This window comes from Pelodiscus sinensis, chromosome 3 (assembly GCF_049634645.1).
Source record: "Pelodiscus sinensis isolate JC-2024 chromosome 3, ASM4963464v1, whole genome shotgun sequence".
Lineage (NCBI taxonomy): Eukaryota > Metazoa > Chordata > Testudines > Trionychidae > Pelodiscus > Pelodiscus sinensis.
This window is the reverse complement of record NC_134713.1, coordinates 173459261-173531349: the sequence shown is the minus strand read 5'-3', so window position 1 is coordinate 173531349 and position 72089 is coordinate 173459261. Positions and strand designations below refer to the sequence as shown.

At 39.4% G+C, this 72089-nt stretch overlaps 1 long non-coding RNA gene across 1 annotated transcript; it reads right to left on the bottom strand.

Annotated features, from left to right (window-relative positions):
• Positions 1-36438: 36438 nt before the first annotated feature.
• On the bottom strand, positions 36439-57349 carry LOC142827685 (uncharacterized). Its single transcript, XR_012902396.1, has 3 exons — positions 57186-57349; positions 38717-39045; positions 36439-37984 (listed from the first exon to the last, which is right to left on the bottom strand). It is a non-coding gene; the product is annotated as an uncharacterized LOC142827685 (long non-coding RNA).
• Positions 57350-72089: the final 14740 nt, after the last annotated feature.

Sequence of the window (72089 nt, the reverse complement as noted above, 5' to 3'; positions counted from 1 at the left end):
CCCCAGCCAGGGCCATCTGTCCGCTGCCAGCCCCATTAAGCCACTGCTGGCCCTGTTCCTCCAGGGGATTCTTGGAGTTTCCCAACCCCAAGGCTGCCCAGCCACCTCCTGCCCCACTGCTGCAGCCCAGCTCTACTGCCCCCAGGGATTTCCCAGCCAAAGCCTCCCAGTCACCATTAAACCCATGGCCACTAGGGGGTTTCTGATTTCCCAGCTGGGGCCGCCAGACCATCACTGCTACCACTAGGGATTCCCCTGCTGGGGCCAGGACCCCCAGCTGCCACCTGGCTCTGCTGTTGGGGTTTCCTGACCTGAGGCACTGAGGCCACAGTGTGGCCACACTGCCACCAAGGAGTTCTCAGGGTTCCCCATCCGGGACCACTCCAGCTACTTCACCCCACTGACACCAGAGGTTTCTTGGCTGGGGTGGACACCGTCTGGCCCACTGACATCAGGGTTCCCCTGCCTAACCACTACTGGCCCAGCTGGGACTCCGCAGACCCTGATCTCCCAGGGCTCTTTGATCCAGCAACATCCTTGACCTTGCAAGACCATGGTTATTGCCGGACCAGAGGATCCTGGATTTGGGAGGTTCATCCTGACCTATGATGAAATGAAACTATAGTCAGATTTTATAGTATGTTCCACTGGGTGTTATGTGTGTGCTTAATCCAGGTGCCTCTACTTCTATTATATATCTTTTCATAATAAGAATACAGTTTAACCTTTCCCATATCAAAGAATATGCCTACGACTGTCTGGAATAGCAGCATGACTTATACTGGCTGGAATATAGGTGAGCAGATTCATTCTTGAAGTTCTATTCACTGAGGGCCATTCTTTCATAGAATCTTGGGTATACAAAGACCTTATAGGATCTTCCCTCTGCACTGTAATGCCTATACATTCAAAGATTTATCTATATATATAGGCACGTTGACAACCGAGCTAGAGGAAAAGCACATCCAGGGCATAGGCACACACAGGCATGTATCCACCTCTCTGGGGCTTTCAAATGGGACTTGTGTGTACCAGGAAGCTCTATTGCCTGTTCCTTTCCACCTTTACTAAGCATCTCAGTGACATTTCTCTTTTTTGCAGGTATTTGGAAGCAAAAGATACACAGGCTGTACGTAGTGAAAAAAATCAGGAAATATTGTCAGTTTTATCCATGTATGCTGCCTGTTGGCAAGCAGCAATAGGTGAGCAACCCAGGATGGTTGCACTATATAACTGATAGAAAAGTTGCTAACAGAATACTTTTTTGTTAGAAAAATGCTGATTCTACAAATCAAAACTTTTTGCGGGAACTTGCTGATTTCATCACATTTTTCAGCAACAACATTGGCAAAATGCTTTCTTATGATAAGGTTGAAATAGTTCATTTTGATAAGGTCAAAATGTTTTGTTTTAGATTTATCATTTTGACTTTTATACAAGTCCAAATGAAAAAGTTGAAATGAAGTGGTTTGGCTTTCTATATAAGAAAATGTCAGCTGTTTAAATTTTTAATTTTTTTTCTATTGGGAAAGTAGAAATGAAACACTTAGGGCCATGTCTCTGCATTCACCGAGCCATGCTGGACTCTCATGGGAGTTCTACTCTGGTTGATGCTTATCCACATTTTCCCCTAATAGTAGGGAGTCCTTGATGAGCTACATTTTCCATGATGCACTGAAGCCCTAGGATATCAAGAATGACCCAGCATGGGAGATATACCTCAAGGAGGAAAGGCATCCCACTGGGAATAATAAGGGTATAAAGCACCATGAGTACACAGCTCCTTTAAGGCCTATAGTGGCTAAGGCAGACACAGATCAATGTCAACCTGAATCAAAATTACAAATTTCATTTCAGGTCAACAAATCTAAATAAAATGTTTCTGTTCTTGAGTACTGAAACACGCCATTTAATCGAAAATGTTGAAACAAAATATTTCAACATTTTTGAAATAGGAGTTCTTGGATCTTTATGTTTTGTAAAAGGCATTCATATGTGACTTTTTGTCCTGACTCAGGGTGAAAACAAAAGTAAGAAAACTCAGAGTTTCCTTCCAGATAGAAATTCCATTTTTCTATTAGCTCTAATATTTAAACATAGTCCTAAGTGTCACTGACTAATATTTAATAGCCCATTTGTCCATCTTTTATTTTTTATTTTATTTTTACTTTTAAAATTCTCACACACCATTTTGATATGAATTGGTAACCAGTTAACTGGTTTACCAGGTAAGCATCACCTAGTAAGGGTGATGCTTATTGGTAACCAGTGAAATGGCAGACCCCCGATTTTACATCCCTATTTCACACACAGGGTTTCCTACAGAAGGCACTATTACCTATTTATTGCGATTTGAAATCACAACACTGTATTATCTATAAATTTCAAAATGTGATAGTTTAACTCCTTATGTGAGTGAATTCCTAGATCCACTGACTTCAATGGGGACAGAATTTCAGTGGGGACCCTCATGTGTTTAGATACTAGAGGACTACTTCAATTTACAGTGTAGTTAATGGAAAGATTTTTATTGACTTCAATGAGAGCTGGATTGGGCTCATAGAGTCTCATAAGATGCCTCTAACATTGCAGGGCTTAATTTGAAATAAGCTATACAAATTCAGCTGTCAGTTGTGTAGCTTACTTCAAAAAAGCTTATTTCAAAATTTGAATCATCTACACAGCACTTATTTCAAAATAGAAAACTCTTCCTCCGACTTCCCTTATTTCTTGTACAATGAGAATTAGAGGAGTCGGAGTAAGAAGTCCTCCAGCTTGACAGTATTTTGACATTATTTAGAAATAACTGCCTGCTGTGTAGATGCCGACTAAGTTATTTCAAAATAATGCTAGTTATTTCAAAATAATGTTGCTGTGTAGACGTACCCATAGATATCAGTGGGACTATTCCCATATTAATGTATATAGCATTATGTGTTTGCAGGTCTATGTTGTCTTTTTATACAGGAAAAATAGAAAATGTATCACATAAATATAGGATGACACTACACATTTCCCTTTTTATATGCAAAAGCAATCAATTTTGTTATAACAATTGTTGCAACTCTTTTATAACCATATTGACAGATTTTACAGCAGTTAGTCTGTGCCTGCCTTCTGCTAATGATCATAAAAATAAATTTTCTGCCTTTCTATAAATTATTGGCAATACAGAATATAATACATGCTTCAGTAGTTAGAATCTTTCCACGGTGTCGACTTTTCATCCCAGTGCATTTTATAAGTAGATTTACCTATAATAAATCCATGAAACAAATGCATGTGGAAACACATTTCTGAATTTATTACTTCATTAAGTTAAATTTCAGCAGGGTTACTGAAGTAAAGCTAATATCAGGGCAAGGCATATTAGAAATAAATCTTAGAAATATTCCTTGCAATGTTGTGAGAACTTGTGGGTAATTACCAGTGTGGTCATTTTCCCAAACTCTTTGATATTTTAGGATTGCTTCTGTATTTCATTTTTTCAGTACTAATGGGTAACAGCAATAATATAAAAAAGCTTGATTCCAAAGAAAAGACTAACAGCCCATAAATCTAATTGACATTGTCTTTATTGTTTTTGAGAATAAGTCATATTGACTTGCAATATAAATATTGTATTTTTCATTTTCACTCTGAAACTTTATATCTATAACTTAAGATCTGACTGTGCAAGCTCTCACAAGAATAGCCCTATGGAAATTCAGGGTCTCCAGGTGATTGCATTCATCCACTTGTATGGAACAGATTCTGAAAGCTGTTCCATGCAAGTGGATGAATGCAATCACCTGGAGGCCCTGAATTTCCATAGGACTGTTCTTGTGAGATAGCTTGCACGATCAGAGTTTAAGTTGCCTCTATTAAAAAAAAAAAAGGACACTGACAAAAAAACAAAATATTAATGTCCATTATTCTGGGTAGTGCCATGGCTAGAAAAACCTTCATGATTTGAGAGCTTTTGATGTTTTATTTTTTACAAAAAGGAATCTTACATTAATAATAAATTATAATTTTCAAATTCATAAGTGGTTTAGGAGCTGACAGGTTAAAATTTCAAAAGTACCTAAGTAGTTTAGGAACTTGCTTTTAATTTTTAAAAGTTATTTATGCACTTGGTATAGATTTTATTGAGAATCAGTGGGATTTAGGCTCATTCACAACTAAGTAACTGGTGATATTGGAATTTAGATTCCAGAGTCACTTACATGCTTCTGTAAGTTTTACACATGTTCTATTTTGAGCCTTGAGAGCTGAAACATACCTACTATTTTTATATAAATCACTGATGCAGCCACTATAAATTTTCCCCTGCTGAAAAATCACAAAACTTAATATAAAACAAGTTCAAATCTGAGTGATTAATTAACATCCACACTTAGAACTATGGATTCTCACACTACTACAAACTGGATTCCATCTGTGTTTTAAACATTAGAACTGAAAAAATGTTTGACAAATGCTCTTGCTTTGAAGGTTTTATCTCAATGTTAAAGAGGTTGTATGCATAACTAAAGTTTTTCTGTTTGTACATTTCCAAAACAATCCTTTGCATGCATGGTTGTATTTTGCAGATTAAGAAGATTAAAACTATATAAGGCTACCCTATTTATCTTGCTGTCTTTAGGGACAAAGTTATCAGAAGTTATGGATGTTTTTGAGTAATCAAAAAAGCCCTCTGTGATGAAAGCTACTGAAAACTCAGTGTAATGGACATGGAAAAGTATTTGAAATATATGAAAAAAGTAGAATTAGATACTATAATGAAAGATGCTGTCAAATTATATGACAATATTTTAAGTCATATAATGCAATTATGTTGTCACTGGTACACGTCACTGTCCTAGATTCAATAGAAATAGAAAATGTTCGAAGAAAAGAGTTGTGGAACTTTGAAAATACACATTTCTTTTAGTATAAAGAAATTCAGAAAACAACTCAACTTCTAACTAATCTGAAAAAATATTTGGTATTTCTCTGGATTCTCTTTTGAATGAGGTGTTTGGATATCCTATGAAAAATAAGAAAGTGATTTTTTAACAAGAGGCATTTTAATGAAAATAAGAATATACTACAGACATCTAACAGGAATTATATAAACCGTGCTTGGTCCTGCCGTGAGGATATGGGACTGGACTTGATAATCTCCCGAGGTCCCTTCCAGTTCTGGTCTTCTATGATTTTATGATTCTGCATTAGTATACTGCATTGCATTAGACTGCAACATATTGCTATAGTAAATAGCAATAAATCTGGTGTGAACACTTTAGTTCAGGGGTTCCCAACCTGGGGTACACTTACCTCCAGGGGGTATAGGAAGCTTGTCAAGGGAGTATGGGGAATATTTGGTAAATAACTAGATTATCCTAACTGGAATATTCCAAAAGTAGTAGTATTAGTGAAAAAAGTTGTGGATTCTAGAGTCTAGAATTTATTTCCTTTCATATTGAATTGGGGGTATGGGAAGGTTTATTAAAAGCCAAGGGTGTACGGGAACCAAAAAAGGTTGGGAACCCCTGCTTTAGTGTATATACCACTTAGTCAAAGGTCTGTTTTTAAAGATACATTTGGTCAGTCATATACAATTCACTAAAAGCGAACCTAGTCACTGTTAAAATATATTCAATGTTGAATTTCCAAGTGCATAACATTACTATGATTATAATGCTTCCAGGATTTGTTATAGAGACAACTGAAAAATACCACAAACACCACACTAACATAGTATTTACAAGGTCAAATTCTTGTCTCCACTGACAATAAGCCTTTTTTCTACTTCCCCAGGTTTGAGATGACCACCCAAACAGCCAAAACTCTAATTATGGTTTACAATTAGAGTACTGTCCTAAATTCTACTGAGTGCAGCAGACCTATAGAGCTTGTAGAGAACCAGCACAGCATTCCAATTTCCAATACTAGCTCTACATAGTATGTTGGCTATATCACCCTAAGATTCCCTTCCATCAGTCTGAATCCTAAATCAATGATTAGGTAGCTTTCCAAATGCTTTACCCAGTGGAGGCAGTACAAAGAATCAGGTGCAAAGGTGAAGTTCTCATTCCTAATATATTAATAATTGTATTTTGTAAAGATGTTCATAGTGATCAGAGTGCATGAAATTAATAAGTAATCCAGCTTTTAAAATCAACTGTGGAAACCCATAAAACATTCATGGTACTGAGACTGATGAAATAATAAGCATATTTTATTGCTAACTAGGGTCAGATTCTATAAAGGACACTTAGCATTTGACAGCATCATATTTAAGAAATTTAACAAATAATCATTCCAGAGATTGAGTCAATAAATTGTGGTTATGGTCACAAGTCTATTGTTTGAACTGAATCTAATTAGAGTTGCTAATATAGGACAATATACTAAACTGTAAACAGATGATCTGGTGTTGTAAATTACTGATCGGTATCATCTGACTAAAAGGTTTTCTTTGTCTCCTGCAGCAATAGTCTTCAGAGATGCTGAATGTAATTTACTAAGACAAAGATAAAGCACCTTTTAAATTTTGCCTCATGATGAGGAAGAAATATGGAGGCTCCACAACTCTTGAGAACCGATAAAACATTGGGTCTGCTTTAGCATTTATCAATTTTTAACCACTGCTACAAGGCTTCAAGCAATCAATTATTTCTCAGCTCAGTAAGACTCAAAGCTACACCAGATAAACCAGAAATCAATTTTGCTGTCTTGTGGCTGGTTTCAAAATATGTTTCTCCTCACCGCATTTAGAATGAATAAGCCCAGATCTTAGATTACAGACATACTGTGCTCTCCTCATAGTTCACATGATATTTAAAATTTTAAAAGGAAAAAATTCTTTGTTTATTAAAGTTTTTTATTCACCGTCCTTCCAGTTTATGGTTCTTGACAGCAGCAATGAAATCAGTAAAGAAAAAACAAGTATTTTAGGACTGACAATCTATTAAAAATTAATTGCAATTAATCACTAGATTAAAAATAGTAATTAATCACTGTTTTAAGGGCACTGCTAAACAATAATAGAATACCATTTACATTTATTATAAATATTTCTGGATATTTTTCTGAATTTTTAAACATTGATTTCAAATACAAAATAGAATACAAAGTATACAGTGCCTGCTTTATATTATTATTTTATTACAAATATTTGCTATAAAATATTTTAAAATATAGTACAATCTACAATTCAATCTACAGGGGAACATGTAGATTATCTGGCATGTAAATATGGCATGCTGTCTATAACAAAGCCATGCAAATGCCTCTTCTCACTTTCAAGGGACATTTAAAGAAGAAGCAGGAATTGTTAATTCTTGTAAATGTAAACAAACTTGCTTGAACAAGACTGAGCAGACTTGTAGGTTCTTAAGTTCTACCTTGTTTTGTTTTTTAGTACAATTCTGTAAAAAAATATGTTTGTAAGTTGCATTTTCAGGTTAAGGATGTTGCATTGCAGTATATGTGTGAGGTGAATTGAACAATACTATTTCTTTTATTTATTTTTTTTCACTGTACAAGTATTTGTAATCAAATATTTGAATCTAGAAGTGAATTGATTTGAAAGTTATCTATTATATACTTTGAAGAGTTTGTTTGTGGAAAATGAAGTCATATTTCGCAATTACCTACAAATACCAAAGTTTGCATAAGCAATCTTGCCACTTAAATTAGCTGAATGCATTACTTTTTACACCATAATATGTTGTGTGAAAGGTTTTGTTTTTCATTGGAAAAAACTCATGACTATTATGATTAGGGTTCATAAAAAATATTTGCTAACAAAATTAAAAGTGAGTTGCCTATTCAACTGTCATGTGAATGCAAAGAAAATTTGTACTGTTACAAATCACAAAATAATTTAAATTAGTTACGGAAAGAGTAATGGAAGCTTTACAGGTTTCTGATTCAAATTTACTATGTATTGTAATTATTCAATAAAATGAATAATGTTTGAAGTTGAAATCCTACAAATTTAAAAATGTTCTTTTACTTCCCTTTTGCAAGCACATTAATAAAAAATTCTATTCCATATATTTAATTTCTTAAACTTTCCTATAATTGTAATCTATGCAAAATGACTTTGCCCGGTCAATGATGTGCCTTGCCTGCTTGTTTCTAATATTTAAGTTTATATTTATTATTAATAGTTAATATTTCTTTTTAACACCCTTTCTGGACTAAAGAAAATGTTGTAGTTTTCTTAAAAGGATGAATAACAGCAAGACTAGAAATTAAAAGTGAAAGGTGAAGGGTATTCTAGAAACAGAGAGAGAGAGTGCTTGAAGTTCATCCAAACAATCTTAATTCTGTAATTTTTTCATGACCTTTCGTTATGCTGAACTCCCAGGTGTTGCTCCTACTCTGACTTCAGTCAGTTGGAGTTTTGAAAACATGACTGGGCTTCTGTTGCACTTTCATGTAGAGTGAAGACATTTTGATGAAAGATTAAACAAACTTTGGACAAGAACATGTGAAATCCACTTTAATGAGCAATGTGCAATTAGGGAACACTATGATATGTAGGTATCATATCATATATCATTGTATTTGTATCTCTATAGGTTATCCTTGACAACCTAATCCTCTGGTATGGAATGGATTGTTGGTGTGGCTCTTAAAAAGTTCCAAGTCCAAATTCAACTGACTAGGTAGGTTAACTACCTGTCTTCACCAAATCTTACGGTATAGAACATTTTAAATCTGACACATGAAGTACACTTGGAGAATTAACCAGACAGATTGTCCCAAATGTGGGTCATTTTATGAGAACAGATTGAAAACAAATCTATTAATTTGGAGAGATAAGTCTCTATTTCCTCCTCCCCAAGTATGTTCAAAATTTAATCCACAGTGTGGTTCCATAGCTACTGTTCCTAAATTAATAGTTTACATGATTTTGTTTTGGAAACATGTGGAGTTTATGTAACCTTGAGAGGTTTATTATTTTTAATAATGCTATTGTTAACGTTGAACTGTTCTGCACTACAGCTAATAGAGGGGTTTTTTCAATTGAAATTCAGTCTTAAAATAAATTCCTAAAATGAAAGTTTTTTGTAAAATGGCTAATATGATAGACATTTTCTGTTTTCTTTTTATAAAATTTCCCAAATGTCTATTGATGTTTAAATCGATTTTATTAAGATTTTTTTTCAATAATTTTATTTTTTCAACTCGCTTGTTAGGATGAAAATTATATTTTCTGTAAACAAAATATGACAATAATTATTTTTAAAATTATTTAGATTAACATTTCAATAATATTTTCATGAAAAACACCACCAAAAAATGCCATAAAAACTGGAACTATCCTTTTCAATCTTGTTGAAATAGCTTCGGAAGTTTGAGTCACAAAATAATTTTCTCTATTTTCTCTATCATCTACCCCCACAAAGCAATGTCTGAAAGTAGAACCTACATCATAGTTGCTGATGCATACGATAGTAATGAGAAAGTATATGGAAGCATTTGAAACATCTTAACCTAGACAATCATAGGTACAAAACAATCAGTCATTTGCATATTATTTTATTTCATATTCTCCTCATAAGAATATTTATATAAAATGTTTTTATTCCTTTTCTAATATAAACTAGGAAGTGCTCATCTAATTCAGTTAATAGAGGATAGGTCTGTGACGGGGTGTGGTCACAGAAGACTCATTTGGGGGTGCTTCCTGGAGTGCTGACATGGCCACTGCCACTCACTTTCCCCCTCTCTGGGGTTCCTCACCATCCGGTCCTGCTGGGCCAGCTCTGCTGGTCTCCCCAATTCAGGCCCTGAGCTGAGGATCACTGTTCCCCTCCGCTCCCCCCCTCCCACCACCACCACCACTCGAGGAGCAGAACAGACACTGAACCTCTTCAGATCCAAGGAGAGTGCCATTTAGGGTCCAATTTCCTGGGATACCACTCCCCAAATGGGATCAAACCCCAGAGAATTAGGTAAGTCACATTCAGCGATGAAAGGGGGAATATGCACATGAATTGCTCCCCTAGGTAATAATTATTTACACTGGGTTTGATAGAAAATAAAAATGATTTTATTAAATACAAGCAGTAGGATTTAAATGGTAGTAAGTGAGAACAGGCAAAGCAAAGTAGATTACAAATCAAAACAAACAAAAATACTTAGCTAATTCTACACAGAAACTTCAGTACAAACTTACTAAAACTCACCCTAAAGCCTCTTTTCTAGCTGCCCGTCCAAATCAGGGCTGTCTCCACAGACTGGGTCTTCGGCTCCTTCCTTCAGGTGCAGCCCAACCAAAAGACCTCAGCCCCTGCTTTCCTATTCTTTTTTTAAAGAATTGAGGCCACTCCCTACCCACCACTGCTGAGTCTTAAGGACAAAAAAGATCATATTGTCCTCAATGCCTCTCATTCACACAACCAACAAAGTATTCTCCACTCCATATGTCTAATATTACATACAAAAATGATACATACATCAAAGTAAGATCAACGGAACCAGTGGATTATGACATGAAGATGGATGGGTTATATGAAATAATTTGCTCAAAGCACCTTTGAGTTATGTATATTCATATCCATAAAGCAGGGGGGGGAGGGAGGCCCGTCACAAGGTCTATCAATGCCTATTAGACAAGATGATCAGGGGTGTCACTCAGGCTCCAGATATTCTTAAACCTCTGACTGCCAGAATTTGTGAATGGGTGTATTCCTTCCTGTTCTGTCCATTCCCTGTGAAATACCATGCACTGGCCACTGTAAGGAGACAGGATACAGTTCTAGATGAACCATTGGTCTGACCCAAACTGACCATTCTTATGTTAACACAGGTTTGTCCTTTCAGCAGATGAATGGCCATGAGAAGATCATTATCTACTCTAGCAAAAACGATAAAAAACATGGTGTCGTGACTGAAAATTGTTTTTCAGTACTTTGCAGTCAGATGAATGCTGCTTCATCTTTTTACGAGTCAAGGCATTTGCCTATCAGCAATAATTTTTTTGAATATTCAGTGCACGCAGACTCTTCTTCGAGTCTATCTTGAAAAAGTTAATTTTTGAAGTTTTGTTATCACATGAAGGCAAGCTATAAATTCAAAGATTAAACTTGACATAGCTATATCACTCATGGAGGTGAAATATCCATACACCCTGAGCAACATAGTTACGCCTATCTATCCCCTGGTGGCAATGGAAGAATTCTTCCTTCGATATAGCTACCATTTCTTGAGGAGATGGATTAACTACAGTGATGGGAACCATACCCCCACCCACTCCTCCCTGCTGTGACGAATGTCTACACTGCAGCACTGCAGCTGCGTGCTGTCATAGTGTCATGTAAATGCACATATGCTATGGTTCCAAAAAGAAGATTAAAACAGAACTGTTGCTTGCACAGAATTGTACTAAATCTCTAAGGCTATGTCTATACTACCATATTATTTAATAATTCCTGAAATAACTATTTTGATATAGCACATCCACACTACAGGGAAGCCTCAAAATTAGTCTGGGGCAGGCTCCCTTAATGTGGACACGCTAAGTCGATTTAGAGTCCCAGGAAGTACTGTAGAGTAACTACTTTGAATGAATCTGGGGAATAGTTATTTCAAAATAACAATAGTTGAGCGGCCACACTAACGTTATTCAAAAAAGCAATTTCAAAATATGCATTATTCTTCATAGAATGAGGGGTTATTATTTCAAAATAAGACACTCATTATTTCTAAATAATGGAGTTGCTGTTTGGACGCTTACCTTGTTATGTCAAAATAATGTGAGCTATTTTAGATTAACTCTATAGTTTAGACATACCCTGCAAGATAAGCAAGAGAGAACAAAGATCTATTTATTTCTATTGTTCACAAGTAATTGTGGCTTAGTGTGTGCACAGTATTCTGTTTTAAAATAAATGCTAGTTAATTATATTTTCAGATATAAAATCTATTTGCTCTCCAAAGTAATTCAGACATGTCTATATCACATTCTGTGGTGCCATAGGAATAATGGCAATAAGTCTTTCAGTAAACTGAATACCCACATAATGCATCCCGGAAAAACTCTGCTACGTCCAGGGAATGCATTTGCTCTTCCGCCCAATTTTTTTTTTTTTTAACTGAAGAGAAGACATGCTCTTTCAGAAGCCCTGTTTTCCTCTTTCCACAAGGAAAAAGGGCTCTTCTGAAAGAGGAGGATTTTCCGAAATTTGGTCTAGTGTAGATGGGTCAAATTTCGGAAAAACCTCTTCCGAAAAAACTATCGGAAAAAGATGCGCAAATTGTGGAGCACATTTTGCGTACCTTTTTCTGATAGATCATTGTAGTCTAGACATAACCTATGTCTCCTCTAGTGTCTGGCCCTCTTTCAGTTTTAGCTGCATCCCTTGTTCTTTAGGATCTTTGGCTATTCAACAGGATCACAGAGGCTTTCTAGTCATTTCACTTTACTTATCTAGACTATTATAAAATGATTCATGGGGACAGATGACATTCAGCATTAGGTCTGTACCCCAAAGGCACACAAACTGAAATCAAAGATTCTAAAAGGAAAAGTTATGGGGATCTAGCTCTCCAGTTTGAAACATAAGAATTTATAAATCCCAGCATGATGGACACAACCCTCTGTCCTTCTTAAGTAGTACAAATAGTTTAAGGGTCAGATCCTGAGCCTGCAGCTGGGCCGAGCACCCAGGCATGCACCATGTTGGAGGGTAGCCACCTAAGGGCCTTAACATGCAAAAGTATCTACTGAAAAAAAGATATAAAATTCCTGAGGTATTCATATTGCTGAGGACACCACAATTTTCTAAAATTTCATAGAGTAAACTTTCAAAATTCACTTGTGTCTGTTTCATTTGTAGTTGTGTGTGTTTTAAGTAAACTGTTTTCCTAACTTAGCTTATATGAACATTTTATATCTCTGTGTTCCAAAACAACCTTGGGTCAGAAAGAATTTTTATTCATTGATTGTATTTAATCTCAGCTCTCTAAGAGCCATTGAAATGATGCTTTTTTCAGCCTATAGCATTTATAAGAGTCAATGGATAAACTAAAAGTGATTTTTTTGTCACACTGATCAGTTAAACTGTCAGTGAACTAAAGTATTTAGAGAGAAACCCAGCAGCAATGCGAGCAAAAAAAAAAAATCCATGCCAGTGGGTAAAGAAAGAGCAAAACTGATTCCCTTGGTATAAAGATTCCAATAAAATAGAAATAGCTATCCTGAAAGGCAATAGTCCATCTAGTAAGAATTTGAAATTATACATTTAAAAATCATCTAATTTCAGTTTGGTTTTTTTAGCATTTTTTAATAATAGCACTGCAATAGGTGGTTTGGCAATAAAGAGGATGATAAATAGAATGTCATGAAAATGGTGCACTCTTAACTCACGTGTCTGGACTTGGAATAGAAAATTAGATGTTTTTGAGCAATAAGTAAGCAAAATATAGCAAAAAAGTATTTTAATGATTAAAGTTGGCTGGTCAGTAAAAATACATTCACATCGTTTGGACTTAGACCTTTACTCAGAACCTTGAGAACAGGTGCTATTTATGCAGGTTATGTATCTGAGTATTCCTTTTGAACAAAGTATTTAACATCACAGATTAATGGGTAAACAAATGTTTCCATTTCATATCTTTTTCCACTGTGTTTATAAGAGAGCTGAATCCTAACATCCATGTCCAATTTTCACATCAAAACCAAGATCCAAGTATATAGGGTAAAAGGACAGAATAAACTGACTAATGTGTTTACATGGGGGTTACCCAAAATGCAAGGAAAACCTGAACAGTTGTCAATACAGATGATCTTACCTTCATTTTTATTCCAAAAGCCTCAGGCATATAAACCATTTCTCAGTCTTAATCCCCACCCAATAAAACAAATCTCTTTTTTAACATGTTATTTTAGCTGAAATGTCAAATAATGACACTTCAGAAGTACTTGCCAAAAACCATTAACATGATACAGGGCTACTGTCTACCATAACTACATTCCTGGTGAAAAACTAGAAAATATAATGTAGTGAAAAATTCTTCACTGAAAAGGAGATGGACTAGATTGTGTTTCTGGATTCTTATATGCTCTAATAAATCAAAAATTATTGGGCTCAATAGGAGTAAGGTAGAGAAACAATTTATCTGTGTTATTCAAGAGTCAGTATAAATGATCTAATAGGCCCACTCAACATTAAAATTTGTAAGGTGAACTGATGCTTCTCTCTGGATATGTCTACATGGCCATTTTTCTGAAAAAACTTCACTTACATCCACACTGAAATCATGGTCTTTAAAAAAAAAAATTGAAAGAACCGAGAAGTTTTTCCAACATTGGTAAACCTCTTTCTACGAGGAAGAAGCCTTTTCCCAAAATAACTCTTTCGGAAAAAGGCATGGGGAAGAGGGAGTTCTTTCGAAAGAAAAGGAAAGAGGAAAAAGCACAGGTGCTCTGGTGGCCACTCCATCCATAGTAGTCACAGCTTAAATGCGAGATAGCGTCCATTCAGTGTGGATGCTATTTGTCGAAAAAGCAGATCACTTTTTTCAATGCGCTTTTGCTGTGTGTATGCTCTCTTTTGGAAGATCTCTTCCAGAAAAGCTTCTTCTGAAAGAAGCTATGTCTACACTGCCATGATCTTGCTCAAGAACTCTTCCAGAAGAGAGCGTTTACACTGGCATATGTGTTTGCGCAAGAGATGTGCTTTTGTGCAAGAGCATCCATGCCAGTGTAGATGCTCTCTTGCGCAAGAAAGCTCTGATGGGTATTTTAATCATAGGGCTTTCTTGTGCAAGAAAATCATGTTGCCTATCTACACTGGCCTCTTGCGCAAGAACAGTTGCGCAATAGGGCTTATTCCTGAGTGGGAGCATCATAGTTCTTGCGCAAGAAGCACTGATTTCATACACTAGAATGTCAGTGTACTTGCACAAGAACTCGCGGCCAGTGTAGACAGGTAGCAAGTTTTTGCGCAAAAGCAGCTGCTTTTGCGCAGGATCACACCAATGTAGACATAGCCTACTAGTATGAGTTACAGTTTATGTAGCACAGCAGTATAGTAAATAGTAACATTCCCATTGACTTCAATGGGAGAAGCTGAGTTAAGATAACAGAGAGTTCTGTGAAAATCTGACCCTAGCAGTTTTTACTGGTGCAGTCAAATCAGTGCATCTATATTAATGGCTACAAACTTCAGTTCTGACAAGGCCTCATACACACAAAAATAGATTGGCCTGATTATGGCTCCGAACTTGGTCCATACGTTTGGAGGAAGAAAAGCACCCTTACCTCTTGAATTTGCAACTTGTAGAGACTCTTAGGTAGCTAAGAAGTTAGGTAAACTTAGTTTTTTCTTCCTGCATTGACTTTTTTTCAGCGTTGTAGAGCTGTTCTTCTTCTTCAACTATGTGTTTCCCTTGTACTGCACCACACTCTCCCTGCCCTAATTTCTCACATGCAGGAAATTGTATATAGAGCTGCCTGAAGTTAATTCCATTACATATGGAAAGTTTTGATATTTCAAATTTAGTTTTGTTCCATTTAGGAACAAACCCCAACATTTTCAAAATTCTTTCTGAAAGGGGAAATGCTGGCACTGGAGCTGTCCCCCTAGGAAGACCCAGAAGACTCTAGGTGCTATAGTGCTGGTCGTATGAGCTGACAGGTTTCCAGTGTAATCCTGACTGGGTTCTTTTGGAACTGTAATAAAATTGGGCCATCTTTGCCAAACATTCCAATTACCCGAAATCTGCAAATTTCAATATAATTTCATTGGAAATTTTCTGACCAGCTCTAATGTTAAGATCCTTTGCACATAACTGTTCACACCTTACCTCCCCCTTTGGACTCCACTTTTAGGAGAGGATAAAAGTGTATTTTCAAAATGTGTCAATTAAAACACCTTAAATAGCATGTTGTATAAAAAATGTCTCTCCCAAGAAGGGGGTTCTGTGATATGACAGTACCTGTAAGAAACTTAAGTTACTTTCATCCCTGGATCTGGAGCACATGGTAGCAGGCACGAGGAAAAAGTGTGGGCTTGCTGGATGGTTCATTTCAAGGTTTTGGGAAACATCAGGAAAGTACTTAACACACACACTTGGCTTGCAGTCAGTGGAACTCAAACAAGTGTTCTCTTGAATTGGGATAGAAATAAACACTTGCTAAAGTGTTTTCTTGAAGGCGAGACCTACACCTGACCTGAGAAGCATATTCCAGCTATACCTTTTTGAGACAGATCCTGAAGGATGCCTCGATACCAGAGAAAATCGGAGACAGTCTGATGGGAGTTACAGTGCAGACAGTCATTCCGAATCTGACCTCTTTCCAGGGTCTTCCCATCTCAAAATCTAAAAGAGATATGTAAAGAGCTACAAACATTTCCTTGCTCGTGTAACTTATAACACATAGATAATTCAATGGAAAAATAACATTTTATAATGTTTATGTTGGGGCCTGACTTTAGGTTCTGCCTTTGGCCACCCATTCTCAGGGGAGTAGTTCATTGCTCCACAAATTGTCCCGCTGCTTGTTCTATATATAATAATGGGAGTACTTCTGGCATAAGTGACTTCATAGCATGGAGGTATAATAAGGTCCACTGAAAATGAAATCTGTTACTTGGTTTCATCCTTAATTTCATGCCTTAATACAATACTGTTACATTTGATTCTCTAACACATCCAGCAAATGCTAATACTAAAAATAAACCATATTAAAAAAGTTTAAGAAAAATCCTGCATATGTTCATATTATGATTCTAAAACAGCTTTTCACAAGGTGCTACATTTCAAGAGTTAAAACTAAAACATCAAACTGAGAATTTTTTATGAGCCCTTTTCCCCCACTTCCTCTAAAAATAAACAAAATCCAACCATGTGAAAATCAATGGTGCTTCATATTCTCAAGGAAAATAAAATGAAGGCAGTTTACTACTGTCTAGGTTGTTATTGTCAACTGAATGTGAGGTCCTAATGGCTTTCTAGTCTTTGTCAGATATATCACACATTTCTGGAGTTGACAAAGTGGAACTAAGGTCCTGGCCTGTGGTATTAAATAGCTCTCTGTCCTCCACAGCCACCATCCTTGGAGACACTGACAAGGAGAAATAAAAGTTTACAGCTGACATTAGGCCACCACTACCCAGTTCCTAATCTACCCCACACCACTGCCCACTATCTCATAGATTGATTGTGAAAGCTGAAAAAATATTTGTTTTGGACTGGCAGCCTCAGAGGCAAGCTGAAAAAAAAAAGGAAATTCTCTAGGGAAACACAAATACGCTGTAGTGAGCAGATGTCATCCTTTCAATCCTAGGGCCAGATCATCAGCAGATGTGACTCAGCAGAACCCAAATGATTTCAGTGAACCTAAGGTGATTTATGGGAGCAGTTGATATAGAGGAACAAGATATGTGAGCATTCATACCAGTCTGAGTTCAAAAATACTAACATCTCATTGATCTCCAATTTTGATTACATTGTTTAAAAATCCTCTTAAGATAAGTTTTAATTAAAACAGTAGTACTGTCACTAGGGTTATGTGTATACTGCTCTGTTTTGAGCAAGAAATATGTAAATGAGGCGAAGAGCGGAATATCGCCATGCCTCATTTGCATAATTAATGAGAGCAGCTTTTTGTGCAAAAACCCCCTCTTGCACAAGAGCCATTCCTCCGCATTTTTTCAGGAAGAACAGCTCTTGCTCAAAAGCCTCTTGTGCAAAAAGTCGCTCATTCATTATGCAAATGAGGAACTGGAATATTCCACATGTTGCCTCGTTTGCATATTTTTTTGTGTAAGAGGGGGCAGTGTAGACATAACCTAGTTGTTTTCAGGATGTGAAATTGTCATTAAGGATAGCTCATAAAATTTGCTGAAATACAGAACTAGAGGCAATTCTGAATCAGAAACCCTGATCTGTGGAGAAATTCAGAAACACTTTATCCTCCAAAGTTTGTGACAAAAACACCATATTAAAAGGTGGGGTTTTTGGGGTGTAATTATTTTGCTCAGTTTATGAGGAAGAAATTTTAGTATAGGGTTACTTGACGGACATTGTTTTAATATAAGTTTTTACATTGATTTAGTTAGATTGGAGATTGGTTTGTTCTATTCTGTCTTGCTTGAATTGTACTGGCCTCTTAGCAATTTACCACTTAAATCATTGTCCTGTACTGTGTGTGCTTGAGATATGTGTGGTAAGTAAATGGATAAAAAAAAAGATGCCAGAAAATTACAAAAGAGAGAGTGAAGAAACAAGATGCTATTGTAACCCACACAACTAGGCTACATCTGCATGGCAGGCTTCTTGAACAAGAAGCTTTTTGTGGAAGAGATCTTCCTCAGAACTTCCTGCATAAGAGCTTGTCCACACTGAAAAACCGCATTGGAAAAGCGATATGCTTTTGTGCAAGAGAGAGTCACAACCGCATGGATTCTCTCTTGCAATAAAGCTCTGATTGCTATTCACAGAATGGTCACCAGGACACCTGTACTTGTTTGGATAGCCTGTTTTGGCACACACAAAAAAACCCTGCTGCCCATCCACACACAGCTTTTTGTGCAATAACTCTTGTGCAAAAAGGAGCTATTCCTCATAGAAAGAGAAATACTTATACCGCAAAAACCCCTCTGTTCTGTTAATTCACTGAAAACGTTCTTGCACAAAAACACACTTGAGGTGTGGCTGCTCCGCAAGTTTTTGCACAGAAATGGTTGTTTTTGTGCAAAAACTCTGCAGTGATGATGTAGCCCTACTGTGGTTCGTTGTCCCGTGTAAGTGGCATTTAGACCACTTACAGCAACAGATAAGAAAAAGTGAGCTCTACAACCTAAGCTCAGAGCTGGCTGGCTTTTAGCTCAAGCGGTAGAGTGTCTTACACTAAGTTGCAGAGATCCCACATTCAAATCTGCCCTGTGACAGTTACACTATCATCCTCATCCTGAGACTCTGATGGCTGAAGAGTTAAGACCTATGACCCTAAAGTGCAAAAGGCATACACCCTAAATCAAGAACAAGATAAGGAACTGGAGGAGAACTCTGAAAACAAAACACTGCTGATGGAGAACTATGAAAACAATCAGTTTATGATTAAAAATTCAAGCATGACACAACAAAATCCACAGGCCTTGCATGAGGATCTATTTCTATAAAAGATGGGCAAGGGCTAAGGCACTTTGGGTTCATTCTGCCACAATAGAACTTTGGTATGTGTCAGCTCCTATTCATAATCAGTCTATTTGGCCACCAGACCGACTCAAGCAACAATAAGAACCAGTCACTATAACACCAGCTGCAGACACTTTTGGCATGTGTGTGTGTGTGTGTGCGCACGCGCACCTGCACTAATTTTAATATTTGTTTAGCATTTTTAATAAATATGGCATATTGCCTTGTCCCCTGAAAAAGATTGTGTGATTTTTTTATAGGCATAACAACACATCTCCACACTAACCATGAATGAGTTAAGCCTCATGGCAGCTCTGTAAAATGGATGAGTATGCCAGGCATGTTGTAATAAAGGAATGACTGAAGAACAGGGAGGTTAAAGCCAGTATTTTCAAATGCAAGTGCCTGAAGTTAGACATCTAAATTACCAGGGCTTGCCAAGTGGCGGCGAGCCCCGCTCTCCATCCACGCAGAATCATGTGCTGCACATGCGCAGACCGCACTGTGCATGCGCTCAATGCGCTGTGTGGCCACGCCCGCACCATGGGCAAGTAGATTGCCCTAATTGTTGAGCCCTGTAAACTACTATGGCCTGATTTTCAGTGACTGAGCATTTGAACTCTTAAACAAGGCAGAGTACAGTCTTTGGGCCCAGTCAGCTCCACCTTGCTAGCTGTGCAGCCAGTGCTACTCATGGAGAGGAATCTGGGTCTATGTCTAGACTGCAGGCTTCTTTCAGAAGAAGCTTTTCTGGAAGAGATCTTCCGGAAAAACTTCTTTAAAAGTGAGCATTTATGCAACAAAGCACATCGAAAAAGTGATCTGTTTTTTGAAAGAGCATCCAGACTCATTGGATGCGATCTCGCATATAAGGCCACCCGGAATCAGTTCAGGCAGGGCATTAGGTAACCAGTTGCTTCCAAGTGCTGTTGCCTAAGCCTGGCTGAGAGACACACTTAAAGGGACCCCCATGACTAGTCTTTTCTCTGCTTCTGCTGAGTACTTGCCTATCTCTCTCAAGGACAGCAAAACTCTTGCAGTGCATGTTCTGGTTGCCCAGCTTTTTTGGACTCTACAGCATTTTTCTTTTTGCCATGGAGCCGTAGCTGTTTTTCCAAAAAAATGCTGCAGTGTAGACATATGGTTCAGTTCAGGATTGACTGATAAGGAAGGAGGAGGTAGCTCTGCTTAAAGGGGATTTTATTTCAGAGTGCAGAGACAGGCTGTTTCATTCAAAACGTATGACACTGTATTCAAGTTGGACAAGTAAAATTCTATTAAACTCTGTGCACTACATATGACTGAGTTCTTTCCAGGCTGACTCCCAGCGTTTCTTGCTCCATTGGTGCCCTGCCAATAACAGTCCCTTTTTTCCATTTCATTGATGAGGGAGGAATCTGAGCCACCGAACAGGATCAATAAGTGGGTAAGAGCAACTTTGGAAGAAAGAAAAAGCTGGAGGGGGGAAAAAATTGATCATCAGTGCCATACAAACATGATCTGATTCAGATTCACTACTCAAATCTATGCAACTGCCATGAGAGATGCAAGTCACAGGAAATGTAGATTCTCCCCCTCCAGCCCCCCCCCCCCCCCACTAATGACTAAGATCCCAGGGAGGCCATAGGGTCAGACCTGGCCAGCTTTGTAGACTTGTCAATCATGTTTGGTCAACAGGAGGTCCTTAAGGGAGAAAACTGCAGTCATCTGTGTGGAAATGAGCAGGAGTTCTCCTAAGTAGGAAACTGCTGCAGGGAACTCCAAACTGGGAACCCTTCACTCTATGGAGAATGCAGTGACCATCCAGGGCAAATCAGACAGACTAACAAAGCCATGCAAAGGGCAAGAACACCTTGCAAGTTGTAAGGAGCAGGCCCTGTGCAGAAGGTACCTGGTGTGACTAATGCAGTGGGTGAGAAACTTCAGGAGATTCTTTCACACACAACCCAAAGAATGTTTCCAGAATGTTAATAATTTCATAGACTTGTACAATCATAGAACTCAAAGGAACCTTGAGAGGTTATCAAATCCTGTCTCTTGTTGTCTGCATTAAAATTACCTAGATTACCAAAGCACCTCATGTGTGAAAATAATATCACATCTCCCAATATAACCATTATTTCCTGGATCTGAGCCCTAATTTGTCTGAAATAATATTATTGATTGAGCACTAACAATGTGTTCGGCACTGTATGGGACTACACTGTTCCCATACAAAGCCATAGGTCAAGACTGCTCTTTCAAAGCAACCTTGCAGGCACAGACCACCCAAAACCAATATTGGAGGCAGCAGGACCATGTCCACACCCCATCCTCTGCACTGAAAAGACATATGTCACATCATTCTAAAAGTGCTTCTTCAAAAGGGATGATGAAGTAGGTGTGTACTCCTCAAGTTCTAAAGCTCCCACTTGCATGGCCACTAACCCAAATCTGTGTTTCTGTCATCTGACCCCTAAAGAGATGTGTGTCTGCTTGAAGTTGCTGGTACAGATCCAAATAAAACCAGGGCAGACATAATTAATTCAATGTCTCAGAGAGTATTTGGATAACCAAGATCTGATTGTCTCTTAAACCATGAAATGTTATGGATATTATTTATGAGTTGCTATGTACTACCAATGAGAGAGAGAGAGAGAGAGAGAGAGAGAGAATATGTCTTGGGTGCAGGGAGAGGTTAGTTGAAAGTTAATATACTGAACCTAATTTTGAAAAGTGATACGTTAAAACATGCTTTTATTCTGTCATCCTAGAAGAGCTTCTTTGATGCAACAAGATTAAACTGAAAAGTAAATAACAGAACACATTTGAATTTAACTGTGACTATTATACAGACATCTGAACATATCTAATGTAGGCAATTTACTATTTTTACTTCAAAGATGGGATAAGCTACAATGAATTGTCTATGCATAAAACTATATCCATGGTAGACAATGTGCAAAATTCTATAAATTATAGTGTATTTGCTAGTAAAAATGTTCTTTCTCCACTTTATCCAGTATTTAGTTTAAAAAAAATCTGTTTCAGGAGCAGAGAATCTGAGCTGATATATTTGGCGCTATTTCTTTAAATGGTCCCATTTAAACAACTTTAGAGAAACCGAGCTCTTGTCAGAATTATCATGTGAAAACATGTTTCAAACTCTGTGCAATTTTTGAAGTCTAAATATAAATAAACAGGATTTTTCATGTCCATTTAACAATTATCTGTTGTAAGATGTCTGCCTCAAGCTGCCTGTTCCCTTTTCTGTTTTTTTCAGTATTTGTTTAAAATCACATCACACAATCTGCAGGTCTGGAATGCTCCATTCATTTCTGTTACCAACTGTGTAGCATGATGTAGGGGTTTTAAACACACTTTTAAAAACAAAGTGTTTTCCTTTCTTTTGATAAACTCTTTTTATAGAAATCAGTTATAGGACTTTATGTAATTCAGTTGTTGCCTTCTAAATTACATTCAAGTCTCACCAAGATGCACTGGGCCAGATCATCAGCTAAATATAAATCAACCTGGCTCCACCGACTCCAGCTTGTATTTTGACTATTAAAGATGGGTGAAATGGTTCCATGGATGTGGCCTTCAACAGTTTCTGCTTTAGCTTATAGACTATTCTCAGAACTGTATGAAAGCCAACCCTCTCGTGACAAACAAGATTGTTTTATTAAGGACATGTGTCTGGAACATTGTAGTATGCAGATCCTTATCTGATACAGATACATACCTATTCTTGGGCTAAAAGGTGATGAAGACGGATGGAAGTCAGCAGTTGTCAGAGCTGGCCCACCACTGGCTTCTTGATCACTTAGGATGATAGTACTGTCGCAGAGGTGGAGATACTGTCTCCAGGATTAGCAGCAGACAGCAGCTTTTCTAGATCTACCAACTCTGTGAGGGTATGTCTACACTACCCCGTTAGTTCGAACTAGCGGGGTAATGTAGGCATACCGCACTTGCAAATGAAGCCTGGGATTTGAATTTCCCGGGCTTCATTTGCATAAGCGGGGAGCCGCCATTTTTAAAACCCCGCTGGTTCGAACCCCGAGCAGCGCGGCTACACGGGGCACGAACTAGGTAGTTCGAACTAGGCTTCCTAGTTCGAACTACCATTACTCCTCATTTCACGAGGAGGAAAAATCCTCTTGCGCAATGCCATTACACCTATTACTTGACAGGAAGAATGGCATTGCGCAAGAGGATTTTTCTTGCGCAAGAAGGGGCAGTGTAGACACTCCTTCTTGCGCAAGAGCCTCTTCTGAAAAAAATGGTGGCTCATTAGGTATACAAATGAGGCTCGGTGATATTCCATGCTTAGCCTCATTTGCATATTACTTGTGCAAGAAGCCGGGAGTGTAGACATAGCCATTATGTTATTGACAGTGCTTCATGGTACATCTACACTGTGGGCTAAAGTTGAGTTAAGATACACAAACTTCAGCTACATTAATAGTGTATCTGAAGTCAAAGTATCTTAACTAGGCTTTTTGCTCTGTCTACATAGCAGGAAGTCGAAGGAAGAACACTCCTCATGTAATGGGGGTTACCAGAGTAAGAAGCCGTTATTTCAAAATTATTTCAAAATAATGGGCTTGCAGTGTAGACATTACCTCAATCTGGATCTCTATATATTTCTATAAAGTAGAGACTCTCTTGTTGGAGATTTATTATCTCTCCATTTCATCATGGAGAAAAGGCTGGTCATTCCTTGCCTCAGTGGATCACCAGTGAATAGACAGACTATAGCGGAACTGTTTGTAATGTGGTTGTTTATTACAAGTATCTGCCTAAAGGCTCTTCACCATGATATAGGAGATGATGTACTCAAGCAGAACTGTAAAGTAAACCATAAACAAGTGGTGGACAGTGCCTATGATGTTATCAAGATGATGAAATATGGATCTAGCTAGAACTATTATGAAGATCACTTAAGAGATAAGGGTTAGATATTTGATATTGTAAAAGACAATAGGCTTTGTTTGTGGTTTTGAGTTTGTCCTTAAGCAATAGCCATTAGCTCACAGCTACAGTAACAAACTCCTTCCTCAACAGAGCCCAACAGGCAAAATAAACAGAGGAACTCCTATCTCCACCTTCTTTGAGAATCGTATGGGACTTATGCATGAAATAAGCATCTAAAGAGAGGCAGCACTTTGCATGTCAAAGACAAAATCTTAAGCACCTCAGGAACTTTTACAGCATAACTATAGGCACTGTGCAAGTTCAAGTGTCTACAGGGTTTGATGGCAGCCAAGCAGGATTTTCTGGATTTATTTAAAATTTAAGCACATAAGTCTAAAGTTTAGGCATCTAAGCTGCATTGTGAATTTGCATCCAAGAGCCTTTAGGGCTTTCTCTGATTTCCCCTTTTATAGGAGGTCCTTGTACAAGAAGAGCCTCTTGCTGGCTGGTCAAGAAAATTCCATAAGATACTCAGTGCATAAATATGGCATTGCCACCGTGGAGAAGATGAAATAAATGATAAATCCAGGATGCCAGGAAGGTATAAACCACTTATCAAAAGGTGGAGAAAAAGTCTATGGACACTAGGTTCAAGAACTCATGTACATATAATAGATTTATTTTTCATTGAAATTTGTCAAGTTTTGTTGAAATCTTTAAACTGAAAATTTTGAAGGAAACAGAAAATAAATTTGTCACAAATACCAACTAGCTCTAATGACCACTCTATTGCCATATAGCACTGTATAAAATTTCAGTTGTTCATTTTCTCTTAGCTGCCACTTATGCAGGACCTGAAATCTGACATAGTAAGTGATCATAAGATTTATTTTAAGTGACAGATCATCAGACTTAATTAAGCCAATTTAATTTCTATTGTAATAAGTAAAGAAATGTTTTAGGAAGAATATTTTGAAATGTCTTGACAATGTTTTTTGCTTCCCATACCTCAGATTTTTGCAATTAAATTGGATATTTTGAGTGTATAAATATAGCCAATGAGCACAAAAATGAGGTTTTGAAGCACCCACATCCAAAATGCCAAGAATTGGAGTAGAGTGTATATAAATCTAAAACATTTGACTCTTTAACTTGGTTTGTATAACTGATGTTTCTTGAAACCTTCTGGTTTATAATTTAAAGCTTGGAAAGCTTGAACAGAATATAAAACCACTATAGTCTCTCAGTAGAATAATACAAAAATGCTGTTTTCTTTGTATAATTTATGCCTTTCAAAACTAGGACTAGTGACAGGCAGTCAGTAAGCTATAGACTCAATTATTGCTCAAGCTGTCTTTTTAAGCCTCAATAGCTTTGAAATTTCTGTCATGGTGTCATGTCTCTTTTTATAAGGAATTTTCTGAGCTGTATTGATTTTTTTCAAAAAACCTTGAAGTTACTGACAAAGGATCATATTAAATTGGGAAATTAAATAGACTCTCAAATAAAAACAGAGTGTCTATAGGTCAGCACCAAACACTTCTTAGATATTTCTCAATAGAGACTAATTTAAAATGGCTGCAACCATTGCAAAATGGCTACAGCAGAACCTTAAGTTGGACTACTCCTTCCTTTTACTATTTGGCTACATCTACACTGGCCCCTTTTCCGGAAGGGGCATGTAAATTTCACCAGTCGTCGTAGGGAAATCCGCGGGGGATTTAAATATCCCCCGCGGCATTTAAATAAAAATGTCCGCCGCTTTTTTCCGGCTTTTAAAAAAGCCGGAAAAGAGCGTCTAGACTGGCCCCGATCCTCCGGAAAAAGTGCCCTTTTTCGGAGGGTCTTATTCCTACTTTGAAGTAGTTCTGCTTTGAAGTAGGAATAAGACCCTCCGGAAAAGGGCACTTTATCCGGAGGATCGGGGCCAGTCTAGACGCTCTTTTCCGGCTTTTTTAAAAGCCGGAAAAAAGCGGCGGACATTTTTATTTAAATGCCGCGGGGGATATTTAAATCCCCCGCGGATTTCCCTACGACGACTGGTGAAATTTACATGCCCCTTCCGGAAAAGGGGCCAGTGTAGACGTAGCCTTTATGAATTATACGCAGATAAGATATGGGCTCCCCAAACACCTGGGGAAAATCAACCGTTAAAATTTATATAATCGATTATGACACACAGGACAAATCTTCTGCATGAATTATTGAATTAGTTTTGTACTTTGAGGGTCCATTATAGCAGAAATGCTATTACTAGTGTGGAATTGTGTGTAACTTCTCTAAGAAATATGACTAGTGTAAAATTCGGCAAATATTAGGAACTTCAAAAGGACTTTATGAAACTATGTGAAATTTTAAAATTAAGTGGGTTTCCCAGGAAATCTCTGGGAGGAGTTATATGCTAATATAACCACCTTCTTTTTTACAAGAACTTAGCCATTTGAAGTGTCCCCCCACAGAGACTACCAATTTACTGGCTTATTATCAAAGACCTCAGATTGGATAAATGACTCATTCACAGATTCATGGGAGTTACTTTTCTGAGCAGACTGTTATGCACTGGAAATCACAGGAAAATCCCTTAGTAGGTTTTGAAGCACTGCTGGCCTGCCAAGCCACTCTTGGAACTGGATGATTTTTGGTGAGCTTATTATGTGTGTAAGTTTTTTTATTGTTTTTACCAGGTGATTTCTGTATTGTTTATGTTAAGAAAACAAATACTAAGAAAGAGCTGATTAACTGTAGAGTCGACGAACTGTGGTAATTACACTGTTCAGTGTCTCTGAAGACATGGTATAAGACTGCCTAGGCAGCCTGTCATTGATCACAATGTATTCAGGAAATAGTTCAGGCTGAAAATACCTACTCAGAAGGGAGAGAAATTGTGGAGCAGGAAGTCTACTGTGGGTACTCTTGCTGGACCACAGTGTGAGAATATAGGTACAGGCACCCTGACCTGTGACACAGATTCTATAAGAATTAATGTGACTATTATTAAGTTTAACCATATAGCCTAGTTAAAAAAACAGGAAGCAGCTGTGGCAACAATGTTTGATTATGAAAGAAACCAGTATTTGTGAATGAGTACTTTAATGGAGGACATTTAAGTTTTTGTCACGCCCTTCCCATTCTTTATGAAAATTGATTTATGAATGAATAAGTATAACTCAAAGATGCTTTACATGAAGTATGTCTTTATGTAATTACATTGTAAACATTGTATCTGCTGAATATATATATCCTATTTGTGTGCATGTGTCTTTCTTGTATGTGAAATTAGAAATATTACGTTGGAACCTATTTTATTAGTCCAGGTAGTGTAGTAAAAGCCGTTAGTGATATTTTAGGAATGTAATGGCTGGGAGATCAAGTCCACGACCTATGAAGGGTTTTGTTTTTCCTGTAAGCCCAAACTGTGGTTGATTCTACAAGGAAATAGTGGTCAGGTCATCCAATGCTGGAACCCATTTTAAATCTGGTACTCTTCCACTCAAGGAAAGAAATTTGAACTGAGCAAATAGAATTCCCACCTTGACTAAAGAGATACAAAGGGGGAAACTGAACAATAAAAGTGAGGGGCCAGATACCAGGAGACCCCCCCCCCCACTTACCACCCAAGATGCCTCCTGAAAACATCTAAGACTGGATGGGGGGAAGGATTGAACCCAAGGTAAGAAACTGTCTAGCTTTCGAGAGAGATGATTAGAATTATTCTTGGCCTAAGAAAGGGTATGTCTACACTAGCCACCCTAGTTCAGATTAGGGTGGCTAATGTAGTCATTCAAACTTGCAATTGAAGTCTGGTATTTAAATATCCCAGGCTTCATTTGCATGTTCCCGGGCGCCGCCATTTTTAAATGCCTGGTAGCTCGAACTACATGCCCATGGCTACACGCGGCATGGGCTAGGTAGTTCGAATTAACACTCTTAATTCAAACTACCGTTACTTCTCCTGCAATGAGTGTTAAGAGTGTTAATTCGAACTACCTAGCCCGTGCCGCGTGTAGCCGTGGGCAGGTAGTTCGAGCTACCAGGCATTTAAAAATGGCAGCACTCAGGAACATGCAAATGAAGCCTGGGATATTTAAACCCCGGGCTTCATTTGCAAGTTTGAATGACTACATTAGCCACCCTAGTCCGAACTAGGGTGGCTAGTGTAGACATATCCAAACATATTGCATACAGCTTCTTATCCTATGTCTATCCTAGTAAACTATTTCAAAATTACTAAATTTGACATAAGAACTCCCAGTTTAACAAATCCAAACTAGCATGTCCTTACTACTGGGAAGCACTGAAATTAGTCTGAGGCAGGCTCTGTTCATGTGGACACGCTACCTCAGACTTAGACTCTGGGGAGCTGTGGGAGTCTTCCTGGAGGCCAATTAGTTTGAATTAGCAGCATTGGAGCATCCACACACCACTGTTATTTTGAAATTACTACTTCAGAATTAGTGTTACTCCCTGTCAAAAGTTTGAATGAGTTTGAATTCCGCAGCCCATTATTTTGCAATAATGGGCTTGGTAGTGTGGATGCACCACTTATAAATTCGACCTTGGGGTGAGGAGAGTTATTTCAGAATGAGGTCCTAGTGTATACCAAGGGTTAGTGTATTAGGGCTAGCTGGTATGTTTTCTTTGTTTTGTCTTAGTAATTTAATTTCATCTGTCTCTTTTCACTTGCAGTCACTTAATCTAAATTTTTATAATTAATTAAAGCACCTTTGATTATCAAGCCAAGTGTAAATGAGTGTTACCTCTCTTTCACTGAAAAACTTAAACAACGAATGGTCCTACAGCACCTTAGAGATGAAGAACAAAATTGTAGAGAGAAAAACTATAAGCTTTCCGTTTAAAATGTTGATACAGAGTAAGATGGATTTATTTGGTGTTTTGGTTGTCTTTGGGGGCTATGTTCTTGGTGCTGTCAGTGGCCTTATAAGAGGGCCCTTTCAGAGCTGAGCTGGTTCAATGTCTGTGATGCTCTGCTGGGGGGCTGTTACCCCAACTCTGTGCCTTGTCTGGGAGAGACCAGAATTTCTGGCCGAGCTGGAGAAGGTGGAGGTGTGGCACCCCAGAGGGCAGGCTGGTGGGTTCAGTGACATGACCAGCATAGCAGATGACAATCCCAAGGGGACCTCTGTGATTTAACCCATTACAGATACCATATGAAGAATTGGTGTTCTTTACTATTAACTTTTTTAAAAGTTTAAACTATCTGGGATTCTGGATAGTCAATTTTTTGGTGTTGAAGAGGAAAACTATGATATGGAAATGTCATATTCATTGTTTTCCTATATTCAATTTTTTCCTCCAAAAAGATCTTGCTTATTCTCTTTGCCACAGTTTCTGAACAACTCAAAATGGAAGGCCGGGGTATTCTCTGTTCCTGCATCTGCCTTTTCTTATATATCTACAGAATTCCTCCAGTTGCTATTTTTAATTTGTCTATATTTTTATAGGCTCCTACACTTGGATTCTGCAATGCTAAATACTTGAACACCTTTTTACGGTTAGACTTGTGCCTTTATAGAATTCTTTTTCAAGCACTTTCTCATCAGCCTGCAAATGCCTGTAGTTTTCATGTTGCTTTGTCTATGACATCCACCTTCTTTAGTTTAGCAACCATTTTCTTTCATAGCGTCATTTTATGTGCATTCTTTTTTCACATGTATGCATATTCCAGATAATGCTACGGGCATAAGCTAGTGGTATCTTTTTCAAGGCAATGCAAATTGATAGTTGATAAGCTGTCCACCCTTTATTTAGCTGTGTTACGTTTTCTTTGAGTCATTATTATCAATTCAGCTACTGAATGATCAACTTAACTTCAATGTTCACACCTACATACATCTGTTCTGTCCATAGCAAATGACTTTGCTGTTTCTTTATGCAGGTTTGAATTCTGACTTAGAAAAATGGATATTATGCCATCAGGATTTGGCATGGTATGACTAAAGTTGGACACATTTTTTCTTCCAAAATTTTCTGAAGGAAAGTACATCTTCAGATTAACCAACACATTTTGCAAATTTATGTTGAATTCACCTAACTGTTGCAGTATAAAAAACAAAAATAAATCAAAACAAAAAACCTTCTGGAAAAATCAACTTATTTTTGAAAATATTTTTGTTCATTTGTAATATTTTTTTAGAAATTTAATTAACATTTATTTAAATATTTGCAAAGGTTTAAAAAAGCTTGAGAACTTTTGTCTCAATCTGAATAAAATGTTTCATTCAGTCCCAAAACAATTTGTTTTTGACTTTTCAGTTCACCAATTTTTTTGACATTTCTTCCCCAATGTTTCAATATAGCACTTTTTCTAATAATCGGAGCCTTTGACTGTCACTTCCATCCTGCATTCTGTCTCCAAGGGTAGGCTCAATGTAAGCTCTTGTTTGCTAAAAACTGTTCTGGAAATCTTAGCTGAACAATGTTTTATCCCTACCATCTTGATTTTGCAATTCAAATGCCTGATCCAGCAAAGTTCTTAAACACATGCTATAATTTAAAACTAATTGGCTACATCTAGACTGGCATGATTTTCCACAAATGCTTTTAACGGAAAAGTTTTCTGTTAAAAGCATTTGCGGAAAAGAGCGTCTAGATTGGCACGAACGCTTTTCTGCAAAATCACTTTTTGCGGAAAAGCGTCCGTGCCAATCTGGACGTACTTTTCCACAAAAAAAGTCAGTGTTCTTGCGGAAATTCAAGCGGCCAAGTGTAGACAGCTGGCAAGTTTTTCCGCAAAAGCAGCTGCTTTTGCAGAAAAAGTTGCCAGTCTAGACACAGCCATTGATGTAATGACTTACTTAAAGTTAAGCATATGGTTAGGCTCATGGTTTATTACTATTTTTTGGTCTAGAGTTCTACTTTCCTTTGTTACTGCAGACCTCAAAAGCTGTTATCCTCTTCGGAAGGGCTTTCATCAGTCATGTGTGCATTTTGGTGCATCAAATATATGAATGATTGATGTCATTAATTTTCTGTAACATCAGGAAAGATCGCCTCTGTATTTGCCACTCTGCAATTACAGGCATGCAGAACCCAATGCCATTTTAATTGCAAAATTAAAGAAAATACAAGTTCTTCTTTTTCCTTGTCGGCTAAAGAATCTTTTCTCTTTGCTATGCTGCTGAGGGCAGATTTTTGTTGCTTTTTTATGAATTTTTTTTGGACTTCACTTTATATTCTCCTTCCTTCTATTTTTCTCTCTATACAGTTTCAGTATTCTCATCACTAGTCATAATGTTTGTGGAAGTAAATCCAAGCACATATACCAGAACAGGACAAATGCTGTGTATTAGCTCCATCAATCAGTTCTATCTCCTACCACCTTACGTAGTACGTTAAGGCTATGTCTAGACTGGCATGATTTTCCGCAAATGCTTTTAATGGAAAAGTTTTTCCGTTAAAAGCATTTGCAGAAAAGAGCGTCTAGATTGCCATGGACGCTTTTCCTCAAAAGCACTTTTTGTGGAAAAGCGTCTGTGCCAATCTAGACACGGTTTTGCACAAGAAAGGCCTGATCACCATTTTTGCCATAGGGGCTTTTTTGCGCAAAACAGTTTTTAGCTGTCTACACTGGCCCTCTTGTGCAAAAACATTTCCGGAAAAGGGCTTTTGCCCGAATGGGAACATCAAAGCATTTGCGCAAGAAGCACTGATTTTGGACAGTAGAACGTCAGTGCTTTTGTGCAAAATCAAGCGGCCAGTGTAGACAGCTGGCAAGTTTTTGCACAAAAGCACATGCTTTTGCAGAAAAACTTGCCAGTCTAGACACAGCCTAAGGGTATGTCTACACTACAGTGTTATTTCAAATATCTTATTTCAAAATAATGCATCTAGACACAAAATGCATTTCGAAATAGCATTTTGCTATTTTGAAATAGCGCATCCACACCGATTGGACACTGAATCACATTTAAGGCCGGCCAGAACTGGTTCTGGCAAGGCATCAGGTCAGAAGTTAACCTCAGGCAGCAGCCACACAAGGTATCTGAGGCCTGTGCTTAAAGCCCCCCCCCCATCCCAACCGCCCCCCCAGACAGCCAGTTCTCAGGTTTCCCTGCTTGCTTGCATACCTCGCTGAGGGACAACAAAGCATTTTTTTCTCTGTGTGCTCTGGTTGCCCTCATTCAGAACACCACAGGACTCTGCAGCATGGAGCCGCAACCACCCCTGGGCCCTCTGGTGGTTCTCCTGAATGCATTGCTGCGAGCCTGGCAGCACATTCTGCAGACAGTAACAGTCTCCCTGGTGTGCCCCAGTGGGGGGATTGTGCCTCATTCCTCCCTCACATCCTTCGACTTACCCCTCCCTAACCCCCCTTCCTGCTGTACAATAAAAGACACGTGTTAATTACAACAAAGTCTCTTTATTGAACAAAACTGGGATGGGCGGGGGGGGGGAAGAAACTGAGGTGAGGCTAGGGGAAAGAAGGTGGGAGAGGGGAGGGGGAAACGTGGGAGGAGGGAGCTGGCAAGGAGAAGAAGGGGGAAGAGAAGCTCATAGTTGGGGGTCTCACCAGCCCAACTGTCTCCAAGCACCATGTGTGCGGGGGTCTCGGCATTCCCGGGAGGGTGAGGAGGGTGTGGAGTGTGTGGAGGAAGAAGTGGGAGGGGGAGAAGAAGTGGGAGGAGTAGCAGTAGCTGAAGATGCAGCAAGGGCTGGAGCAGCAGGAGGCAGCAGGCTCTGTACGAGGGTCTGCAGGTGCTCTCAGATGGCATGGCCCTGGGTAAGATGCTCCCACCAGATCTGCAGGTCTTCCTGCACCCAGTGGTCAAGGGTGTGGTGCAGGGTTTGCAGTGCCCCCAGGTGCTCCTGCTGGTACCCCTCCACTGCACGAGTCCCGGGTGGTATAGTGCATTCACAGATGGAGCAGCTGTTGTGAGAAACAAGAGAAGTGGTCAGTTCTCTCTGGGGACACAGGGGTGAAGCCCAGCCCCACTCTGAAAGACGAGGACAACAGGTCTCAGCACCATCAGAGCCAATGTGCTTGCACAGAGGCCATGTTCGGGCTGTCCTGCTATGCATTTGGGAGTGGGAGCTGCCCCGGGATTGCATCCATGCCCCATCCATATAGTGTGGGGAGGGGGATTGGGGTGAGATGTTCCTTGCCTCTGTGTAGAGGGGGCTTGTGGGAGGAACACATCCTGCTGTGTCCCACCCTGAGGTCAGGAGCATGTCATGTCTCTTCACACACGCATGTAGCTAACAGGCCAAGGTCCCTGTGTGGCAGCCAGTTGGGGCCACATGCCCAGGGGTGACACAGCACATGCACAGGTTGCTGCATGATCCATGTGTGACGTAGTGGGGGTACCTGGCTGGTTTCTATGCTGCTGGCTCTGGGGTAACCCCCACTGGCTGCCGTGGGTACCACGACCCAGCAAAACAGGATGTGTCACTATGCAAACCAGTGGCCAGACACCCCCCATGGAGAGGAACAAAGGAAGGTGGAATGCTGCCCTGGCTGGGGGGCAGGGCTGGAAGAGAGTTAGTGAGTTGCTGGCTGGAAGCATGGAGGAGACAGCCTAGGGAAAGGGACTGGAGTTTAGGGGCCCAGTCTCCCCCATCTCAAGGGGGCCTGAGGCATCCTAGCCCAGCTCTGTGACCAGATTACATCTGTGCTGTGCTGTATCCTGGAGAGGCAATAAACTTTGTCTATTACACCAGCTGGTGTAGTCTGTTTGTGCCATTTCGGGGTGCAGGAGACGGGGGACCCCCAACGCGCCGTCACACCATGGTCAGCAAGGCCCATGGCTCAGTCCCTGGTCTCCCTCCCCTCCCGCCCCTGCATAAGGGGACAGTGATGGCAGTCACATGTTGTTGTCTCCCCGGCCTCGGACAACACCTGCGACAGGTTCGATGGGATGGCTCGGTGGTCTTGGCTGCGTGGCATGCTCCCTCTGGGCTCCTGCAGCTCCTGGCCTTCCTCCTCCTCTGTGCCCTGGTCAGGGCCCTCTGACCCATGGTCGATGTCCACCTGGGGGGCACAGACTGTCCCCACCCAGGATGTGGTCCAGGTTGTCAAAATAGAGACAGCTTTCTGGGAGCTGCCCCCTGTGGCCCTGGCATAGGCCTGCCGCAGCTCCTTAATTTTCATGCAAACCTGCTCCTGGGTTCACATGTGGCCTTTGGTAGCCAGGCTGGCACCCATCCTGCTGTAGATGGCCACGTTCCTCTGTCTAGTGTGGAGATCATGGATGTTGGAGGCATCCCTCTAAGCCTCAATCAGGTCCATGATCTCTGCACTGGACCAGGAAGGCGCCTGCCTTCTCCGGCCCCTGACAGGCTCCTAGGAGCTGGGAGACTGAGTCTGGGGAGAAGTGGGGGGCTGGCTGGCACTGGCTGCCTGGCTCATGCTGGGGCCACTGGGTCAGGGGCAGCGAATACTGGCTCTGGGCTGGCAGGCTTGGAGTTGGCACAGACACTGTAGCCAGAATCTACCCCTTTAAGGGCTCCGGGGAGGGGAGGAGGAGAGGAGATTTCCTGGTTGGGGCCAGAGTGGCCAGCAGGGCACCCTGGGAAGGGCTGGAGGCCTCCTATTTCAAAATAGCCCCTAGTCCGCATCTACACAGCACTTATTTCAAAATAGCAATTTCGAAATAGGCGTTATTCCTTGTGGAATGAGTTTTACCAAGTTCAAAATAAACCTTCCACTATTTTGAATTAATTTGAAATAGTGATTGGCTTGTGTAGATGCTAGTACAGTTATTTTGAAATAATAGCTGTTATTTCGAAATAACTTTGTGTAGACATACCCTAATTTCCAGCACTACTGGGAGTTTGTGTTGTAATGAGAAACATCAGTATAGTCTTAACAGGTGAAGATCTGATAAATAAAATATTTAATATCTCTCTTTGTAGTATCTGGTGTTCTTGTAACAGCAACCACTGGACATATAGGGATTTTTTGTAGTTGTTCTGTCAGCTTTACTTTGTGTCAGATCACTATTAGAAAGAAGACATGCTAAAAGTTCTATTGGCATAGTAACAGGAAGTTATTTAAAATGAATTTAAATGTGTATCTTAGGACTCTGTTGCATTATAATTAAAATGTTTATGCATTATTGTGAAATTGTATATAACATCTCTAGGGATGACACATAACTAATGCAAATATTTGAGCTTCAAAAAACTATTTGAAACAGTGTGAACTTGAAAGTTAAATAGGAAGTTAAAGGGGTCTCCCAGGAACTCTCTAAGGGACAGTATATGCTAACGTATACCTTATGCAAGAAGCTTCACCATGAAGGGACCTTTTATCTATTCATCACCAGCTGACTAAGCACCCAAATTGTATAAAGAAGTGACACAAAGATTCATGGAGGTGGTTGTTCTGAGCTAAGATGATTATGAACTTGTAACCACAGAAAAAGCCCTTGGCGAAAGCTCTTGTTGGAGTTGAGGGAATCCGAGTTAAGTATATTGTCACATTTGCTATTCTTTTATTGTTTTAATATGTTTTCTCTGTAATGCTTTCACCTAAAGAATAAATATACATGCTTAGAAAAACCAATTTGGCTATTTATAGCCTCTGAGGAATGATGGCAAACTTGGCCTACTAATATAGTCTGATCTGCTGGGGAACTTAGGTTACATCTACACAGCAGGGCTATTTTGGGATACTGGAATCCCATCTTTTGAACATGCCTGCTATTTCAAGATAGGTCTCGAAATAGCGGATGTGCTATTTTGGCATCACTGTAACCCTTGTTCCACGAGGGTTAAAGGATGTCTCGAAGTAGAACATTATTTCAAAATTTGGCCCTGTGTAGATGTGCCAAATTTTGAAATATGCTATTTCGAAATTCGATCAAAATAAGATACATAATTTGCATATTTTATTTTGAATTTAGGCTTCTGTTTAGATGCACCTTTAGTCTAGTTAGTGAACTGTGCAGCCTGATGGGACGGGGCAATATTCAGGTTTATGTCCAAAAAAAGGCATGGATGGGGAGCTAGAAGCTTAAGAGGCCGCCTTCTGGATCACAAAGGAGAACACAGGTGAACTATGCCCTGAATTGTGGCAGGCAGGCATCGAACTAACAGCTGTGCTGATTGTGAGGACAACACACAAAATGCAAAATAGATCAACTTATAGTAAAATATATTTTTCAATAAACATTTGCTGAGGTACGTGCCTACTTAAATTTCTGAGCTATAAACCACTGGTGCACATGATTAATTTTCACCTCTGCACCTTGCAGGATTAGGCTGTAAAGTGTTAAAAGTTGTCATTGTAGTTTTCCTTAATTTGTGGTACCATATTGTAATGTTCATGGGAGCTAAGACCAAGGTCTCATCTATTTAAAAGAAAATGAGGTTTTATTGGCACAGAAGTAGATAATTCCATACTTCACGTGTCATTTGTAGTAGAAAGAGAGACAAACATAAAGCTAAATATTAGATGCCTAGTATGAGGCTTAAGGCCTGGACTAAAGCAATGATCAAAACTTGCTAATCTAAAGCAAAAAGTCAGGTTGTGACCAAGAGGCAGACACGGCTCATGGAATCTGGCAAGAACAAGGCTGATATTGCAGAAACACACATACCTAAGAGGTACTACACACAAGTCATGCAAAAAGCATTCCAGAGTAGTGCCAGGAAACCCTGATGCCAGCACATTCCCCATGGATAACTAAAATATACTGACCCATCCTAACGATAAGGTCAGGATGACAACGTATGTGAATATTTTGTTTGACCCGACACGTACAAGGTAATGTGTAACACCCAGATAAACCAAAGTATGGCACCTATATGTGTCAGAAGTGATGTCAGAACTTGTTTGTATCTGTGTATAAAAATGTATCCCAGAGGGACTGTCCTTGTCTGGCTTAAAGGGTAGTAGAAAGTCCTGCCACTGAATAAGAAGGTGCACTGTCAGTTTTAATTTAGTCAGGATGCAACAGAAAGAGAAGCAAAAGGAATGGCCAGATTGAGTAAGTTACTTTTAGTGACAAAAGCCCATAAAACATTTTATTTTCTAACTAATCACAAGCATCCTCCTCCAATGATAGGCTTCTACATTAATAATGTACTTGCTGTGTCTATGCATTTATTCAGCTTGAGACTGGAATCAACCTCCATCCATTTCGAGTAGGTTGTAAAATAGCCAACTGCTTGTTTCAGAACCTCAGTTAACTTGTGCCAGTAATTATACACAGAAAGCACAAGCAACTATTCGGTATGCTTGTCAAACATTTTGCAACAATGACAGAACACTTTCTCAGTTGATTTTGAACTAGTCAAACATTGATTCAGTTACTCACCATACTCAAACATTCTTTTGTAGTGTGACTTTCAAAATTGATGCTTCTGCTCATTACTGGAAACATCATATACTAGATTTTGTTCAGCCGGTTCAAAATTGTATAATCAATATTGACAGAGTTTAGGATCACCGACTATAAAGCAGGATCTGATGTATCGATCTGTGGTGTGCAATTTTTCTCACTGCTCCTTCTGTCTTCATGAAAGGCTGATTTTTCTTTATCATTTCTCTCCTTTTCATGTAAACCAGTTATTTCTTTGTCATTACTCTTTTCACACGAGTTACATTCTTCTTTATCATCACATTCCTTATGCCACTAAGAAAACTGAATGATTCTTCTTCACTTTCCTCACATTTTTCTTCCTTATCTTCAGGTAAATCTACTAATTCCTTGCTATAATAAGACTTACATTATTTATGCTTTGTTTCTCATTTCTTATGCACATAGACAATCACTACTGCCTAAAGTCTGATCCATATTGTTCTATTTCATGAGATTATTATAATTAATAAATATTTTAGACAAAGATGTTGTGCTCTATATTTTCCCTCTGGCATATTAAAATATTAGGGTTCACATTTTCAGGCTTCTCTGTGCAGCCATCAAGTCTAGAAACTTTTTAAAATCAAAGCTGAGATTCTCTTATGTTTCCATGACTCCAGGAGCTGGGCCTTAAATAAAAAACAAATATCACAAGACTTGTGATAAAAATTCAAAATTAAGTCAATATCTTTGTTAAGCAAGTCATAAAATCTCACAAATACATGTTCAGATAGTGCTCATGTCTTGCTTAACTTACTAATATATTGAGATATGTCTTAATAGGAAATAAAGCTAAATTTCTGTTTATTTGTTCTGACCTAGATATTCTAAGCTCGCATAATATTTTAACACATTAGCAACAGATAGACACTTTGGAAAGGGCCTTAGTGTTTGCACCATAGGCATGACTACACTAGCAAATTATTTTGAAATAACTATTTTGAAATAGCATGCCCAAGCTACAGGGAAGGCTTGAAATTAGTCCAAGGCAGGTTCTGTTAATGTAGGAGCACTACCTCAACTTAAAACCCCAGGAAGCACTGGGGAGTAATTAGTTTGAATTACTCTGGGGAGTAGTTATTTCAAAATAGTAGCAGTGGAGTGTCCATGACCTTCAGTCTATAACACATTAATATAGATCTGCTGTTTGGACTGATGCATGAAAGCCACTGTACTAGAATATTAATCTCCATATTACCTCTATTGCTAGAATACAATCACTGGCAAACACTGGGTGAACGTATTTTGCAGGCACCAAAAATATTTAAATGTTGGGAAGTTAATACTCTGTGACCACCTCTGTGCTTCTGTTGTAGCAGTAGCTACATGTGTTTGTTAAATAACTCAGCAGCTAGCCTTACCTCCATTTCCACAATTGCCTTATTGCCATAGACTCCTGATCATTATGGGTTATAAAAAACCTCATGCTCTGTTGTGTATCTCCAGGTGAATGCTTCTTAAAAATTATGAAATTCTCTTTGATACTGTCATATGGGTTGTAGCATCAGTGTTCCATCAGCAAGTGCTTGTTTGTTGTATTTCCAAGACAGGGCTTTCTATTCATTGTACTTCTCCCCACAGATGACAGAAAGGACTCAGAATCACAGCTGAAGCTTTAGAGAATTACAGATTTCATTGTACCTTCCCAGGCTCATTAGTTCTGCTAACAGCTTCCACTTGTTAGGAGGCTCTGTGGGTGAGAACAACAGCAGCAGTCAGTGATGCTAAAACAGGGGCAGCCACGGAGACTATTGTTCTGGCTGAAGCTAAGGTGAGCAGTGGGAACAAGAATGTGAACTTCTGTTGTATATGCTTATTTAAAAAAATTAACCCCAACTGCAAAATTTGCAGATTAACCCTTTTTACACCCAAAAGAAAATAATAGACCTCCCATAGGCTGCTTATATTCATTCCTTGTAACCCTACTGATTTCTATGTGGTTGCATTAATAAAAATAAGAGAAGGATTTTGACCATTTTGTCAGCTTCCCACGAGGGAAGGATCTTTCTTTTGCTTCTATTTTTAGTCATGTTAAGTAATGATAGAAGCTGATTCCAGAGTCCTGGTGTACTGTGGCTATGCAAATATTTTCCTTGAAGATCCAGTTACTGCTTCTGAGGTTCTCTGCCCTGACCCCCAGCTTCCAGCCCCTGCTGCACTACACAATGACTGTTGAGCATTCATTCCACCTGCAAAATCCACAAGTAAAATAATGAAAGCAACCGTATTCTATATACACACCTGTATATACACATAGAAACACTTGCATGCATTGGCCTTGATAATTCAGTACATCAGAGCTTTGTTTGGGTGAAGTGGGCAGAGTGGTAAAGCCTGACAAGAAATCTGTTGTGCTGTAAATTTAGGAGGCGGGAGGATGTTAGGGACACAGGAGGTGTCAGAACTGCCTACACTGTTTTTGTAGCAGAGATTTTCCCTGTGGCACTGCTCTCCGTATTCTTCAGAGAAATATTTGTAGAATATGATTTTAGCATAATCAAGATGTGGGTTATGCAAGATGGGTCAAGTAAGATACCATTGGAAAGGTTATGGTTTATTGGATATGGTTATTCTATTTATACGTGTGCATCATTTCTGTATCCAAAGTCTGGAATATTGATTATATATCAATTACAAAAGTGTGGGCACCTGATGGACACCCACCAGAAAAAGTGCAATCAGTCTGGATGGTTAGTCAATAAACCATTAGGAGGAACAATAGAACTTTGGCAATGAAAATCTCCCACCTTCCTGAGATTCTGCTAACAGCCTCTACTCAGGTCTGCTTTGACACAGCAGGGATATGTGATCATGTGACCTGGTACTGAATGCCATTTTGGATTGCTTGTATTTTTTCCACCAGTGGGGGTGGAGATCAAACAGAGAAACAAAAGAGTTCCACCAGATGCAAATCTGATGTAAGGGTAGGGAGTAAAATAATCAAGGTCAGTTATTTTCTTCATGGAATTCCTGTCCAAATTGACTGCTGTAAACACCTAAAATCACTGAACAGGGTAAGAAAGGATTGAACTCTGAATGGAAAAGGTGGTTGGCCTGTGAAAATATGCTTAAAACAATGTTTAGGGTGACAAATTACTACTTGCAGACAGTTTCTTTAGTGCATTGAGCTTAGTTGGCATATTTGTTATATTTGCTCAGTAATCTGCTTTGATTTGTTTGGTATCCCTTGTAATCCATCTATCTCTTGTAGTTAATACATTAGTTTTCTCCAAATCCACTTTGTATAATTCATAACTGGGGTACAAATGCTATGCATATCTTCCTCCACACACAGGGCAGAGGTGAATTTTTATGAGCTTACACTTGTCTGTGCAGCATAAGACAATACAAATTTAGGTTTGCACCTCTGAGAGGATGTGCACTTGAGTGCTGGGCAACTCCTTAGCTGAACGCCTTCCTATTCAGTATTTATTTTAGTGTCTGTGTCTTTCTACAGCTGGGTACATCCTCACTTCTGTATGTGCTAGAGGAGGCTTGAGGGCCTGGTTTAGCAAGACAGACTGAAGAAGTCCAGGCTGATGCAACAAGCAGGCTCTGTGTTATCCCAATATATCAAATGGCACCCCCAAAGTTGGGGAGCAACTGTCACATTCTTTAAAAGGGTGAATTTTCAAGGGAAATTCTCCAAACATCGTAAGCTCACCTTGTGCCAAGTAAGCAGCATGAAGTAAATCTGGCAGATAGGATGATGCAGTCCCTTCCTCCATCCCTCATTTTATATATATAGGTGGCCATACATGCTGATTAACTCTATTTGCACCACCAGAATTACACCAGTTTACACTGCCTCAGTTTCTTTCCTACTGGCATATGATTGTGCAGTTTTTACCATATCTGTCCTGAGGAGATGTTCATCCCATGTCCAGAGACATTACCAGTGAGGAACCTACAGTGGAATGTTTGTAGATGCACTATTGGACTATTATTTCAAAGGTGTTGTCTGCATTGATACTGAAGTGCCCCAAGAGACTGAGTCTTATGAACTTCAACACTGAAACAGACAACAGCTAGTCTATGAGAAACTTTCAGTACATGAAGATTTACAGATGAGCAGGATATCTGGGTTAATCTTGTCCTTGGACTCACAGATTAATTGGATGCATTTTAACACTTATGTTCTAAGTGAGATTTTTTTGCTGCACTTGAGCCCAGAAGGGACTAGAATCACTGACAAATGTATATTTAAGTACTATCAGTCCAAAACATATTGTACTGCATCATTAAGAACTTGGTAGAACAGCAAAGAAACATCATTCACAGCTACAGAGATTCCTTAGGCAAGTAGGACTTAGTTTCTTTCTGGCATTTTTGGGTTCTGTTACCTTTTGTTCTAGCCACCTCAGACAGACAGACAGCAAGAGTTATTAGCTAAATTAATATAGCATACACATTGTCTGTATGTGTTGGGAATACAGAGATTTATACTTCTTTAACAAAGTCAGTATTATTTAATTACCTTTTGTTTGGCAGTTGGCAGTTGGCAGTATTTTGATATTGATCTGCAAATCCCAGTTCACCTGCACATTTTTCTTTACAAAAATGACATCAAGTTGTGTATTGGTGGGTTAGAGATGCTCTGTAAAACTATCAATCTTTACTTCATGAAATGGTTGTTAAAGAGGGAGAACAAAGCAATGCCCCTATAGAAATATCATCAGTACATCTGCCATTTAGAGGTGCATGGAGTTCTAGTGAGTTATTTTCAATGGGTCCATTTAAAAAAAAAAACCTGGAATTTGTTTGTGTGCTTCTCAAATGTACTTCACAGAATGGCAAGGGCAAATGGGAAGTAGTTTAAACTGAAAATCAGTCATACTATCTGAAGTATGTGTGCTCTATTAATCAGGGATAGTTATCAATGCTGCTTTTGAATGGGAAAGTAAAAGTTCTATTTCAAGTCTTTACATTCACTGTACTCCAAAACTATTTGTAGCAGTGGATAAAATTTCAAAAAGCGATACAACAAATTGAACTTGATCCTACTGCAAGAGGAAATGTGAAAGGAAGAAAAGGAGGTCTCAAGTCAATGACAGCTAGCAACGTCATTTATTTTTTATAGTTTTTACTGGATAATACAGCATGGACAGTCCCTTACCTACTGGGAAACTCAAGCACAGAGTATGCATGTGATGAATGGGGCATGTTGTGAGAGTGATTTACCAGCAGAACAAACTACCCATGGAAGTGGTGTATTCCTTATCTCTTGCTATCTTTATATAAAGATGGATGTCTCTCTACAAGATATGTTTTAATCAAATATAAGTTAATGGGATCAATACCAGGGTAACTAGGTAAAAATCTATAGTCAGATGGTCAGCTTAGATGACTGAAGGGTCCCTTCCAGTCTTAAAAAAAAAAAAAAAAAATCTATGAGCAATGAAACCTCCTGCAGCTCTTCCTGGGGTGGTGCAGCTTCACGCTATCCCATATGCAAAGATGGGCCTAAATGGCACCATCTGTTCCTATCCTACCGACTACCACTAAGTATATTTTCCTCTCCAAGTAGAAAAAACACAAAAATGATTATTTATGCTATACAAATGCTTGTAAACAAACGATCAGCTTTTCATTATCTGTAACAGCCAATCATCCATAGTAAAGCTGTCTGAGAAACATTTTCCATCCTGTGGGAAAACTATCAAGAAATTAAAATGTTGTTTCATCCTGAATCAGAATCGAAAGTCAAAATATCTGATTTTTTTTTTTTACAGAACAAAATTTTCCTAGAATATTGCCTGTCAACATGACCAAGTTGTTTCATTTTGATTTTATTGTTTTCACTATAACGTAATGTAAAAGTTGAAACAAAACAAAGTAAAAGTGAAACTTTTCAACTTTATCAAAATTATGTACTTTTATCATTGCCTTTACAAAAATTTGTACATTCCCATGAAAATTTTCAATTTAGTCAAATCCTCATTTTCCTAAGGAAAACTGTTGTCAGAAATGTTTTATCCACATCTAGCCCACAGTATTTAAAGCCACTACAGGGTGAATAAATATATTTTAATTTCAGAGTAGAAATATTTGTATAGCCACTCCCTGACTTACGAACACACTGACTTATGACCATCCGTACTTATGACCAAGCTCCCATTATAATATTTTCAAGTTGAGAACCATGTATGTCAAGTTTTTCGAATAGCACGGGCAGCACATTTAAGGGTATTTCCGATTTAAGACCAAATCAAATTACGACCAGGTGTTTGGAACGTAACCCATTCGTAAGCGGGGGAATGTCTGTAATTATCCAGGCTCGCTATTAAATTAACATTGTGGAAGCTGAACACTGTAATGTAATGTACAGAAGGTATGATTTGAACCTAAAGACCCATTTCTTCTGACATTAACATAGATGTGACACCCATCTGAGAAAAGGAAGTTAAAACCTCAGTCTTCTGCTATTTTCATAAACCTTTTGAATAGACCATTTACAGCTTACTATATTGTATTTTTATCTGATGGGGTAGTAGTGGGAGCTCTCATTCTTCTAGTCACAATAAACTACTGGACTCTGGAAGGAGAGAGAATTACATTTTTAATCAATACTGTGCTTTGGCAAATTGACCTGCTCTACCCTCCAAAACTAATGGATGCAGAGTTTTTGAAGTGCTCTGAGTAATAATCTTGCTCTCTCAGTGTATTACTCAAAGAATGGCTTAGGAAGATAAGAATATAAGAACAACAGCCATACTGAGTCAGAACAAAGGTCCATCTAGCCCAGTATCTTGTCTATTGGCAGTGGCCAATACCAGATGTCCCACAGGGAGGGAACATAACAGGTAACCCTCATATAATACCTCCCGTCATCCATTTCCAGACAAACAGAGGCTAGGGACACTATTCCTACCCATCCTGGCTAATAGCCATAGATGGAACTAACCTCCATGAATCTTTCTAGCTCTTTTTTGAACCCTGTTCAAAAAAGTCCTAGTCTTCACAACATCCTCTGGCAATGAGTTCCACAGGTTGACTGTGTGCTGAGTAAAGAAATACTTCATTTTTTTTTGTTTTAAACCTGCTGCCTACTAATTTCATTTGGTGACCCCTAGTTCTTACATTGTGGGAATAAATAATTTTTTATTCACTTTTTCTACACTAGTCATGATTTTATAGACTTCTATCATATCCCCCTTTAGCCTCCTATTTTCTAAGCTGAAAAGTCCACGTTATTTTAGTCTCTCTTCATATGAGACCCATTCCAAACCCCTAATCATTTTTGTTGCCCTTTTCTAACCTTTTCCAATGCCAATATATCTTTTTTTTTTTAAATGAGGTGACCACATCTATATGCAGTATTCAAGATGTGGATGTACCATGGTTCTATATAGAAGCAATAAGATGTTTTATGTCTTATTCTCTATCCCCTTTTAAATTATTCCTAACATTCTATTTGCTTTTTTGACTGCCACTGCACAATGAGTAGATGTTTTCAGATAACAATATTTTGTCCTCCTCTGTTCCCAAATGGCCCCAGGCCTTCTCCTTCAGAGCTTTGTCCTCATAAATCACCTCAGTAGATAGATGATCTGTTACAAATGAAGTAGGAGGGAAGATGCTAAATCAGAGATAGAGGTCATAGTGTGAAACTTTAATTACATCATAAAAGCTTAAAATAAAAACAGCTTCATCAGAGGTCCTGGAATCTTGGAATCTGATGGCATAGATGCAGAGTAGGCAAAGAGGAGTGCTAGAGGAGGCTTGGGCCACATTGTTTTCAATATACCACTAGCATCTAGCTTTATGTTCTCTCAATTGATAAAGCATAGAATTCTGAGCATCTGTACCAATGTTTGTGTTTGCAAGTGCTAGGCAGATATTGTAGAATGTGTTGTCTGAACAATCAGCTACTGGTTCACTTCTTTGACCAGAAAAGAGTGAGCGAGAGAACTTTCCAAATGATGGGGTGCCACTTGCCTTGTGTTATTAAAACAACCATATACACCTTGGAATTATTGCATGAATAAGTGTTACTCTTATGAGGAAGGGTTGCAGAAGCAGGCTTTAAAAATGTAACCAACTATGAGACAAATTTGTATACTATATCGAAATTACTGGAGGACATAGCTAGATTGTTGCAGCTGATGGTTAGTAGATAACTAAGACAAAGATACTTTCTTTGACTTTTTGTAATTGCTAGTATTGGTGAGAAATCTGAAGTGTGAAATATTGGCTCTTGTACACAAAAAAGCATCCAAGAACTGACTCAAACTTGAGGGGGAGAATGGAAATTAACATTTCCTGTCAATCTGTGGAACATACAAAAAGAGTTAATACAGACTGCTGGGACTAATGCGTCAGTTCTAATATTCTTATTAGTATTCACCTCTACAGAGTCAAAACTTTTCACAGTTATGTTTGCACATGTTACTGCTGTATAAAAACATAAACACAGTATGCAGCATAACAATGTCACAGGAAGGAGTTAATTGTTCAGAGACATTTAGCAACATGACATTTGGGATATATTTCCTCTTATCTGGTAAGTGCTACAAAGGTTTACATTTACTCTATCTACTTTCTGCCTGTACCCAGCTATATTTATTTATATGTATATATGTGCATAGATAGACGGAAAGACACAAACATGATTTATTTATCTATACTCTTCAAAGGACTAATTGGAGGACAGGGAATGGGAAAGGAACTGAAAAAAGGTGATCATGAAGCCTGAAAAAAAAGTAAATAAAACCCAAACACTAAAATGCTAGTTATCATAATAGATTAAGAGAGCCAAGGAACTATTTAAAGAAAGAGTCTGGTGTTAGGAGGCTCTTCTTCACTCCTTCCCTGGTTCTTGTCATGCAGAAGAAGGCAGATTAGAAATCTGAAGTGCAGACAATACAAGGTTTAGTGGGGTTAGTTCCAAGCAAACATATCCATAGTTCTACATGCCTGCATAGTCTGTTTCCCAGTGTTTTGTTTCCAGCTCTGATGCAACAGAGAATATGCCCCGCGTCCACCTTCATAATTCTGATACCTCAAACTCTTGTCTATGTCCCCAATACTCTTTTCCCACCTCTTCCTTCTTAGCAGACCAAAATATACCTTCTGTGCACACCCAAAATCATACACCTTGCAATTTATAGTCATGTTCTGTTTTGGACGGTTGTGAATCTGGAGTCTTCATCCCACCCCTTTTGTATCCCATGAGAGGGATAAGGAGTGAAGTTCTGGCAAATGCCAGGCTTTTCTTTGACTTTTAGGGCTCATCCAGACTTGCTTTCACTTTCAAAAGATATTCAAATTTGGTGCAAATTTGCATATCTTCTTCCACTTGCTTTTTCAAAAGAGTTTCTTTCAAAAAAGAAAGTAGTCTAGATGCGGTTCTTTCAAGAAAAGAAGTGTAAACATCCTTTTTTAGGAAGAACGATTATTTTCAAGAAGGGTTTTTTTCCTCGAGCATCAAAACTACTTTCTTTTTTAAAAGAACCTCTTTCAAAAAAGCGATCAGAAGAAGATATGCAAATTCAGCATGAATTTGCATATCTTCTTTTGAAAGTGAAAGCAAGTCTAGATGTGCCCTTAGGCTGTGTCCAGACTCAGGGTTTTTTTGGGGAAAAGTAGCCTTTTTCCGAAAAAACTTCACCTGTGTCTAGACTGCAGCCACGTTCTTTCGAAATTAAATCGAGAGAACGTGGCTTTTCTTTCGACGGCGGTAAACCTCATTTCACGAGGAAGAACGCCTTCTTTCGAAAGTGCTTTTTTCTAAAGAAGGCGTTCTTGAATGTAAATAGGGCTTCTTCGAAAGAGAGCATCCAGACTCATTGGGTGCTTTCTTTCGAAAAAGTGGCTTGCTCTTTCGAAAGTTCCACGTGCAGTCTAGACGCTCTCTTTTGAAAGAGCCTCTTTCGAAAGAGGCTTGCAGTCTAGACATAGCCTTAGTGTGTCTTATGCCTCCTCCCCACCTCCCTCATCCTTGTTTGCCCTGCCTAACTGGTTGCTTGACCTGATTTGAAAAAGGAACCAGGCAGCCTTTCAGTATGTTTATACATTACACTCCCACCATACTCTGTTACATGTTTAGTTATATCTTTTCCCATTATACTAACAAACCCATCTGGCCAGGCAGAAGCCTGAGCCTTTGTCCACACATATTAGTATAAGATATAAGAGTATCAAAGTCAACCTCCAAATTTTGTCTCAGGCTGACAAATTCACCTGTGTGCTAACTGGTGGAAAGAAGGCTGGAAGCCATGAAGAGAAACTGGAGGGAACTGCTTTGTAAACTTGTTTATTTCTTCAGCACATGCGTGCATAATTCTAACAGCCCAAAAGGAAAGCAAGGCAAAATACTTATGATATACAGGGACTGCTTGTTCTATTCAAGTGACTCAGTGTGTGAAACATCTGATCTTTAGGAAATAGGAAATGTGTCTTAATTAATTAATGTACTAATATTTTTATATATCCTGTTGTGATCTAGGCACATTGGGAATCTGGGTTATTTCTTGTGCTACAAAATATCAGGTTTAGTGTTCCATAAATTAATCTTTTGGATTTTTCACTGTGATTTTTACTCAGAGTATACCTTTAAAATTATTTGCTATTTCCATAATTTTCTGGTGAGGCTTAAAGACACACTCCGGGCTCACAAAAAAAGCTTAGGTCCCAACAGCATTTTCTATTTAGATTTTCATTTTTCCCCTTTTGCTATTTTTGTGTGGTTGGGAATTTGGGACTGTAGTAAGTTGCTGACAGTTTGACAGCCTCAATAGCAGCAGATTAGTAAATTTTCAGATTTTCACACATGATTACTCTTATCCGTAAATAAGACATCCTGAAATGCTTCAGGTGTCTTGTTTTTGGCTCAACCCTGCAAGCTGCTGTGCATTCTCAGTCCTTCTAATTTCAGTAGGCATTGGGAATGCCTCCCACAATACTGGGTCAATGCTGAATCACCAATAGTATGTACACTACTTCAGGACAAAATATATGCTCAGTTACTCACTTGTGCAACTTCCCAATGAGATGGCACAGAAGAAACTGTGGTAAGAATTTGATTTTTTGAGTTTATCAGGCAGAGATAGATAGTCTCAAGAGGTCATCTATTTCAGTTCCCTGAGCTCAAAAAAAGACTAAGAATAATCTGGATTATCCCTATCTAACATTCTCTTAAAAATCTCCAGTGATGGAGATTCCACTACTTTCTAGGCAACTTATTCCAGTGCTTAACTACACTGACAAGAAATTTTGCATTATGTTCCTCCTAAAAGATCCTGGCTGCTATTTAAACCCATTGCCTCTTGTCCTATACTGAGAGGTTAAGAGGAACATTTTATCTCCCTTCTCCTTCTAACATTTTGGCGACATCTACACTGTCATCTCTTCCAGAAAAGGGATGCTAATGTAGCACGTTGGAATAGGCAAATCTGCGGGGGATTTAAATATCCCCCGAGGCATTTGCATTAACATGGCTGCCGCTTTTTTCCGGCTTGGGGAAAAGCCGGAGAAAAGCATAAGTCTAGATGTTATTAAATGCTCCTACTTGAAAGTAGGAAGAAGAAATCCTCTGGAAAAGGCTTTATTTTCCGGAGAATAACTTCTAGACTGGCGCTTTTCTCTGGCTTTTCCCCAAGCCGGAAAAAAGCGGCAGCCATGTTAATGCAAATGCCGCGGGGGATATTTGAATCCCCCGCGGATTTGCCTATTCCAATGTGCTACATTAGCATCCCTTTTCTGGAAAGGGGTGCCAATGTAGACACAGCCACAATGTACTTGAAAACTATTATAATGTTCCCTCTGTCTTCTCTTCTGCAGACTAAAGTAACCCTTTCTTCTTCAATCTGCCCCCATAGGTCATGCTTTGCAGATCTTTAATAATTTTTGCTGCTCTCCTCTGGACTTCCTCCAATCTGTCCACATTTCCTAAAATATGGCAACATTAACTGGTCCCAATATTCTATATGAGACCTAATCATCATGGAGTAAAGTGGGAGAATTACTTCTTGTGTCTTGCTTACAACATTCCTGCTAATACATTCCAGGATGTTTGCTTTTTTGCAACCATGTTGAACTGTTGACTTATACTTATCTTGTGATCCACTATGACACTCCTATCCCTTTCAAGAGTACTCCTTCCCAGGCAGCCTTTTCCCAGTTTATGTGTGTGTAACCGATTTCACCTATGTGGAATACTTTTAATTTGTCCTTATTGAATTTCATTCTATTTACTTCAGATCATTTTGTTTTTTAATCCTGTGTTCCAAAGCACTTCCAACCACCATCATCAACTTGGTATAGTCCACAAACTGTAGGGCTATGTCTACACTCGCAGCTTCTTGCACAAGTAATATGCAATTGAGGCTAAGCATGGAATATTGCTGAGCCTCATTTGCATACCTAATGAGCCACCATTTTTTTCAGAAGAGGCTCTTGCGCAAGAAGGAGCGTCTACACTGCCCCTTCTTGAGCAAGAAAAACCCTCTTGTACAATGCCATTCTTCGTAAAAAGTAATAGGTGTAACGGCATTGTGCAAGAGGGTTTTTCTTGCACAAGAAGGGGCAGTGTAGACGCTCCTTCTTGAGCAAGAGCCTCTTCTGAAAAAAAATGTTGGCTCATTAGGTATGCAAATGAGACTCAGCGATATTCCACACTTAGCCTCATTTGCATATTACTTGCACAAGAAGCCGCCATTATCTAAATCATTGCCTAAATCTATGCCATTATCTAAATCATTGGTGAAGATATTGAGCAGGATTGGATCCAGATCTGATCCCTGCAGGACCTCACTTTATAGGACCTTCCAGTTTGACTGTGTGCCACTGATAATTACTCTCTGGAAATTATTTTCCTATCAGTTATGCACCCTTCATATATTAGCTCCATCTAGATTGTATTTCCCTAATTTGTTAATGTGAGATAATATCAAAAAACTAAAGTCAAGATACACCACATCTACTGCTTTCCCCTTTTCCACCAGGGTTATTAATCTATCCAAGAAAGCTATTAGATATGTTTAATATGATTTGTTGTTGAAAAATTCATGCTTTTACTTATCACCATATTATCTTCTTGGTTTTTTTTTGCAAATTGATTAAATAATTATTTGCTACATTATCTTTCCAGATACAGAAGTTAAGCTTACTCTTCTGTAATTCTCCAGGTTGTCTTTATTTCCCTTTTTATAGGTTGGCACTTTTTTCCTCAGTCCTGTTTTCCATGATCTTTCAAAGTTAATGACTAATGGTTCAGATATCGCCTCAATAAGCTCTTTGAGTATCTTAGATGTATTTCATCAGATCCTTAGGGTTTGCTCTTGTGCCCTTAATAATGTCTCATTGAAAAACTGCCAATTTTCTTGAACTGTTCTTCCCCTGAGACTTGCTTCCCTGAGTTTCCTTAAGTCTGCTTTCTTGAAATCCATTATCTCTATTGTACTATTCTCCCTCCTACCATTCATTAGGATCATGAAATCTATCATTGAAGATCACTTTTACTCCAAGCTGCTTTCCACTTTCACATTTTCAACCTGTTTCTCCCTATTTCTCATAATCAAGTATAGAACAGCTTCTCCTCTACTAGCTTTCTCCACCTTTTGATATAAAAAATTGTTTCCAATACATTCCAAGAGCTTGTTGGATAATCTTTGTGCTGATGTGTTAGCTTCCTAACAGATGTCTGGGTAATTAAAGACCTGCACCATCACTAAGTCCTGTGCTTTAGATGATTTTTGTTAGTTATTTTTAAAGATGTCTCACCCACTTCTTCCTAGTTAGATGGCTTGTAGCAGACCCCTATCAGGACACCCTTAGTCTATGGATAAGGATTAAAAGGATAAAAAATGTCTACAAGTTTGTATCATAATATATGTAAAGTGTGTGTGTGTGTATTTACAAATGCTAATTAAAAATCAGAATCTCCATTTTGCCTACCCCCAGGTAGACAACATAGTGAAACATGTGAAATGTAGTCTAGCAGCTGAGTAGGGCCTATGAGAGAATCAGGTCAGGAGGGCCTGGAATTGCAACTCCCATGAGGCGCTATAGTGGGTCTAGTCAATGTAGAAATTAATGTTAACTTGACCCAAAGAGTTTTGATTTCCAGATGGTAAACCACTAAAGTCACTCTTTCCACAGGGAAAAAATGATTTACATGAAACTCCACTTTCTGACAGCAATGCCACATCTATGGTATGTATATCCAAAGTAACATGCAATGACCATTCAGCTAACCTTAACTGGAGTTTTGAATTACTTGGAGTTATTTTGAAATAAAGGGCCTATCCATCAAATTCTGTCTGTTTATACATTTAAAATATACCATACACATTGTTATTTCAAAATAATAACTCCCAAAATAACTATTTCAAAATAGCATGTCCACACTACAGAGAAGCCTCAGAAATAATCTGATGCAGGCTCCCTTAATGTGGACACACTGCCTTGATTTAGAGCCCCGGGAAGCACTGTGGAGTAATCACTTTGAATGATTCTGAGGAGTAGTTATTTTGAAATAGCAGCAGTGGAGCTATTTCAAAATAAGCAGTATTCCTCGTGGAAAGCAGGAGTTGTTATTTCAAAATAACCAGCCCTTTATTTCAAAATAACAGACTTCATAATGTGGACACTCCACTTATTTCAAAATAAAGGGAATTATTTTGAAATAATTCCTTTGTTATGTAGACCAAGGCAAAGCTGCCACAGGATCATACGTTGTTTTTAAAGTTACAGACTAACACAACTTCTCCTCTGAGACTTTTGAGAAAGACTGAGTAAAATCTAATTTAGATAGCATTTTAAATATATGTATTTATTGCTATTCCTATATGTACACACTTGTACTGTTCTTAAGCACTGCAATGGGACACTTAATTAATGAATGGAATGGAGTAAACTGCACGCAGGAGATTATAACCTGGGTTAACAGTTTCCATGCTACTTTATTTTTGTCAAAGAGAAGGCATATTTTTTCCTGGGGGCTGTTAGTACGATGGACAATATCATAGGCACATGGGTGAATGTGTTAATGAGGAAACAAAGTAAAGTTCAAATGAGGTCTATTAACCTCAGTATTCCAGTTCACTAGGAATGACATCTCCTGCTTGTCTAATGACTCAGTGCATTTATCAAAAATCAGTTTAAAATGCATGCCTAAATGAGAACATGTTTCAATATTTACTATTAATTTCATTTTTCTTTGAGTGCATTTATTTTATAACTTTTTGAACAACTTATCAGCTAACTTTCAGAATACTTTCAGGATTCTTTCTTTTATACAATTTGTGTGGTTGACTTTGGGTTCTATTTTTGGCTTCTCCTCACAATTAATTCCCATTAATGTTTAAAGTGGCTATAGTGAGCCATCTTCTCCACTGAATCGGTGGAGTTTTATTCGCATAAAGACCACACAGCTGGGCTGCAGAAGTTTATATGTCCTTTTTCAAGTTTTACATGTCCATGACCAAATTCTCTCCTGGTGTTAAGTTAGTATGTATGAGTTGTCAGTTCAAAGCAGCAACCTTTTGCTATTATAATAACCCCTTTACGCCCTTAGTATTCACTCTTTTAATTTGTTCTGTGGGCCAGATCAGTGCAAGGCAAGCCCAGATTTTGATTAGCATAAAGGTGACACATTTACACATTCACCATGTTGCATGCTACTCAGCCACAACTCATAATCTCAGCTAAAATTAGTCTTTCATATGTGCAAGGTGGTAAGCAACTAAAGAAACTAAGTGCCAACCATTATGTTCAGCAAAACAGCCTAGAAGTTCACAAGCTAAGAAACACTTTTTAATGTGAAACTGTAAAATGTATTTGTTGAAACTGACACTTATAACTGGTATTCCTGAGTCTAGTGCTGGAGGCAACCGTCTTGCTGAAAAGTGATGCCATTTAGAGGATCATGACAGCAAGGGCTGGATTATGACATTCTCATGCCCTAAGCTATATCAAGTGTAAGAGGCCCCACACCATAAAAAAAGGAATTTATTATTTTTATAGAAAGGACATTGAATATATAAACATGAAAGCTTTATATTTGCATATCTCCAGAGGTGAAGTGGTGAAAATAGAGTAATCTTCATTTTCAGCTGCCCTCTCTATAATGATGATATCACGGTAGAAATATATTTTAAACAAATTATTTGAAGTAATTGCATATAAGTAAAGAAGGAGTAAACAATGCAATATAAAAATACAAACTACTGTAAAATACAATATGCTGGAATAATACTGAGGACATTTTATTTTCTGTTATGGTATCTTAAATTGTGGAATTACTTGTGTGAGTGAGTATGCAATGACACTCTCAGATTTTAAGATAGCAAAAGAGCGTGTAAGGTGCAATAGAGGATATAGGATGCTGATAACTGAGTTTTAATCTTGTATATTATATTGAATTAAATTACATCTAGGAAATAAGCAAATGCATCAGAAATTTGTATTCTGGTTGTATTTTTCCAATAAATTGATTTGTTTTTATAGAAGGTTATGCTGAATTACCTAATATTTTTACTAAAAGTAGTACCAGAAATTTTTGGTGGAAACCGGTAGAATTAATTTTATATTATAAATATTGAAATTTTTTTATCCATACAACAACAAATAATATTTTTATTAATAGAAATACCAAAAGCCTGAATTATTTTATCAGCTTATTTCTGTGAAAGTTAGTATTATTTTGTCTATGTTCTCACAAGGAAACAAGAGGATATATATAAAAGATTATGAATAAAGAAAATTATCTATCTTTTCATATGAATAAATGAAAAATGATTAATTTTTGTTAGGAAAATACAAAATTTATCTAGACTGCATATAAAATATATTTGCAAATGTTTATTCTAGTTTAATTTTCACTGTATATGATATGTGATTTATAAGTGTATAAAAGCAATTTAGAATAGCATATTGCCTATAATAAAATATTATCTTGCACTTTCCAAACCCAGCAAGAATTCCAGTCTTTTTTTTCCTAAACAGATTTCTGTGTTTATGTCTCTGTCCTCTATCTCCTTCAGGACCACTAATGAATCTTAAGTAAACATGTTGGACATATAGAATAACAACAAGCTATATGTGCAAAAGAGAATGAAAGAATTTACTGGGAAAAAGATTGGCAATCTTCAGTCAGGCATTTAGAAAGGGAGAAAAACTAGCCTATATTCAAGCAAACATAATGAATATTATTGGCTTTAGTTGCCTATAAATCATATGTGCACATAGTTTGAAATAACTTGCTCACCAAGTACGCAGAATATTTTAATATATATGTATATCTCACTTCAGTTTTCTCAACAGCCTCTAATTATTCTTTCATCAACACTCTCTGATATTTACTGTGAAGGTTCCTGGAACTGACAGAGAGAAGCTGACACAAATTTATCCTCCTCAAAATGCACTCGACCCAAGTCCATAAGACTATTACCTGCAAACTCAATTATGTGACTCGTGGATAGCTGCTGAAGCAGAAAGCAGCAAGTACACTGAAATACACAACTGTACATATGTACAGATCAAAAGAGGAAAGGACACATTATCATGCAACTATGAGCTTGGCAGCATTTCTTCAGGACACAGCCATGTCCAACCTTACATTTTTCCTAATTTTTAACAGCAATAAGGTTATCTATCTAGTGACAAAGGCACAGTAGGAATTTTACCAGTAGCAGCTGGCCTACATAACATTATTTTAGAAGACTGATAGTATTTCTACAATAAATTTGCTAATTGTACAAGTGCAATTGTTTGTTCTCAGCCCTCAGCTGAAAGGTAAGTTTAGGGCAGGGATAATGTGTATCCAGATGTACATTTTTGTAACACGTCAGTGAAAATGCCTATATATAGAGAGAACCTTTTTTTCTCTTCTCTCCTTTATTTATCAACAGATTTTGATAAAATTTGAAACAGTTTTTTTTCATTTTTAGAGTCCCCTCATATTGTGAGGCCCTAAACTGTATCTTACTTAGCTTATAGCTTAATGCAACACTGATGACAGACCTTCAGAAGAGAATCCTGAGTTAGACAGGGAGAAGAACATTTCTAATGTAACGTTTAACATTTAAAATAAAATGTGTTTAAACATTTTTGTTCTGATTGTTATTCAGTTACTGAACCATAGTTTAATACTGCTCTTCAGCTTCAAAGTCATCAAGTGCTGGATATTGTTAACTCCCTGACCCATCTAGTCCCTCATTGTGAGAGGAGAGTAAGTGTAAGCAATCTTTGAAAAGAACACTATTCAATATCATTTGAAATTCAAAAACAGCCTTCTATTTTGCAATTTCAGATAAGAATGCCCAGCATTTTATTTAGTTTTAAATTGCTTTTTCAGATTGTTTAAATAACATAGGGAGCAGATCTATATTATTCCCCTAAGTCTCAATAAAAGTCAACTTCAGTTCTCTCTTGCTCATTTTGTATTTATGTTCTGCATTTCTGCAAGCAATGTACTTTGTATTCCTGGGCATTTGTCTATATTACATTTCATTTGTCTTATATACGTTTAAGCCAGTCAGGTACAATTACATAAAATGATGCAATAACATTCAGTGGAAACAACACATCTTTGTATGCAACAGTTACATTGCCAGTAACATAAAATATTTGCTGTATACACAATGCTGGAGATTTGTCAAGACTTGGATGCATAGATACTTCTCTTAGCAGTCACATGTTATCCTGAATCTAAACTAGTATGGCAATTAATCAAGTTCCCTTAATTAAGGTAACGTCAATTTAAGAAAATTATCCTTAAAGGTTTCAAGAATCAAATGGTTTTGATAAAATTTCTGAGTCAGTAAGGGTGTGTCTAGACTACAAGGTATTTTTGAAAAAAGTAGCCTTTTTTGAAAAAAACTTCACCTGCGCCTAGACTGCAACCGCGTTCTTTCGAAAGTAAATTGAAAGAATGTGGCAGTTTTTTCGATCATGGTAAACCTCATTTTACGAAGAATAACACTTTTTTTTAAGTACTCTTTCGAAAAAAGGTGCTATTGAATGCAAACTGCTTTTTCGAAAGAGAGCGTCTAGGCTCTTTCGAAAAAGCTCACTTTTTGAAAAATCTGCTTGTAGTCTAGACTCTCTCTTTCGAAAGAGGCTTGTAGTCTAGATGTACTCTAAGGCTACGTCTACACTGGTGCATTCTCACGCAAAAACTCTTCCAGAAGAGAGTGTCTACACTTGCGCAAAAGGGCTTCTTCCTGAGCGGGAGCGGCAGAATTCTCACACAAGAAGCCCTGATTTTATACATTAGAACATCAGTTTATTTGTGCAAGAACACATAGCCAGTGTAGACAGGCAGCAAGTTTTTGCTCCAGAGTGGCTGCTTTTGCGCGAGATTGCGCCAGTGTAGACATAGCCTAAGTGTGTGGTTTATAAGTGGATTCTTAGTTGATTTATTAAAGAAGCTCCATAAGGGATTTTTTTTTCCTGAAAATTCACTTACAATTCAGAAAATGATAATGCAGATGATTGAACTTAGTTGGCACCAAATATCCCAGTCCTCAATGCTGATTTCTAAGCTCACCTGGAATCTCAGTGACTTCAGTATAATTCCACATGGATGTAGAGCTCTATCTGTGAAGAGTTTATTGCATATCAGGGGCCAATGGTCTTATCCTGGGCCCAGGGATGTCTATAACAAAACTCCCATTGACTTCAATGGGAGCAGAATTGAGCTTTAAATATTCTGAGAGCTATATATAGCAAAAAAGTTACATGCCTTTATCAATATAACTGTGGAAGATCCAGAGCAGTTTTATGCCTTGCAAACCAATCTTGTAGAGTTGGAAGACGAGAGCAGTTTAATTTATGGCATGTAAATATGACAATTGTTAGCTCAGTTATAAACTAACAATAACTTACCTGTTTTTTACAGTGACCAGCCATTCCAGCCTCCTGGTATTTAAAGCACCCACCTTCAGTGATCAAGATAACCAGTGGTATTCTTATGCTTACTGCTCCCTTAATGCCCAACTCTTTACAACCTGCAAGGTAGTAAAAAAACAGTGTCCAGACATCAGGAGTACAAAAAATGAAGCACAGTACGAGAGCCACTGAAAACCTTTTGTTACCCAAAATGGTTGCATTGCAAATAAATTCTTAATTAAAATAATTTATTAAAAACACTTGCTTCAAGGCAATCTGAACCAATCCAAAGTCCATTGAAGTAAATGGAAAGTCTTCCATAACTCCAATGGGCACTTGATTGGGCCCTCTGTGAGCAAGATGAAAATTGTTGGCTAGACAAATACATCAGGAGACAATGTGTGCAAAAGTGAAGAAAACATAGGCAATGGTTAACAGTAGCTGTATGTGGTGCTCATTCATGTGAGGCAAGAGTAATAAAAATCCCTACACTCTTTGGTTCTAAATTAGCATCACCCTGTTTATGTGAGACATAATCAAAGATGATTACATAGAAGATAGGTCACCTGCCTCTAGCCAGTCAGGCTTCATTGTTAAGCTTATGGAGAGAAGAAGATTGACACAGCAGGCTGAAAACATTGAGCTAGGTCCTGGAAGTGCATTAGTGTAGCAGTTGAAAATCATAAATAAGGAATTCCTGTTACTCTTTCAAGCAGATCCACAACAGAAATCTTAGTATTGTTTTCTTGGGATGCCAGTTCTATGCTAAATGTAATTATCAGAATGCTCCCTGCTCTGATCACACTTACACTAGTCAGTATAAACTCATGAATACAGGTTGCTGTATCTTTTCCAACTATTGGACAGACAGTAAAGCAGATTGAAAACTGGCAGAATACCTCCTCCAGTCCATGCTTCTTCCAAACTGATCTAAGGTGGTCAAAGGTGAGTCAAACAGAAACTCCTGCTAATTCAGTTAATACAACTCTCTGAAGCTGGTATCAGCTGACATCTATCCTTTCCATAGCACATGTGTAATCTTCCAAGTGGAACTGAGAGGTGTGACTTCATGCTGTGAGGAGGGTGCCAATTATAAAATCATAGTTCCGCAGCTGCAAGAGAGGCAGGTAACAAAGGCTACTTCCACTCTTGAAGCTTGAGGTGTGATTCTCAGCAGTGTTCTACCTTTCATCAAGGTAGATAACATTAATAGCATAGCCATGGCAACAACAGCAATGGTGAGCAGCAGCATGAGCTAGCTGCCCGTAGTACAAACCTATAAGAGTACAAACCAATAGGTATGTGGATAGGTTTGTACTCTGAGCAACTTAGATTATAAAAATCCTAAGCACTGCTACAGGCTGGAGATCAACTGGCTAAGCAGCAATTCTGCAGAAAAGTACCTGGGGATTACATTAGACGAGAAACTGGGTTATTGGGCTGCATTAGTAAGAGAATTGTCAGCAGACCGAGGGAAGTGATGATTCTCCTCTATGTGGAACTGGTGAGACTGCAACTGTAGTATTGTGTTCAGTTTTGAGTACCCCACTACAGAAAAGATTTAGACAAATTGGAGAAAGTCTAGGGGGGAGCAACAAAAATTATTGGGGACCTGGCATTCATGACTTGAGGAGAGGCTGAGAGAACTGAACTTATTTAGTCTGGAGAATAGAAAAGAAGTTGATAGCAGCCTTCAACTAGCTGAAGGCAAGTTCCAAAGAAGATGTAGCCAGGCTATTCTCAGTGGTGGCAGATGACAGGAAGGAGCAATGGTCTCAAGTTGCAATGTGGGAGATTTAGGCTGGTTATTAGGAATAAATCTTCAATAGGAGCTCAGTGAACCACTGGAATGGGTTACCTAAGAAGGTGGAGAAATCTCCATCCTCAGAGATTTTTAAGGCCCAGCTTGACAAAGCTCTGGCTGGAATGATTTAGTTAGGATTGGTCCTTCTTTGAGCAAAAGGTTGGAGAGTCTCTTCATTTTGTAGTGGAGATCAAACAGAGCAAGTGTTTTGCCAAATATGCTTATTCGTGGTGTTGGGAACACAGCCAAATTTACATGAATCTCTGGTGTGAGCCAGAATAAATCTGTAGATTTTAGCAATTTTTCAGTAAAAATACTATGACTGACCACACTTACCAGCAGAAAGCTAACAGATCTGCAAAATTTCCCAACCAGTGCAGGGAGTATATTAAAAGACTGACGGGTACATACTGAAAGACCAAGGGTGAAAACAGTGCCTCAGGCAACTTGCCAGCCTCATGCTCATCTTAATGGTGTCAATGGTGGTGCATAATATATCCAGTACGGGGAGTGATATAAGCCAGCATGGACTCTGAGTCTGTGTCTACACTCCAAGATTTTTGCACAAAAATGGATGGTTTTGCACAAAAACCCACGGAGCATCCACATCTCAAGTGCGTTTTTGCACTAGAAAATCTACAGTCAATAGACAGAACAGGGGGCTTTTTTCAGTGTAGATATATCTCCTTCTACAAAGAATAACTCCTTTTTGCACTACAACTCTTGCACAAAAAGGCATGTGTGGATGCTCTGCAGGGGTTTCTTGAGCAATTCTGTGAATGGCCATCAAAGTTTTCTTGCGCAAGTGTGTCCATGCAGTGTGGATGCTCTCTTGTGCAAAAGCACATCTCTTTTGCGATGCACTTTGAGGTCTGGACGTGCTTTTGTGCAAAAGGCTTCTTGCGCAAAAACCCTACAGTGTAGACAAAGCTTAACTGGGCATCACGAAGTGATTATTTCTGAAACCTCTCCTAGATAAGGCTGTGAAACAGGCTTAATGGAAAATTCTAGGTGCCTATTTGGAAGAGCAATTTTGATCTCCACCCCAAGGAGTACCTTGCTGCCGAGCCTGCAGCAAAACTAGTAGAGACAGAACAAGGCCCTGAGCCTGGTGCATTTCTGACCCTAAGTTAAACTATTACTATAATGATGGAGCAATCACTCACTGCTGAGTATGATCATCTTCCATTGGAGTTGTGGACTCTCAGGTGGCTGAAAAGGATGATTCTTGAACCACAAATTCTATCACAATGAGGATAGATGTTTCCAGGTATTGGCGGAGGCTGTTGACCATGACTAGAAGCCAGTTTCTCCTTCCTTTTTCACCTCTTACCCTCCTCAGCTTATTGACAGGCAAATTTAAAGTGCAGGGGGCCATCACATAGGACTTCTCTTCATTTTGAGTGATTCTGGGTGTTTCCCAATTGTCAACGTCAATGTTGCACTTATTTAAAAAACAGGACTATGTAGCACTTTAAGACTAGCAAGGTGGTTTATTAGGTGATGAGCTTTTGTGGGCCAGACCCACTTCCTCAGATCAAATAGTGGAAGAAAATTGGCACAACCATATATACCAAAGGATACAATCAAAAAATGAACACATATGAAAAGGACAAATCAAATTTCAGAACAGAAGGGGGATGAGGGGTGGAAGTAAATGTCTGTGAGCTAATGATATTAGAGGTGATAATTGGGGAAGATAATGGGTAGGATAATGAATGTCTTTGTTTAGACCTAGGCGAAAAGTGTCGAATTTAAGTATGAATGACAGTTCAGAGAATTCTCTTTCAAGTCTGGTGTTAAAAGGTCTTTGAAGCAGGATGCAGGTAATCAAATTGTTGAGACAGTGTCCTTTCTGGTTGAAATGGCAAGAAACTGTTTTTTCTTTGTGATCCTGTCTGATATCTGTTTTGTGGGCATTGATTCTTTGGCGAAGTGTCTGAGATGTTTGTCCAATGTACATAGCAGACGGACACTTTCGGCACATGATAGCATAAATTATATTTCTGTATGAGCAGGAATATGTGTTCTTGATCTTATAACTCAATTGGTTAGGTCCAATAATGGTATCAGCAGAGTGAATATGTGGACAAACCTGGCAACGGGGTTTGTTGCAAGGGAAGGTTCCAGGGTTGGTATTAGTGTGGTATGTCCTGTGGTTGTTGGTAAGAATCATCTTGAGGTTAGGTGGTTGTCTATAGGAAACTATGGGTCTGTCTCCCAGAGCCTCTCAGGGTATGTCTACACCACAGAATTAGTTCGAACTAACGGATGTTAGTTCAAACTAACTTTCATAGGTGCTACACTAGCGCTCCGCTAGTTCGAACTTAATTCGAACTAGCGGAGCGCTTAGTTCGAACTAGAAAAACCTCATTTTACGAGGATTAAGCCTAGTTCGAACTAGCTAGTTCAAACTAAGGTGTGTGTAGCCCCTTAATTCGAACTAGAGGGAGGCTAGCCCTCCCCAGGTTTCCCTGGTGGCCACTCTGGCCAACACCAGGGAAACTCTATTGCCCCCCTCCAGGCCCCGGACCCCTTAAAGGGGCACGGGCTGGCTATGGTGCCCATGCCAGGTGCAAGCCTGCCAGCACCCAGCCAGCAGACCCTGCACCTGGTACGGATCGAACCAGCCACCCGATGTCCCCCAGCCCTCCCCCTCTTCCCAGGACCAGGCTGGCGGCTCCCGGGAGCTTGCCCGGGACCGCAAGAGGCGGGCACCCACCTGGGCTAGTGCGGACATCATGGACCTCGTCCACGATCTCCGCACTAGGCACAGGAAAGTGGCCGGCTAGGGCAGGAGAGCTGCCAGCCTGGCCACCCAGGAGCAGGTTGGCATGAAAATCAAGGGGGTCCACTGAGACCCCTGACCCTGAGCCCTGAGCTTACAATGGCCGTCCTGGGTCAGACCAAAGGTCCATCTAGCCCAGTAGCCTGTCTGCCGACAGCGGCCAACCCTAGGGACCCTGGAGGGGATGGACCGAAGACAGTGACCAAGCCATTTGTCTCGTGCCATCCCTCTCCAGCCTTCAACAAAGCTTGGGCAGGGACACCACTCCTACCCCCGGGCTAATAGCACTCCATGGACCCAACCTCCATGACTTTATCTCACGTCCCTTTAAACTCTGTTCCAGTTCGAGCCTTCACAGCCTCCTGCAGCAAGGAGTTCCACAGGTTGACTCTTTGCTTTGTGAAGAAGAACTTTCTTTTACTAGTTTGAAGCCTGCTACCCATTCCTTTCCTTTGGTGTCCTCTAGTCCTTCTTTATGGGAACTAATGAAGAACTTTTCTGTATGCACCCTCTCCACCCAACTCCTGCTTTTAGAGACCTCTATCCTGTCCCCCCTCTGTCTCCTCTTTTCTAAGCTGAAAAGTCCCAGTCTCTTTAGCCTCTCTTCATATGGGACCTGTTCCCAACCCCTGATCATTGTAGTTGCCCTCCCCTCTCCCAGCCTCTCTCTTCCCCTCTCCCACCTCCTTTTCCCAGTCTCCCCCAGTTTTGTTCAATAAAGACAGATTCCATTTTTGAACACAATTGTCCTTTATTTTGTACATCAAGAAAAGGGGCTAGGGAAGGGTAAGTGGAAGGAGGTGAGGGAGGAATGGGGCATGAGCCCCCGATGGGGAGGACTGGGCTGGCTCTGTGGGCTTCTGGGGGTGGAAGCTCTCCTGCAGCCCCCCAATTGTCCCCTCTCCCCAGATGGCAACCTGCGGCAAGTGCAGCCGGTCTGATGGCCGAGTGCTGTGATGTGCCCAGTGTGGGCACTCCGGGCACTCCAAGCCAGGACTGGTTTGCAAGCGGGGCACCCTGAGAACTGTCCGGGGTGGGGGTCGGGTCCCTTTAAGCGCAGCCCTCGGCTAGCCTGAGACAGCATCTCCACGCTCTAAGTCCTCCTGTGATGCCCTGCCGGCACTGCTTCCGGCCATCCTTAAGCCCGGTTCAGGGTCCACTTAATGTGGACATGCTAGTTCAAATTAGCAAAATGCTAATTTGAACTAGTTTTTAGTTCTAGACGCGTTAGTTCGAATTAGCTTAGTTCAAATTAACTAATTCGAACTAAGTTAGTTTGAATTAGCACTGTAGTGTAGACATACCCTCCGAGTTTAGTATCCTGTTCCAGTATAGGTTGTAGTTTATTGATAATGTGTTGGACAGGTTTAAGTTGGGGGCTGTAGGTGATGACAAGTGGTGTTCTATTCAATGCCCACAAAACAGATATTAGACAGGATCACGAAGAAAAAACAGTTTTCTTCCACTATTTGATCTGAGGAAGTGGGTCTGGCCTATGAAAGCTCATCACCTAATTAACCATCTTGTTATTCTTTAAAGTGCTACATAGTCCTGTTTTTTGCTTCTGCTACACCAGATTAACACGGCTACATTTCTAGCACTTATTTAAGTTATCCTTTAGCAAGTCCTTATAATACTTCTGTTGTCCTCCCACATTATGGTACCCTTTTTCAGCTGAGAAAATAGGATCTGTTTTGGGATGCAATCATCTGGCATCTGAACATCCTGATCAGTTCAGTGAAGTTGCTGACAAATGATCATTATCTCGATACTGGTGGTCTTTGCCTCCTCCAGAACACTCACGTTAGTGTGCCTGTCTTCCCATTTGATCTTCAAGATCTTACAGAGGCAGCATTGGCAGTGATGTCTGTAGTATGTCTGTAGGTTGTCTAGGTGATGTCTGTAGGTTGTCCAGGTTTCACATCCATACACCAGTGTTGGGAAAATGACAGCTTGATAGACAAGAAGGTTGGTGTCTGTTAGAATGTTCTTCAAAAGCCCTGTGCAGTATGCAACCAAAGGCTGCACTGGCATAGCTCAGATGATGTTGGATTTTTACATCAATATCTGCCTTGGATGAAAGATAGCTTCCCAGGTAGACAAAATGATTGACATTCTCCAGCGTTTCTCCATTGATTTTAAAAGATGGAGTGTATGGTAGCTCATTTGGAGAGAGATGATGGAACATTTTGGTCTTCTTTATGTTGAGAGTAAGACTAAGACATGCATAAACATCAGCAAATATGTTCAAGATAGTTTGCAGATTTTTCTCAGAATGGGCAAAAACGACATTGTCATCAGCATACTGAAGTTCCACAATAGATGTAGTGGAAGTATTATTCTTAGATTTCAGCCTGCTAAGCCTAAACAGCTTTCTATCCATTCTGTAAATTATTCCAAAGCCAGATGGCCGCTTCCCAGCAATTAGATAAAAAAATTACAGCAATAAAGACTGCAAACATGGTTAGGGTGATGATGCAGGCCTGTTTGTCTCCTGTTTATACTTTGAAAGGTTCACTCTGGGAACCAGTGCTGCTCAGACCAGTCACTTTCATGTTGTCATGAAGCAACTGTAGGACACTGATGTATTTATCAGGGCATCCATTCTTTCAAAGTACAGTCCAAAAGGCACAGTGATTCACTGAGTCAAAGGCTTTAATTAGATCTATGAAAGTCATGTACAGTAGTCGGATTTACTCTCCACACTTTTCTTGCAGCTGCCGTGAATTGAAGATTCTATCTGCAGTTCTGTGATATAGTCAGAAGCCACTCTGTGGTCCTGTAAAATGTCTTCTTATGGGCAGAAGACAGGTTGCAAGGACCCATGCCAGATCTCTGCCTGCAACAGTAAGGAAAGAGATACCACCATAGTTTCCACAGTCCACTTTATCCTTTTTCTTTATCTGTTTGATGATATTGTAAACCTAATCCAAATTGTGAGGTCTCTGAGCTCATCCATAGGAAGTTGTTGGGGAATTTGCTCAAGGACTTCATCTGCAACCATGGACTTAAAATTAAGAAGATCTTCAAAATGTTCTTTCAAATGAAAATTAATGTCTTTGTTGTCCTTCAAAAGTGCGGTTCCATCCTTGAAGCGAAGGGGGTTCATGCCATGAAAGGTTGGCCCATAAACTGCCTTAATGGCACTAAAGAAATCACATGTATTTTGGATTTCCACAAAATGTTGTCTTTCTTGCTCCATCTCAGTCCACCATTTGTTTTTGAGTTCTCTGGTTTTATGTCAGACCTCCACCCTTGCCTTGACATGGGCATCTCTCTTTGTATTGCAATTTATATCATTCTGCCAAACACAAAATGTCATTCTCGTCTCACTTATGAGCTGCTAGATTTCAACATCATTCTGAACAAACCCGTTCTGATATTTTCAGGTTTGGTAGCCTATTGTTTCTTTTAGCTATCTCCAATATTCCTCAATTTCTTCTGAAATCTCTGGTAGAAGATTTTCTTCTAAGACTGTTTGGGAGTGGTCACACAATGGGGTCCTTCAGATTTTGAACCTTCAGCTTGTCTGACCTACTTCATTTGCAGCTTCCATTTGGGGGCAAACTTAATTTTCATAGTGCATCAGATGAGGTGATGATCAGTCCAGCAATTCAGGGTTGGCAAGACAATGCAATTCCCACCAGTCTGTGCTTGTGGCCCTGTGCCACAAGTACCAATCTACATAAGTGGCATCAACAGTTATGCCAATGCCACTGAGCAGCATCTTTAAATTCAAGTCTATCATACTAAAGTACCTCTTCCTCTGCCTCCTTCTCCTCCCTCCTGCTCTATCATAAAATCCAACATGCACTTGGGGTGGGTCAGAAAATGCCATAAAAATATCCCACCAACACTTCACAGATGCTCTTCCCCTTCCCTGATATAGGAGTGAAAGCGCAAGCAAAAGAATTTATCCGTGTGGTTGGCTCCAATAAAGGGGAGCTCACAGATCACAATGGCTGCTACCCAGGCCATGGAGGTGGACTGTTCAAGCTTTTTGCAACATGGAAGGTGGGCAATTTTCCCACATAGTAACATGGTCAAAGAGCTATGGAGGCCGATTTCATAAGGATGCTAAGGCCTCTGGAATATGGCAGGTTTCACTTGGTACTGCATGCTGCAATGTGGATGCCAGACCCCCAGATTTAAGACCAGATTAGAAAAAAAGTTAAGATAAAGTCTAGAAACAGTGTAGATACTCAAGTCTAGGTTGTTTAGCACAGGAGAGATGACTCGAGCCCCATTAGACTTGGGCTTATAATGCAGTGTAGATGTGCCCTGAATATCTTTCAGCTTGCTATAACGCACAACATAGCAAATAGAGATCATATGCCAAGGTTTATATTGTTTACTGTGATCTGAATTAGCTAAATTATAGTCCCAGGACTATCCTTCCCTTCACATTTTTCTGACTCTAATTCACTAAGTACCTATCAGTGGAAGTTGGCTCAAACCCTACATACAAATACCATGAGCATCTGCTAGAGTACTCATAAAACCTGAACAGTGCAGAAGGGGCATCTATGATACAAGAAGCCGGGATATTTAAAAGTGCTTCAATATCAAAATGGTGAGTATAATGTTTGAATAAGTAATGTCAGAAATGGTAATGTATCTGACTGTGAAGCCCACTAATTTAGCATTAGGATTATGAGTTATTCCCTTCTTCTTTCCCTGGGTATTTCTGCCTCTGTTTTTCATTATTTGCTTCTCTTTCCCCTCCTTCCCTCATCACCTCTCAAATCAGCTTGGCTTTGAATGGAGATGCAACTATAGAAGCAGAAAGCTAATCACAGAGATTTTCTGGTGCCAGTTAAGATTCCTCGGGCTCCTAGTTGATGGCTTTGTTGTCTCTTTTCTGTGTATTGGCAGATCCCTTTTTTTCTGTGCACTCCAAGACAAAAAGCATAACAGACACTTCCCAGCCATGTCCTGGAACAGTACTGGAGTCACTTCCTGATTGCTGCTCCACACAGATATACTAACTGCCTCCAGCATAGCATACAGGTTCTGAGAACAATATGAATTGTCCTTCTTACTGTGACGGAGTGTAAAACTGGAAGCCACATGATCACAATCTAAATGATAATATTCTTAACCCCTCCTAATCAAAATGTTTAAGAAAAAAAAAGACAATCCTCTTACGAGAATCTGCAAAATCTACTGAGTGACATAATGAATAATCACGGCTTGGTTTCTTGACACAGGTTGGCTTGCAGGCAGAATTTTGGTCTGAGTGTACCACCACTTTTTCCCCTTTAGTCTGACTCTTGGTATTTGATTTATACAGTCCAAATAATGTCTAAGAGGGTGGCTTTTTTTTCCTCTTAAAAATAAACAGATCTTAAGTTTCAGTTTCAGTTTGCTTAAGAAAACATTTCTTTGGAAGTTTATCTATACCATCTTCACCTTTTGAATTTAAAAGAAACATCTTGCTAAGGTTTTCAGCATTTCCTGACTACACAAAGGACAGAAAGCAAGAAAACCTTTTCTCGTCAAATTTTGGAACTACTTTTTTTCAGTCCCAGCCAGGAAACTGGGTTGGAAAAACAGGGGTAAGTGAAAATTAAAAATAAAAATAATCCTAGAAATATGTTTTGGACTTTTCTAACCTAAAATTAGGTTATGTATGAGTAAGTTCCAGCCAAAGATTTTGAATGGGATCTACTTTCTCCAAATCAGCTTAGACTACTTTTTTACATTGTTTTCTTTATACTGTCTGTAAAAGAGTATACAAACCCCACACTGGGCAACAAGGGGAAAAGGAGCTGCTCTAGGCCTTGCCAGCCTGTCCCACTGAGTCTATAGGAAATACAAATTATTAGAGTATGGATGAGGGAAGAGAGCAGCATGCCTGTAGAGAAGAACTGAGGGAAAGATTGAATTTCTCCCTGTGACAATTATGTAAAGGTTTCTCCCTCAGGAAAAGGAGTGCAAACTACAGAGGCAGTCTGAGAGGGAAATATTCCCCTTTCCTGCTCAGATGAACTCTGGACTTTGTTAATCATCTTAATTTTGTTTGGACTATTCCATTAGAGTAGAGGAAAGCTCTAGGACTGTCGTGGACCAGGAGCTTGGGCCATACCACAGGAAGAGATAGTTCCATCCTAAGAGAGGAAGAGAGCTTCCGTGCTACATTTAGCAACTAGAAAATGTCTTGTGGTGAGTGGGCATATGCTACCTTAACCCAGACGGTGATTTTTCGAACAATCACAGGGGGCGTGATAGAAAATGTCTCAATATCCGTATGTCTATACTGCAGAGTTCTTCTGGGATACTGTGCAAGGAATGTGTCCGCTTTTTTGGAACCGTTTCCGAAAAAGCAGCTGCATTCGTTTGGCATTTCAGTACTCTCGGTGAGAGGAATAAGGGATGTTCTGAAAGGATTTTTTTTTTCCAAAATTTGGCCTCATATAGTCGGGCCAAATTTCAAAAAAACCTCTTTCAGAAAAAAAACCAGAAAAAGATACGCAAATTGCACTTTGCAATTTGTATATCTTTTTCCAACTTTTCTCTACAGTGTAGACATAGCCTCAGCGAGGGAGCTTTAAGCATCCCCAGTTGTCAGATCACCAATGTCTATTGAAAAGCTTTGAGCTGCAGCCTACTGGAATAGGGAGAGGAGGCTGCGCTTCCCTACCACAAACCTCCCTGCAAGTCACAGACCTAAGCCCTGACCATGAGATAACATGAACCTACTAAACAACCCCCAAGCAGTACACTTCCAGAAAAATGTTTTTAAAACATTTTTCATTTAAAAAAAAAAAAAACTTGCTAAAGCCTGACATTTTTTTACAAAAGGGGTTGTAAGATTTCCAAATTCAAATAAAAATTAAAATGTGATACCAGTTTAAAATACACTCCAGGTCTAGACAAACTTTCAGTTCACTTATTTGTCCAAATATACATCAAGAAAACTCATTAGTTACATTTCCAAAGTGTGCTCAAATTAGGTTTGTAAAAAGCTTAAAGGAAAAATTAAAACTCTCAGGTTTCTTTGTGAAAGCTTTGATAAAAAGCTATGAATTGCATTAAAGTGACAATCTATATTGATTAAAGGGAAATGGTAGAGACAAGGCAAATTACCAGCATACCAACAGAGGGACAAATTGTTGCAGACTTTGTGTCACCACATAAGTGTCTACTTATGCATATATAGGTTAATGACTAACTACAAAAAGCATTTGCACTTTGCATAATAAAGTGTCAGACCAGAGAACTGAAACCTTTAGATTACTTCCCCCCAAGAAGAGTCAATTATAATGACACTTTGCACTAACTCAGAAATCATACATTTCCATGAAAACCCTCTGCAGTAAATACAGAATGTAAAACAAGATGATTAGATGTACCACTTCATTTTCTGCACAGGCTGTAAAATTGAACAGATGGTGGCCTAGCAGTGTTGTGAAGCTGGTAACATCATCAGCTTTCAATTATTTAACATGATGTACAGCACAGTGTAAAAGAGTTAGTATACAGAGAATATGTTCTTTGTCAGGTGAGAACATTCTGAATTATGGCAACTAAGATGCAGATTCCATTATCTCCAGCATCACTCACATAGGGCAAATTTCATTGACAAGCCTCAGTGGTGTTAGGAAAAGTGGCAAATGGCAAGTTAGGGGTCAATCACAATTCTCTGTGTTTTTCAGTAAAAGCATAGTAGTCATTATTCTTTCTTCCATTGCCCTATTTGAAATGCACAGTCATAACCTTTGTTCAGAAAATGAAGGCAGAACATGAAATACCCCACTGTCTGATTTGTCACACGGTATCTGGCTAAATGTTCAAAAAACTATCTACAAATATAGAGTCAGGATTTATTTTTTGGTTACCATGAAATCCACTGTACTGCTTATATGTCTTAGTATGCTGATGCTGGTATTTTGCTGATATAATCCATTTGAGCAGTGCTGGCAAACTGGATGTGAAGTAGTCAAAACATTAATTAAAACAGCAGGTCGTTCACTGTTGAAATGCAGCATTTCAAGGTTCATAAAGCTGTATTTCCTAAGACTGAGCACTTTATTTGTATGAATAGATTAGTGAACACTAAGAATGGAGAAAGGAGAGGTATTGTGACGATGTAGATGATCCAGCCTTCAGATTTATTCCAAACTTTAAGGGGAAATGTGTTTCTCTACCTGAACGCTGAGCTGAAATACAGTCAAGAGTCTCATTGGTTCTTGGACACCTAGAAACAGTATATATGGGTACATCTACACTGCACGCTTATTTCGGAATAAGCTATACCTGAAGAAATACTCTGAAAAATCTTATTTCAAAATAACACATCTACACAGCAAATGCCCATAGAAATAATGATGAGCTATTTCAAAATAGAGTGTCCACACTGCTCGAATGCAGAATCACATTTAAGGCCACCCAGAAGCACTTCAGGCTGGACTTCAGGATAGCAGTTACTTTCTGGAGCTGCTGCCTGAGGCTATCTTAGCCTGGAGATGGAAGGGACCACTCCCAGATAGCCATGTCTCAGGTTTTTCACCTGTGCCTATCTCCTCGAGGGACAGCAAAGCCTTGACTCTGCCTGCTATAGTTGCCCTTGCAGACACCTTAACTCTAGCCATGGAGCTGCAGCTGCCTCCAAGCAGTCGACGGCTGTTACAGGTTGTGCTGCACCTCCTGCAGCACTTGCTGTGGACTGCTTTCCAGGCCCTGCAGGAAAACAACCCCCAGCTCATTGTGGGGAACTTCCTCATCTCTCTGCAGACACTGTCCATGTAGTACCACTCACTTGCCCTCCTTAGCACACTGTGCACTGCCACTTCTGGCATCTGGACACCAGTTCTAACTGGTGGGACTGGATCATTATGGAATGGTAAGACGACCAGCAATGGCCCCAAAATTTCTGCACGTGGAAGGACACCTTTCTGGAGCTCTGTGAGGGGCTCACCCCTGCCTTCATGCAACAAGACACCCACATGCGACCTGCCATCCCTTTCCATAAGTGGGTTGCCATTGCTATCTGGAAACTCGCCATGCCAGACAGCTACCTATCTCTTGGGAACCAGTTCAGGATGGGGAAATTGACTGTCAGGGCCATGCTCATGCAGGTATGGTGCTCTCAGGCTACTGTTCCAGAAGGGGGGAGAATGGCTGGAATGGGGTTCCCTAGGGAAGTGAGGGGTTGACTCTCCCTCCCTGGAGGTTTTCTCAGTCTTGCCTTCACAAAGCCCTAATGGGGGATGGGTTAGGTAGGGGATTGCTCCTGCTGTATGGAGGAGGGAGGGAGCTCGTGCACCACTCAAGAGCCCTGGCACCCCTGTGATTGTGTTTTTGTTTGTCTCCTTCTACAGGTGGTGTGGGCCATCAACACTGTCCTGCTGTGCTTGATCATCAACCTGGGCAACGTGGACCCCATCATCTCCAGCTTTGCTGTGATGGGCTTCCCCAAGTGTGGGGGAGGAGGCTATTGATGGCATCTACATCCCTCTCCAGGCCCCTGACCACTGGGTAGCCAAATACATCAACCGCACTTTTCAATGTCCTGCAGGGGGTACTTTTCGATGGTCCTGCAGATTGTCACAGACCACTACGGGCAGTCCTCGGCCATCTACATCAGGTGGTCAGAGAAGGCACACGACGCCCATGTCTTCCACAACTCCAGCCTCTTCCAGAAGCTGCACACTGGCACTTTTTTCCCTGATCACACCATCAGGGTGGGGGGCACGGACATGCTGGTCTGCATTGTGGGGGATGCAACATATCCCCTGTTCCCTTGGCTAATGAATCCCTACACTGGATGCTTCAGTACCAGGCTCAGCAGGGCCTGAATTGTGGTGTAGGGTGCTTTGGGGCATTTGAAGGGGAGGTTCCATTGCCTCCTCAGCCACCTGGATGTCGGGGAGCAAAATATCCCCGAAGTGACGGCAGCATGTTGTGTCCTTCACAAGATTTGTGAAAGCAGGGGGGAGACATTCCTGTCAGACTTGGGGGCAGAATCTGACCAGATCAGCCGGGCCTTTGAGCAACCATGCACTGGTGCCATCCAGCTGGCCCCTCAGGGGGCTGTGTGTATCCGGGGTGCCCTGAGGGAGAGTTTTACACAAGGACCCCAATGACACTGTCCCCTAACCCTCCCTACAGGGTACCTGTGCATTGCTCCTCTTTGCCTCTCCTCCTATACTCCTTCCTTCTTCCCTCCCCAGCAGAGACAAACTACACTGTTTGTTTTAAAAAAATAAACTCTTTGTTTTTAATTCGGGTAAATGTAACTGGGAGGGATTGGGGAATCTTAAACAGGAAGGAGGATGCCAAAAGGGGAGAAGTGGGAAATAAGAAC